Source organism: Medicago truncatula, chromosome 2, assembly GCF_003473485.1.
Source record: "Medicago truncatula cultivar Jemalong A17 chromosome 2, MtrunA17r5.0-ANR, whole genome shotgun sequence".
NCBI lineage: Eukaryota > Viridiplantae > Streptophyta > Magnoliopsida > Fabales > Fabaceae > Medicago > Medicago truncatula.
In genome coordinates, this window is record NC_053043.1 from 51,345,105 (window position 1) to 51,416,650 (window position 71,546).

Genomic DNA, 71,546 nt, shown 5'->3' on the forward strand with positions numbered 1-71,546 from the left:
AATTTTATTGGAACGGCCCTTGAATAGATCGAAATTCGAACTCTGAATTCTCTACTTATTCATCTTATGGGGTGAATATCTAGTCACCAGACTGCTACTTGACAAAAAAAATATTATCTCCTCAACATAATATTAAGGAGATATTATCCAATACTCCCTCCGTCCCATAATATAAGAAAAAAAAATATTTTCTTTGTCCCAAAATATAAGCAAAAAAGATAAACTTTTATCTTTTCTAAGATTTTTTTTGTTTATTCTCATAAAATTAAATGCAAATTACATTCAATTTTCTCTCTCTTTCATTTTTTCCATAACCAATGGCTAATGAAAATTGTTTTTACATCTTCCTATAAAACTTTTTTCAAAGAAAATACAAAAAACTATACTCCAAATTCTTATGTTTTAATTTTCTTAATAAGTGTGATTTTTTTCTCTCTCTTATAATTTAGGACGGAGGGAGTAAGCGGTTTGCCACCAACGATGGCATGGTCAAGCAGAACATAACTCTTTTGTTTCTTCTATAGCACCCTTATGTATTTCTTATCTCATTTATATATTTCTTTCTTTGCCTTAAATATTTAAGGGTATTGTCAACAAAACAATAACGTTTATTGAACTTTAAAAAAGATAAATAAATAAAAAAAGGGTTTTGCTAACAAGTGATCTTAAAACACTTGTTAAAAATTTAAAAATAAAAATAATTTATGAATTTTATGTAAAGAAATTTACATTTTAAAATTTCAATGTTTTAAATTGTCAGCATTTTTCATTAAAAAAAAAAACAAAAACGACGAGTATAAAGGAGTAGTGAGAGTTGCATGTTATTGTCTAAAAATCCTATATCTACTAAAAATAGACGCGGGTTCAAAGAAAATTACCGTCACCAATTATCTAATTGTTTTCATGGCATATAGTTCATTTATGCATCATCATTTTCAAGCATGCATTTTAGATAGTTATATTCATTGGTCACTGTTTAACAAGAAGAAACTTATTTCATTTCATTCATAATAATAGTAGAGATATAAGATGGAATCCTAATATGAATATGGAAACTAGCATGACGCGAAGCCACTCTAGCCAAGCTATGAGCGACTTTGTTGGCTTGTCTCCGAATAAACCTAACATCAGAGGTTACTAAATCATAAGCTAACAGTCGTTTACAATCATTGATCACGGCGCTAAAATTAGAGACGCCACATTTGCTACCATAAAGACTATCTACCACATTCTTGGAATCAAGCTCAAAGTTCACAATACCCAACTGCAGATCGCGAACCCAATACATTGCTGATAATAAACCTTGTAATATGAAAGCAACTAATTTAAATTAATCTAACATTAATAAAAAATAATATTCAAATTAATCTCTAATATTTTTAAATGGGGACACGCGTTAGTCACTTTGTTCGATAATATTTTTTAATAGAGAAACTAATTTAACTCCGACTTACAAAGTTTTTGGATGATCTCCACCAATTTTCCGGTTCACCCTCTCAACAATTAATCGCTCCCTCTCAACGGTTAATCATTCAAATGAATGGTATAATGGATAGAATGAAAAATCCCACCAAAAACCCTTATTCCATTTAATTTGCAAAAACCAAACCTTAATGCGAACCCCCATTTTCTATCACCTAAGTTAAATCATGATTGCCGAGTTATTTAATTAATCACAATTCTTGTGGAGACAATCGTATATATCACAATTATTACTTGAACAATTTGATACACTTTGTTGGAATAAAATGTGTCTAACATTAACCTTAAAGAGTTTTGATGATAATAAGGTATTAAAAATTGTCAATTGAATATGCTAATATTTGTTCAAGTGTACATGACTACAGACAAAATTTGATATCTTAAAAAGGTTTTGGAAGAACAATAAAGAGCAAAGAAGTCAACAAAAAGGGAAGCTTAAAGCGTCTGAAGAAAACTGCTCCTAGGTTAAGGCGCTCCTGAAGACAAAGTGCTCCTGAAGACAAAGTGCTCCTGAAGTGATGACGTCATCAGAAACAAGGTCACCAGAAGCAAGTTCATAAGAAGCAAGTTTATCAGAAGCTAAATATCACTAGAAGCTACAGTTCATCAGAGGATGCAACTTAAAGCTTCAAAAAGTTGTTTAATGGGATTCAACCTCGTCTAAGGATTGCAGAAGACTGGAAAAGTGAAGCAACGACTATTTTGAAAGGATTTGAATGCATTAGATGCTTATTCTCAAAAGAGCGTTGACAAAGTACGTTTGTACGAAGTGTACAACCACTACCTTCACACCTATATATAAAGGAGTGAAGACTCAGAGTTTCAGAAGAACAATACCAAGAATTAACTGAGCCAAAACTCTGCTGAAATTGTTCTGCATTCAAAGTTCACTTAGAATTTCTTATCAAAGCTCATTTCTTATAAATTTCTAGAGTCTATATCTGATTTGTATTGTGAACACTACTGATTGTATATCAAGTGTTCAACTTCAAACAATTTTCTTTGTAATTCTGTTTGAATTCAGAAGTCTATTGCATTTGTGCTTAAGCAATAGAAGTCTCTTGATTGTGTTCAGGAACATAGGAAGTCTCTTGCTGTTGTGCTTGAGCAATTTGAAGTCTCTTACTAAGTTTAGTAGTGAGCATTTGTAATCAGATATTACGTAGTGAACTCTCCTTGGAAGTGCAAGGGGGACATGACTGTCTTCCGGTTTGTGGAAGAAACCTGTATAAATTGCTTGTGTCTTTCTTCTTCTTCTTCTTCTTCTTCTCTCTCTCTGTTTTATCCGTTGCAACTAGTTCTGAACATCACTTCAGAAGTATAAATCTATCTGCTTCTGATCAGTGTTTTCAGCTTAGGAGAAAAAGAAGAAAAAGAAAACACAATTCAACCCCCCTTCTTGTGTTTTTCTCACCTTCACACTTATCAAACGTTTATCAAACTACAAGCGCACTATTATATCTCGTAATAAAACATCGTTCCTACGAGAACTTTGTTATGAATACTGATGAACTCTTTTTAATATGATTATTCACGAAACTTATGATTCTTGATAGAGGGATTGTTGGATTACAATTTGCAATAAGATTATTAAAGCCTTGAGATTATGGAATCTACCTTAGATGTTAATTGCTTAAGAGCTTCATTCATTGATTGGTTTTGATTCTTAAACTCGTCACCATTGCTACACTGTCCATTTGAAGACATTCCAACTTGACATTCAACAATCATATGATCAACAACGCCACAAATTTTACAAGGTGGAACATTTAGGCCAACAGCAGTTATACTAATTTTTCAAATATTTGAAACAAGGCATCTACCTTGAAGCATTATTTATATGATCTAAAGCATCTAACTTAGAAGCAATATGATCTAAAACAAAAAGATAGTAAAATAGAAACTTTTTTTTTTTTTGTAATAGGTAGTAAAATAGAACTAAAAGTCTAAAACCAAAGGAAACATACTAAATTAACCTAACCTATCAAACAAAGACATAAAAACAAATAAATTCCAACTTATTAAATTTCCACATTCTTGAATCCTTGCTTATCTTCAAGCAATTGCTTTGGCTGAAAAAATTATGAAGAAGTAGACATCATGATGAATATGGAACTCAACATTCAGTTTAAGTGCAGGCGCATTGGGCAAATTCTAGATCTAAGGGCACTCAGTTTAAGGGCCCTCAAAATTTCAGTTTAAGGGCACTCAAAATTTCATCAAGAAAATGTCCTACCATAAGTTTAACTGTTAAGCAAATCTCCATTACATCTCTTATAAAAACATGTATGAATCAAAAGTTTTTAAGGTTGAAACGAAGCCAAAGGGTTAAAATGCAAGGTGGGATAAAACAAACCAAACATTTGAGTATTAAATAATCAGCCTTGCTCTTTATTTCTTTCTTCTCTTTCTTTTTCCCTTTTTTTTCTTTTCTTTTCATCATCACTTTATTTTCTTTCAATCCTTTTTCCTATCATCAAAAGTCAACCACACCTCCACCTCCGTACAATCTCACATAGTCAACAAACCACCTGACGCACCTACTAAAAGCCAAAAATAATAACCATGTGGCATGCTTCCCCAAATGGAAGAACATAAATAATCATAAAATACAAAGAACTTTGTTTCTTGAATACATAAAATAGATATATTTTTTTTCAACTACCAACTTATGCACCTCCTTCCGCTTCTAAAAACCATCTAACCCTCAAAACTTCGTGAAATAATCTTCATATCACTCCCTCCACACCCTAACCCACAACACCAAAACACACTAACAAACACCCTCACTCTTTGAACCCTGTCCCTTTGAACCCACCTCCTTCACACCTAGAGATGTCATTGGATATCTATGAGTACAGATAGTATGATACCCGTCTTCATTCCCGTTGGATAAATATGATACTTGTGCCCGTCCTATACCCACGTGGGAAGACTGACGTCACTTATAAACATTTGTTCATGCTATACCATTTTCAGAGTGAGACTCTTACCACACCTCTCATGCCCTAGATTGAACATCTAGAGCGTGACCGATGTGGTCCGATAGGGAAAAGCTGATAGCCGGTGGTCAAACAAATTTTTGACAGACTCTAATAACACCTTAGAATTTGTGAGTAAGTTTTACACAATCTTACAAAATCGGTTTGTAAGATAAGGACAATGCTTGCATAATATAACAACAAGCTTTTTTCTTTAAAAAAATAAAAAAAATAACACGCTTTTGAGCTTGTCAAAAGAAATTGATTGTATACAAAAAGCATAAATTAAAGTGCGAGAAAAATGAACATTGTAAAATACATTACAGTTTTGTCAAAAAAATACATTACAGAAGCATATGAATCAAAGTGCGAGAAAAATAATAATACTAGTAAAGCTTTTTATTATAAATAAAAAAAAAATAGTAGCAAAGCTATTACATATAAAACAAATTTAAAAGCATATATAGGAGTACCGTAAAAACATTTTTTAACTTAATTAATTGTTATGCTTATTTAAGGCAATAACATCTATATCCTATGCAATACACCTCTTTAGGATGGGTGCACATATTATCTGGACAATCCACTATTGTTTGGCAGTTGGGAACAACTCTTTTTTTATAAAGAAGTGGATGGATCATGGGAATACCTGTGATGTAAAATAAGGATAAATGAATATTACTAGAAGAAACATAAATAATAAACTTGAATTTGGAATTATTGTAAAAAATAACTTACAGTTGCATGTTACAACCAAAACTAGGGAGATAATGATGATCAAAGAAGAAATAAATTTCTGAATTTGACCCATATTTTTTGTCTCGTTGATTTGGATGTAAAAAACAAAAACTATTTGATCACTTTATAAGTAAAACACCCCGTGTTTTGTTAATTTAAATTAAATTATTTTAGCTCTTTTTAGGTTTGCAAGAAACCATTTGTATAATTAAAATTGTTATCAAATGTCTCTTGGATACATTGGCATGTCACGTTTATCTATAAAGCTCACTCAATTGATAACGTTACTGTAGTAAATATCTCATATAAATTTTTTGGTGACATCAAAATTTATTCTTTTTTAAACTAAATCTTTGTTGAAAACAATTATTTCACTTTTAGAAAGCCTTTCATGATAGACAAAGGGGAAAATACCAAAAGAGATGTATTAGCGTTGAGCGATGAAAAATGTATTTGTAGAACAATACATCAAAGAGGTGACAACATATTTATTTGTAAATTAAATGTATATTATAGGATCAAAGATGTTTAATTTTTTTAAGGAAGGTTCAAGGTTTTTGATTGTTGCTACAAAATTATAATATTAAATTTAATCCATATAAAAATATTTAAATTTTATGAGTTGAACAGATGATGTGTTGTCTAGTGTATGTATTTGTATCAACATGTTAAGAGTTTCACAATTTATAAGATAAGACTTAGAAATGAGTTTATATATGCGAGTCATTTCTCATTTTGCAATTCGATTTTATAAGAATGAGTTAAACACAATATAAATATATAATATCGTATCAAAGTATATTCAATACTAGTTATGCTACCCACTATTGTAATACACTATATTTTATTTAAATTATAATAACATATGCCTTATTTTATTTATTTGAGTGTTATCTGTGGGTTGACTTTGAAGTATTTAATTGATTTAGAAGTTGTCAATTTTTGTTAATTATTCATAGGTAGGGTTATAAATAGTAAACCAGCTAAATTGGCGAGCTTATAAATTGGGTTTCCTTTATTACTAGGTAAAAAAATTATTTTGGAGATGCACCTCCCTTTTCTCTATCCTCACACCAAACCATTCTATAAGAAATCTTAATTGTCTATTTTTATTTATTTTGAATAATAACTAAGAACTTGCAAGATTTGATCATGATGTCTTTCTTCTTCTGCAACACAATTACTATAGAACTAGGAAATGTATCCTAATATGGGCTGCCATTGTGTCTCCATAAATAGACCCCCTGTTCATCCTCAGGTATAACATGTAGCGAGATAGTTTGTGGTTTAGAGTGTTGGAACCAAGGTTTGGAGAAGATAGCCTTTTTGTTCATAAGGATGGTGGGAGGGGTTCGATGTGGTGGCATAATTTAGTAAGTAATTAATGGCTGAGGTGTTGGTACAACTGTAGGGAGTTGGATTGACGATAACCGTGTGTGTAAGATGTGTGATGGTAACTCTTTTCTATTTTAGTGGGATCCTTGGATGGAAGGGGTGACTTTGAAATATAGGTTCAGCCGCCTTTTTGAGCTTTCTGATAACAAGATGACAACGATGGCTGAAATGGAGCACTTAGGGTGAGGTGAGAGTATAGAGGCTTGGAAGTGACACATGCCTTTACGAGCATGGGAGGAGGAGCAGCTGAGGGAGTGTAGTGCATGTTTGAATTCAATTATTTTGCAGGATGATATTACTGACATGTGACGGTGGAATCTTCACACTTCAAAATCTTACACCGTCAACAGTGCCTGCAATCTACTCCAACAACCTTCTACTCACCATGTCAATGTCGATGACATGCATGTTTCTTGGAAGACAAATGCACCTCTCAAAGTCAATCTTTTTGTGTAGTGCCATCTTCTCAATCGCTTACCAACAAACGACAATTTGATAAAGAGAAGGGGTGCTTCAGGTTACTTCTCAACGATGTGTGTGGGGCTGTGGGAATCTAGAGGACGCCGCTCATCTATTTCTTCATTGGAACTTTTTCTGTCAAATTTGGTTAGCTGTATACGATTGGTTAGGCTTTGTCATGGTTACTCCGCTTAACATTTCAGATCATATAGCTCGGTTTGGTTCCTTTGGTGGTTTTTCTAAACGAAAGAAAGACATTACTCGTTTAGTTTGGTTTTCTTCAGCTTAGATCTTATGAAAAGAAAGAAATGCCAAAATCTTCAAGAATTCACATAATTTTATTCATCACTTGCTTGACGACGTTAAGGCTCAACCTTTTAATTGGTTGAAAGCGAAGTATAAAATTTTTACTTTTAACTAGGGTCAATCCTTTAAATTTCTTGTAACGATTCTTTTATTTTCATTCACATGCATGTACACTGAAACCTAACATTTGCCTATATATATAATCTATGTCTAGTTAAAATGAAGTACCGGGGGTACCATTGATGATGAACGTGAATCATTGAAACGTTACGTGGATAGTTATTTTCAGATTTGAATGATTCCTGTCAATGAAATTAGTGTGCAGTCACATTATTGTCATCTAGAAATTGAGCAGCAGTGGTACTTTGCTTGGTAAAAGGCAACATTACATTGGCCATGCCATCCACCAATGCAGGTGTAGTGTCACTATCATACAGACTGTGCCATACTGCTTTCTAAAATCAAATTCTTTTATTTGCACGTTGTTTTTTTTCTTCCCATTTTCTTAATTTTAGTATGAATTTTTCCCCAGTTTTAACTTACTACATTCTTTAAATTTGATCAATAGGTGTTTAAAATAACTCGTTTAATTTTTTTAACAAAAATATTTTCTTAAGAATATAGTAATATAGTATATCTATCGATTGTTTGCTTGAAGGTATTGAAGGTGTTAAACTTCAATGGAATTGAGTCAAATATAAGAGTCTCAATTTGGATTAACATTAGTGGTGTGTTCAACTATGATGATACTTAACTCCATGATAATAGGTACCTATTTATTTATAGGAAAATGTTATTTCTCTAGAAAAATAGCATCAAGAATTTTTTAAGATACAGTTGGGAAATTTTAATTGCATGATTTAATTGTTTACTTCCTATTTTTCAGTCATACCTCCTTGAATTGTGGCAAATAGTGCATTGTGATTGCTCTTTATTCTTGAAGAATTATTGATGTTATTTTTCTAGAGATATAGCACTGCTCTTATTTATTTTGAAAGAGAAAATAGATACCCATTAGACACCATAATTTGAAGGAAATTCAACGCTTATTAAAATGTAACGCTTATTAAAAAACTTTAAACGAGTGATGTGTACATATTAGACCTATTTAAGTAAAAAAAATCATGAATTTCTCCATTATGAGTGCTCTAGCAATTGTGTGAAATAATGTTCTTGCTGGGCATTTCATGGTGGTGTAAGAACAAGTTTTTTGTTTTGTTTTAAGAGATGTGATTGTTGTTATTTTTCTTCCAACACTTAGATGAGCACTCGTGTTCATTTATCGTTTTTTTTTTTTTTTTTTTTTTGCATTTTGTACTGCGTTTAAAAAAGATGAATAAATATATATTTATGGTGAGAGGAATACATGATCCGTTAGATTGGTCAATGATAATAAACTTTTAGTCATATAAATCTGCATATAACTTCATCATTCCTTCTGAGGTTGAAAAGCAGTATTTGTAAAATATCATTCACATCTCTCAAGCAAAAAATAAAATGTCAATAAGGCTTTCATTCCAATTTCCAGAATTTGCATCAATCATCATATTAACATTGGAATTACTCGTGGGGTAAATGTTGGGAGTTGAAATAATTGGAATAATATGATATCAAATTGAAATCAAAGAACCATCACCAATACTCTAAGAGTGTGTTTGAATGGGGTAATTAAGAAATTTTGAAGAATTCTAGGTAATTCAAATGATTCAATTCAATCGCTTTCATTCCTAAATATTATTGTTTGGATGAAGTAATAAAAGAAAAATTTGTCATCATTTTTGGACAACTTTTATAAATTTGATTTTTTTGGGCCAAATTTGAAAAATAAAATTAGGGGTCAATTTTCAAAAATTTGAGGGCTCAAATTATAATTTTTGGAAAAATTTGAGGGGTCAATTTGCAATTTTTATAAATTTATTGGGGTCAATTTGAAAATTTTGTAAAATTTGAGAACCAAAGTGCAAAATTTGAAAGATTATAACAAGGAAGAATTTTGAAATTCTTAACTTTTAGGTGTCATTTGAAATTCTCTAAATTTAACTTGAACAAAATACTTCATAAATTTCCATCATTTTGAAAATTCTTCAAATTCTTATCCAAACAATGGAATTCACTTTAAAGTAGTTAAATTCCCTCAAAACATTATATTCCCTCAAAACATTCCCTCATTCAAACACACTCTAATGGTATCCTTCCTTCAATAAAATTCGAGATGTTCAAATGGTATGCCACACATATTAGAGAAAGAAGGAAAGGAAGAGAAGAAAGCTACACAAGAACCCTACATGAACTCTAGCTTACTTGAAGTACAAGTTACTTAATATAGCTTAGCTTACTAATTGAGATTAGCATGTAATTAGGAGCTTTGTATTCATATAAATACTTTATGTACTTGCTTTTCCATCTATGAAAAATGAGAGTTTATTCATTTTACACTTTCCATAATGACAAAACTAGAATTATGTACCATGACGATAGAAACCAAATGATTAGGGTTGATTAACAAATTCCAACCTTATTTTCCCAACATTACCAAGTTGAAACCATGAATGCTCCGAAAGTCCATCCCTCCTCATCCTTTCTCCATCGTAAATTTTTCGTACCTCATCCACGTGGTATTTTTTCTACCTTCTCATTTTGCACCCCACCAAAAAGAATTAAGCATCCTCTCAATCTCATACACTCGATAACTTTTGTACCTTTTCCTTTGTACATTATGAACTTAACCAACTAATATCTTGCTCATACGACTTAGTTGAAGGAAATAATTCAATGTTGTGGCTAATTGCCCATAAACTTATTAACATGAGTAGGTTGTCTCAATTGAAAAACAAAATTTGAGGGAATAATGTGGAGATCTTAACCATTGATACCCACATCATCAGTGGTTAATATCTACCCTTAATATTATTTGTTGGTAATGTGGAGATCAATGGTCAGTATCACAACATTATTCCCTCAACTTTTTTTTAGTACAATATTTCCTCAATTTTTTCTTTTCCAATTGAGACAATTCATTCTTTGATTGACACCCGTTGTCATGTTCTCCACATCTCTATTTCCAAGGGAGTAAATAGTTGTCAAAGTTTTTTTTTGCATTATCTCCTAATATAAGTGGTCATACGGTACTTTTGACTTGGTCAATACTATATTTCCTCCGTTTTTAAATATAAACAAATTTTATTTTTAGGTTCATTCAATTAATGATGTATGTGGTCCACATTATAAACCACATACATAATTAATTGAATAAACTTTAAAATTTGCTTATATTTAAAAATCGAGGAAGTAGTTTTTTGTGATCATAACTCATCTAAACTTCATAAGTGGTCATCTGTTTCACTTTTTTTTCTTGACAAATCAATTATGCTTCAGTTATTTGTGATACATACAGGTGGGTAAATATTCCCATTTTTTTTTTTTTGTGTAAATAAGAGGGAATCTAGCTATGAGGAAAAAACAAAATTGTTTGTACTATTTCACACATCATCAATGATAATAATGAAAACAAACGTACCCCATAAATACCTTTTTGCTTCCCATATTGTGTCTTCCTCTCCTTCACACACAATTATTTTTGATTTTTATGATAATTCTATCACCATAGAATCATCCGATAAAAACCTAACATGGAGAATTGGTTCTCTAATATGGTAATTAATTAATTGTTTAATTAACTAGCCATTTTATAATTAATTTCATTGTCAAAGTATATTATGATAATATTCTATGTCATTGTTGTGTTTAATATCTATAGGCTATGAAGGGTACTGATAACTCCTTCAATGAGAAGCATCCAACATTAATAGGACATTGTTCTAATTCAGTGCCTCATGCTGCTAATGCTACACATGGAAAGAATAAGAGAGTGAGAAGCTCATGGGAGATACAAGGTCATATAATGTCAGAGAGAAAAAGGAGACAAGAAATGGCAGAGAGATTCATACAACTTTCGGCTATGATACCTGGCTTGAAGAAGGTTAGTTCCTGCTTCTTCTTTAATATTCTATATATGCACCATTCTGTTTTTTGTAGATCAAAACATGGAAATACTAAATATAGATTAAACATGAGGTTTATTATATTAACTTTTTATAATGGATAGGTTTCTTTGTTTTATACTGTTTTAGTGGATATGCTTTTTTTGACAATATTTAATGGATATGCTTAACAATGTAAAAATACTTTACCAAGTAATTCAATTATATGTGTTATTTAGTAGTGATACATGGACACCATATCTTAAAAAATGTGATGAATTCAATTGGGTACAAGCTTAATTTAGTGCCGGGCCAAAATTGTGGTTAATTTAATTTCAATGTTAATTATTTAATCAACTAAATTAATCACATTTTTGCATGTGAGTAACCAGGTATTCCAAGTGTATGAAAAAGTAGGTGTCCGTAAAATATTTTTGTATTTAGAGATGAAGCAAGACCCAAAATACATTGATAAGCTAAAAAGGTACAATGAAAAGAATGGGATATAAGACCAAACCCTCAAAAAGAGCTAACAAAATCGTAAATTGTAAAACCTAATCTATTTCTAATATAGTCGTCTCTAATTTGGTTAGGCAACTGAAACCACCAAGCATAAGAACTCAAACTTAAACGAAGATTAGCAAGCTAATCAGCACGTTGATTTACTGCTCTGTAAATGTGAATAGAATGAAATAGAAGGACGTAGAGGAAATGAAATAGAGACAATTCTCTCATCTGTTCTTCAATCAACGGCCACGGGACAACCTTAGAAGACTTGAAAGCCAAGAAAACAAGCATATTTCTCATGAGCACTCTATGCTGCATTCGTAGCACCAATGAGTTCAGTATTAAGAACATTTGAGATCCCTAAATTGCAGGCAAAAGGACCTAAAAACTAAGAATTGCAATTTCAGAAAATGCCACCACAAACTGCGAGGGGCCTAAACTCCTCAAGAGGCACCATTAGGAGGCTCGATTTTAACATTGAAAGCTTTTAATATTACAAAGTCAGAAATTGAAGAGTTAGCAAACAAGTTATTATCATGGTCAAACTTTGTTATTGTAGTCAGAAATTGAGAAATATTTGTGTAATTTATTATGGTCTCACTTTGATACTACACGGTAAATTTTCAAGTGTCTGTTTTTCTTTTTAAATTATTAAAATTTATTTTTCCTTTATAAAGGTTTAATTGCTCTCTTGACCATATTGCTTCTTTGTGATTCTAGCCACCATTTTCTTTTTTGTGATATTTGATAGCTCCCTAGTGATAACTCAGTAAATTGACATTGAGGTGTCATCATTTTTATTAGGAAAATGTTACATAAACATCTTTTAATTGCATACACTCTTGTACATCCGATGTATTAGGAAGAGAGAAGAGAAGAAGAAAGAGAAAGTGTACTTGTGCGGGGTCCATATGGCCACATGTCAGATTTTTGTATGGGTGTCAAGGGATGTATTGCCACCTAAGGATGTTTATGTATCATAACTCTTTTTATTACTGTAACACCCAACTCTAATGGCTATCAGCTAACATGTTTTTTTTATTTAAAAATTAAAAACACCAAAAAAATGTCAAAAAGTTTGTAATCGTAATTAGTGATTTCATTCGTTCTCGTGCTTAGAGGTTGATTTTTGACATTTTTAATTTTAAAGAAAATTGATGCTAGTTATACGAGTTGGGTGTCATATCAATAAACAATATCTTCTGAGGTTAAATTTAGGAGGAAATTGAGAAGGGACTACCAAATTACAAATGATTTTTTTATTTTTTTATTAGGGGACATAATCTCTAAAGATGTCTTAAGTTTTAGGTGAGATAATTTTTACACTTTTATGGTTCGTTTGGACTGAGGGTTAGGATGAAAGGACTTACTTTTATTTTTTACATTACAAATAATGTAAAATGTATTTTTAAAATAAATTAAGTGTTTTTGAAGTATTATATGATCATTTATCATGTTGTTAATTCAATTTTTCAAAAACCATTTTATAATGTCTGTAATTTAAAATAAAATAAAAAAAGTAAGTCTTCTCCTCCCTTTTCTTTCTAAACCTTCCATCCAAACAGACCTTTTAAGTTTTAGATGAGATTCTTTATTGTGAGATTGATATATAACAATGTCATTAAATATATACTTGTATAGATAGACAAGGTTTCTGTACTTGGTGAAGCTATTAATTACGTGAAAGAACTTAAAGAACGCATATCAATGCTGGAGCAACAATATTATGAGAGGAATAAAAGTACCAAGTCCATAATCTCTATTAGAAAATTTCAATCTCATCCACTTAATGATAATTTGGATTCCAATCATGTGCTCCCTGAAGTAGAGGCCATTGGCATAGAATCAGAGAAGGAATTATTACTTATTAAAATCAACTGTGAGAAACGTGAAGGCATTTTGTTCAAACTATTGTCTATGCTGGAAAATATGCACCTCTATGTTTCCACCAGTAGTGTGCTTCCATTTGGGAAAAATACCCTCAACATTACCATCATTGCTAAGGTAATGTTTTTTTTTTTTGTTTCAATTATGAATACTTGTTTGAAATTTTGAAGCATTGATAAAATGTTAATTACATGGATTTTATGTGGCAGATGGGTGAGGAATACAGGATAACAATAGAAGAATTGATGACAAAGTTGAAACAAGATCTTTTGAAGTTATATGACATGTAACATGTGATTCATGCTAGTGTATCTAACAACTTATAGTTCTTAGAGTAGAGTTGTGAACCGAAAGGAAAACATGTAATAAGTAACATTGTGTTGTTGTGACTACTTTCATACTATGCTATCCGGTTTATATTCGATCTTTCAGAAATTGAATAAATCATCAATTTATTCTCTAAATTATCATTTTCTCTTTAATTTAGTCACAAAATATATAAATATAATAAGCAATCATTTAAGAATATAGAATTCATCAATGTGGGTAGAATCCAAATTAAGAATATAAAAATTCATCAATTTAATCTCCGACGTTTTAACAACTAAAACTAATGTTGTGTATGTCTTCAAATTGCAAAGTTGAAAAGCAGAGAAATCGTGACACGATTTCGGTATTGTCGAGAGCTGGTTTTTAGGGTGTCCAATCGTGACACAATTTTGGGAAATTGTGACACGATTTTTGGCTTGCTGGGCAAGATTTTCAGGATAAGGTTGGTCGTACCTTGAATCGTACGCATCAATCGTGGCACGATTGGGGAAAAACGTGACACGATTTTGACGCAGAAGACAGCTATATAAGTGTTCTTTGTAGATTTTGAAGGTGAGCTTGAAGAGAGAGAAACTTGGGAAATCAAAGGAAGCAACTTTAGGGTTTAGGGTCTTTGATTAGAGTTCTCTTGGGTTGGGAAACATTGTAAACACCTTGGTGAGTGAAAATCATTGAGTGTCTTGTTCATTGGTGAGATTGGGAAAAAAGGGTAGAAATTAGGGTTGTTCTTTGTGAACTTGTCAAAGCTAATTTCTTGTAACTCTTTTGTATCTCTTTGAAGAACTCATTGATAGTGGATTGGAGAGTTCAATCTCTCCTCCAGAGTAGGTCAAGTTTGGACCGAACTGGGTGAACAATCTTTGGTGTGTTTGTTTCTCTCTTCTCTCCTTTTATATTTTGCTTGTGATTTGTGCTTTTCACTTTGATTCCTAGATTAGATCTAGGTGCTGTTATTGTTGATTATTGCTTGTGTTCACTTTGATATTGGTTACTACTTTCCTTTGCTCCACACATCATAATTCGTATTGGTGTGATTTGAGACCGGAATTCACAACAACTAAATTGACAAATTTTATATAACTAAAACTAAATTCAAATGATAGTGATAATGTAGGACTAAATCGATGGTTTAATGTTTAAGAATCTATTACGTTGAGTTGATTCAAGAGGATTCCTCTTATACAGATTTGAGTAAACTCACAGATATCATCCTATCATAAACAATTTTATGGGTAAAGTTATAAAATCCACACAGACAAACAAAAAGATAGTCTATGACAACGCTTCATTAGATAGGCATTGTTATATTATCTTCTTTGACAATGTGTTTCTAAGAGTACTTATTTACTTTACGTGCTAGGAGAGCCTATTCTTTTGCAACGTTTACAATGCATATAGCAAAAAAATGTTGTCAATGGTTGACTTTGACAATGTTGATCAAAGCTAAAAAGCATTGTCAAGGGAGCTTAACAACATTTTTTTTTGAAGAAGAGCTTAACAACACTTATTTCACATGAAAAAGTTTTGTCATAACATACAATAACACATGTATACCAACGCTTTTAAGCGTTGTTAAAGTAGGCTAACATCATCGATAACTTTTTTTCTTTCAAGGAGTGGACTGGTTTGCCAGTAAGACGACAACTATTTTTGTATATATTTTTTTTGTATTCTTTCAGGCTATTACTTGCGACCTGTCCTCCAATAATAACCTACAAATTTGTCTTCTTCATAATGGCGGCTTAGACCGCTAGTAAATTAAAATTGCCTTCGCTTCTAAAATTAGTGAGGGTTTAGACAGTTAGTTATGTGATCATTTCGCCATTCTTTTTTTTAATTTTTGAAGGGTTTTTCTTTTTTACTGAGGGTTTAGACCGCTTGTAATAACTTATAGTCTAAAATCTGCCAAGAATGCTTTTCTAGGTGGTCTATAATTCTTGTAGTGCCAAGTTTGGATTGCTAGATATATTTCTTTCGCTTGTGGGGGTAATACATTCAACTTTACACACATAGTTGTTGAGTTGGCAGTCGAGTCACGCTTAACTTCCTTATTGCTAGTTTTGTAATTGTTCATATGAATAGTAGAAACTAAATATTGGTCCGTATAGGTTATCTTATTGATTTCTCTCTGGTTTCAAGTTGGTTGTATTTATGTTGGCATAAATGGATGCATGTGCCGGATTTTTCAGTCTCAAACTTTGTGAGGTTGGCCATCAATTTCAACCTGATAAAAGTAGTATGATAATCAATCAAGTGAGAAATATGGGGTAGCAAGCAATTATAATGTCTTTTACTCTTGCAAAAAAAAAGTGATGCGATGACTAGTGTTGTCTCACCCTTAAAGGTATATAAGAAAACGTGGGAAGGAAAGGAAACACCGAGAGCGAACAATAATAATACGACAATTTTTTCTCACCAAACAAATCCAATTTTTTTTTCTTCATCATTCTGTAACAATCAATAACTTTGTTTTTGTCTAGTATAAAAATTCACCTTTGTAAAGTGAAAAAATTAGATGTCTGGTGTTCGAAGTCCGACCTTACTTGCTTGTATTATGTAATGTTTTTAAGCTAAGCTCATGAGAATATGATTGATAACTTTATCCTTCAAGTTTTTGGTGAAATATATGAAAAAGCTTACCTCCAAAAGATGGTATCGGGACTCCTGATTCCCGGTAGTTAAAAAATTGTGGTACTCACGTATTTGGCACGCATTCAGGTCATTGGATCAAAATCAGGCTAAGTTCAATACTTTTTTATTTTAAAATAAATTAAAATTGTATTAAAATCCAGACATATAATCATGATCCCACGAGAGCAAATGTGCCAAATACGTAAATGCGATAAAAAAAAATTAAAGTTGAGAATATGATTTCATTCCTTTTATTAGAGATAATTTTATTCAAGACACTATCAAATATGATATATAGACATCTCTCTCAATAGAGATTCGTACTCTGATTCATGACATTGTATATAAGAGATTATAGTTCAACATGTTTGTTTAACATCTACTCCATTTTGAATACTACAGTCAGACCTACGATTATACTTGGATGTAAAATCTCAAATAATTGCCTCATTTTAAATGTGATAATTGCCTTATTATTATTCCTCAAGTTTATGGTCTCAATGCATTTTAAATGCCTCATTTTTACTAAATAGTATAAATCTCAAATAATTTGTATTATAAGTACCAAAACACGTATAGAAAAGTATGTGAAATATCATATCAACTTTTATACATTTTTTCACTCTATTACCAGTTCTGGAAATGAAGCATTGTGTAAACGTGACCATGTTGAATGTCCTTTCCAAATTGAAAAGCTTCGTTCACATGTTTTTGGTCAGGAGACTTTACTCGTGGCCTCTGAGCTGCTGGTAAGATATGCGTCCTTTTCTGTTTAGGGACCAAATCAATCGTCTTTTTCTCTTCAGCTTTCACACTTTCTCATTCTTCCCTTTTTGGTTCTCTAAATTCTTTGTTTCATTCACATAATAATCATTTTTATTACAATCAACTGTAGTCAGTTAGCATTTATTACTGTATATTCCAATCATACTAGATCGTGAATATAAATAATTTTAGAATTATTTGTACTAATAATGTGAGAATTATTACTAGTAACTCTAACATGAGCGTTACTAGTAATAAATTAAATTCGAATAATATTGGTTACCCACCTGTGTTTTCTGCCCAATTCCTTTTGAAAATCGCCTCATGTATTTCCACAACCAACTGTCAGCATGACACGTTGGCTTTCGTGATTTCTTGGGATGGTTTTTGTCGCGGTGTACAACAGTATTGAATAAATTATGTTTCTCAATCAGATAAACCTCTAAGCTCTTGTGGAACCCTCAATAACTTGAGCGTTGGAGCCAATCATCCTTTTTATGGATCGTCGCCATCCTACACTACATTCGAGTAACTCCAACTGTTGTCTTTAGCTTCACTTAGGATCACAAACATGATTTTCTTCATTTTCACTTCTCTTTTTCTTATACTAAATGATACAAAAGAGAAAAAAAAAAACAATTTATTTCTTTGTTCTTTCTCGCTTGTTTCTTTCTTCTAAACATATTCTTTTCCATTGCCTAACAAAATTCTAGAAGTCTCTACATCTACATGATGGTATGCATGATGCCATTGATTCCTACCAATACCATGTCTCATCTCAATCGGACCTCAAGTCACCTGACCCACATTGTATACGGGCCACATATTGGGGCGACCTAATGTTTGGCAATACGGTCCACAATTACAATAATTGTTTTTTTTTTTTTTTGTTGACAAATTATTACAATAATTGTTGTAAAATTAAATAAAAATGTCCATTATAGTACATTGCATTTATATATATCAGTCGAAAGTAATTAATATTGGATCGTATTTCACGATTCTTTGTCTGTTCTTTCTTCTCCCTTATCCCCCTTAGCTTCATTCATCCAGTGAAGTCGACACATCACAGAACAGAACAGAACACATTTTCTTCTGATGGAGCAAACATGGGAAAATTGGCCTCTTCATTCGGTAATAACACTAGCTACACATATAATTATTTCTCATAAGTTATACTTTATGTTTTTTTATAAATCCTAAATCATTATGATCAACAAAAAAAAAATGTTATGTATCATTTATATTTTCTCATAAACCTTGTTTTAACTTTTTAACTAACTGTCATTATTACAATAGGAAATGGTTGATGTAGAGAATATGCAAGGGCAATATTGTCATCAAACAAGTACTGATGATGAAGAAGAGTTCTTGAGAGACATAATTCTTCAGCAACCTGTTACATATTCTGGAAGCAGTTTATCATCTTCTAGTGAGATGGACGGTTCAGATAGCTCGGGGAAAAAACTTCATCTTTTATCAACACCATCCACTCCAAGGACATTCATTCTCTCTTTTGATAAATCTACCATAATACCAGCTACTACTACACCAGAATCAGAAGAAGTACCAAGAACAAAGAGTAGAAGTAATAATAATAAGAGGAGTTTGGAACCAAAAGCAAAAGCTAGTAACCAAACTGGAAAGAAGAGTAGAAGTGGTTCTCAGTGTTTGGATCACATTATGGCTGAGAGAAAAAGAAGATTGGAACTATCACAAAAGTTCATTGCACTTTCAGCTACTATTCCTGGCTTGAAGAAGGTAATAGTTAAATTAAACTTGTCATTTTCATTTAATATTTACTTGCATATTTGTTTTTATCAAATAACCTAGAAATTGGAAATTTACTTAAGATAAATAAGCGGAAAATCTAAAGTTCAAACTTCAGTATTTATATATCGCAATGTCTTTGTCAACTGAGATATTCTGCTGTAACCAAATTGTATTTGTGTTATTATTGATCTCTGATAATTGTTTATTTTACCATTTTATTATTATATACCGTATGCATTCTGCTAAACTCTGTTTCAACAGAGATACTGTCATTATCATTCTGAGAGAAACTATTATTTTATAATTATTGTTTGATGATAAAGAAAATAAGATAATAAAATTATCAAGATCAACTTTGTATTGTTGAAATTAAATATTAGTACAATTTATTATGAACTCAGAGTTTGAAAATATAATACTGAAAAACAATTATGATTATGAAACACAGATATAAATATAGACACCAAACATGACACTGTTAATAATTTAAAAAAAAATTATATAATTTAATGTAATTATATATATGTCGGTGTTGATATCGAATACAACACGTGTCCGACATTAGAAGACATCTAATTTAAAGAGTGTCTATGCTTCATAGGTCCGAGAACAAAAAGTCTTCCCATTGATACTCACACTTGTGAATTGTGATGAGCAGCGAGCGGTGCTGCCGATGACACGGGATCTTGACATTTCCAAGATATCACTCAGAACAGAACAAAATATTATAATCCATATTCAAATGCAATTCAAGAGAATCCAAATCTTATAGAGATAGGGTCAATTTGATACTAGATACTCTATATTATTATAAGTGGCTCGAGTAAGTATCACGTAGTTGTAAGAATAATTTTTTTTTATTTTTTTTTGGTGAAATATACTACCATCCATGCCTTACATACATAGAGAAAAAAAAAGATGAGTTAATTAAAATTGATGTTATATCGGATTACCATATTTTAATGTATAAATATGATATTTAAAAGTTTAAGTAAATCGTACTGTTACTAGAAATAGTAAAAGTCTACCGTTTACTATAAATAAATAAAAGATGAATTTGTAAAAAAAACTCAAATAAAAAAAATTAAGACGACAAAACAAATAATGGTGCACTAAGACGAGAAGAAAACCAACGTCAAACTTAGATGAAATTGTGAACAAGTTTACAAAACAAAATTAAGACGACAAAACAAACGATATCGTATCAATTAGATGACAAAAATAAAAATAAAAATAAAAATGTTACGATAACATGATGATAAGAAAAAACAATATATTTACTTTTGGGTATATGTGATATTGACTTCTTTTCTTTTGCGACGTACTAATTATCTTAAAGTATCATTAACATACTGAATTGATTATGCATAAATTAATTAATAGATGGACAAGACCTCTATACTTGGTGAAGCAATCAATTATGTGAAAATACTTCAAGAACGTGTGAAGGAGTTAGAGGAACGGAACAAGAGGAACAACGAATCAACAATAATCCACAAAAGTGATTTGTGTTCAAATGAACATAACAACACCTCAAATGACACAAATTCTGATCAGGATTGTTGTAAATCATCACTGCCTGATGTCAAAGCAAGAGTGTTGGAAAATGAAGTACTCATTGAGATCCATTGTGAGAAGGAAAATGGCATTGAGATCAAAATATTGAATTTGCTTGAAAATCTTCATCTTATTGTCACTGCCAGCAGTGTATTTCCTTTTGGGAATTCAACTCTTGGCTTCACTATTGTTGCTCAGGTACGTACGCATTGCAAGACTTTCATCAGACAAGTTTATGATTCTATAAACTTTTAATAACCATCCTTTAATTGTTAAAGATTCTCTTTCTAATTGAAGTAGTGTAATCAATTATTTTAAAGTTTATAAAATGCATTACTCAATATAAAACTTCTTAGCATGACCCTAAATATATTTATCGTTAAAACGATCTATTATAAAATTTTGTCATTTTAAAGATAAGTAGTGGTGTCAAATCTTGAAAGATTCCTGAAAATAAGTTGATCAACCCCTCAAGTTGCTCTATCTACCCTCAAGTTGCTCAACCCCTGAAAATAAGTTGATCACGAGTTAGGTTAGACTAAAAAAAATGATATGGTCGAAACTTATGATAGATTTATGCGATCGGGAGTTATGGCCCGATACATGCAACGAACTTTTAAACAACTTGAGAGACTGATAAAACAATTGCCATGACTTGGAGTATTTGAAAACTAACAAACATGCTAATAGTATTACAACTGAGGGCCCTTGGAGCGTACGATGATAAATAAAATAACATTTATTAAAGTATGGTTTCAACAAGGTTGGTGAAAAAATTAAGAGCCATGAAATATGACATGACATGATTGTAAGGTAAAATTTATTACAATTTGTTTTGCATTGCAATAACATGATGTCTTGCAGATGGGTGACGAGTACAAAATGAAGGTGAATGATCTGGTGAAAACCCTACAGCAAGTGCTTCTGAATATGAGGAGTTGAGAACCAGCAAAACCGATCCGTACTAGTGTATCAAGCAGGCTTTTTTCTTTCTTTTTTTATGTAACAAATTAATGAAGAAAATTGTGAATGAACTTGAACACCATCTTTTTAATCCAAAATAATCGAGAAAAACTTGTATAAGTTTTGTAAGAGAAAGGAATTATATATATATCAGTATTACAAAATAATCGTTATAGAAATAGTTATTAGATATATAAACCTATGCAACTTTTTTATGTAAAAATTTGAAATGTGGGATTCAGTTTAAAGGAAAGTAAAATATATTTAAAATTGACATTTGTTTTCAGTTTAGGAATAGGTTCAGAACATAAATATCCAATTATGATTATGTTTCGTTCCATCCTCAAATACGCAACATGTTCTGAGGTATTGTCTACTTTAGATCGTTAAATAAGTTATCACGGTTTTGTTCTTTATAAAAGAGGTTTTGTTGAGTTGAGGAGTGTGTGTGTTATGTTTAAACTATCCATGATCTTGTTTCCTAAGCAATGTTGGACTTTAAGATGTATTAGAATAGTTGCCCCAAGTCGAGGCTAGCCAAGTGAGATCTCGTGAGTTCTCTCTCCAATGAAGTCGTCAATGTTTCATTTAACCCTCAAGTAGCTAAGTGACATGGAGAACGCGTGCCTATTAAATTGAACTTCTCACTTGCTCTTCTACGTTAAGTGAAATCTTCTTGACATAGCATATTGTGACATGGAGAACGCGTGTCTGACCACGAGATACTGTATTAGTTTATTTTTATCATTTTAAAATTATTTATGATATAAAATAATTAGTATATTTTGTTATTTTTATGAAAATTATTTTCTTTTTCTATGATATATATATAGCATTTTGCATAAATAAATAGAAGCCAATATTTAAATAAAAAACTCAAATTAAAAGAAAAACCACGATAGACGGACAATATCAGTACTCTCTCTTTGTTCTGTGCTAGACAAAATTAGCTAGCTCTCATTCAACATATGATGAAGTGTGTGTGTTTTTTGTCAATTAGTTTGGTGTTCACGAAATGTAAACACAAGATAATTACAACAGGTGAGCTGCTCAGTGAAACATCCTAGGTGGAGTCTCAAGAGCACTATTAAGAAGTAAATGAATAATACATTGTTTTCACCATCTGGAATCTCTTCTCTCAAACATCTAAGTGTCCCCCTTTAATAGTCATCAAAGTGTTGGTTTAATGGGCCTTTCTCTGATCATTCAAAGCCCATTAAGTTGTGATCCAGAGCCTCCCATTGGTTGTCTGCTTTCTGTACAGCCACGCGTGGAATAGGGTGCAACTTATCCGTACCAGGCGCGTGGAGTCGAGACGCGCTGATCATCCGTACATGACACATGGTATAAAGTGAAAATGAGATGAGCTGGCTGGCCTGACTTGAACAGTCAATCCAGTGTTGACTGAAGACGAGCTGAGCTGGCTGGCATGACTTAAACAATCTGAGCTGGCTGGCCTGATTTGAACAATCAAACCAGTGTTGACTGAAGATGAGCTGAGCTGGCTGGCCTGACTTGAACAACCAAGTAGAATGGTCTATCCATGCCAGTCCACAGTCCACCAAGCGTCAAGCCTGTTAAGGTGTCCACAGTCCACCAAGCGTCAAGGCTGTTAAGGTGTAGACGTTTGTTCTTTATTCGATTGACCCATACTAGTCCATAGTCCACCAAGCGTCAAGCCTGTTAAGGTGTAGACGTTTGTTCTTTATTCGGTCGATTACAACAATGCTTTTAAGTTTTTTCCGCATCTGACTGACCTCTCCTATCGAGGTGTGTTAGACATCCTTCCTTGCGAAGAAGGAGAGTTTGCTTGTGATTCTCCACTTGACGAGAGGACAAATTATTTTACCTAGGTGTATGATTGTTTTTTCAAAAAGTGGGAGATTTGGTTACTCTTCATCAACTTTCAATGTAAGATCCTCAAAACCCTCAATGTAGCTCATACACATCTTCATCCGAATTCATGGGCCTTCTTCGTTACTTTGAGGTTATTGGTGGCAGAGTCGGTTTTTCTCCGTTCTTTAGTTTTTATCTTGTGAAAGAAAAGAAACTTAATTTACTGATTGTTCATAAGTAACTTCTATCACTAATCATGTATCCGACTTATATTCACTCAAGTCTTGAAGGTGTGGCTCTACTCGACCACCCTTATTAAGACGTCAAGGAGAGTCTCTAACAGATCTCTCCCTATAATGTAAGTTCTTCTAAGGGTCGGGTCTACACTAATACTCGCTCAGGTCTTGAAGGTGTGGCTCTACTCGACCACCCTTATTAAGACGTCAATAAGAGTCTCTAACGGATCTCTCCCTATACCATAAGTTCTTCTGAGGGTTGGGTCTACACCGATACTCGCTCAGGTCTTGGAGGTATGGCTCTACTTGGCCACCCATATTAAGACGTCAAGGAGAGTCTCTAACGGATCCACCCATATTAAGACGTTAAGGAGAGTCTCTAACGGATCTCTCCCTATAACGTAAGTTCTTCTGAGGGTCGGGTTTACACCGATACTCAGTCAAGGAGAGTCTCTAATGGATCTCTCCCTATAACGTATATTTGAAGCTCACACACTACCTCTAGCAGCTGAGCTAGTTGGGGATTGGCGTCGTCTTCCAGATCGGATCCGGACGAGGTCCGGGTTGGTCTACGTCCTACCATGATGATAGGTTTGTTGAAAAAGGAGCTAGGTCGTTGAAAAGTTTTACCATAGCCCCACGGTGGGCGCCAATGTTCACGTATGTAAACACAAGATAATTACAACAGGTGAGCTGCTCAGTGAAACATCCTAGGTGGAGTCTCAAGAGCACTCTTAAGAAGTAAATGAATAATACATTGTTTTCACCATTTGGAATCTCTTCTCTCAAACATCTAAGAGTCCCCCTTTAATAGTCATCAAAGTGTTGGTTTAATGGGCCTTTCTCTGATCATTCAAAGCCCATTAAGTTGTGATCCAGAGCCTCCCATTGGTTGTCTGCTTTCTGTACAGCCATGCGTGGAATAAGGTGCAACTCATCCGTACCAGGCGCGTGGAGTCGAGACGCGCTGATCATCCTTACATGACACATAGTATAAAGTGAAGATGAGATGAGCTGGCTGGCCTAACTTGAACAGTCAAACCAATGTTGACTGAAGACGAGCTGAGCTAATCAAACCAGTGTTGACTGAAGACGAGCTGAGCTGGCTGGCCTATCTTGAACAATCTGAGCTGGCTGGCCTGATTTGAACGATCAAACCAATGTTGATTGAAGACGAGCTGAGTTGGCCTGATTTGAACAATCAAATCAGTGTTGACTGAAGACGAGCTGAGCTGGCTGGCCTCACTTGAACAACCAAGTAGAATGGTTTATCCATGTCAGTCCACCAAACGTCAAGCCTGTTAAGACGTAGACGTTTGTTCTTTATTCGGTTGACCCATATCAGTCAACTTGGTGATTAGAATTCACTTTTTTTTTAAGGTGAATTAGTGGGGTGTTTGAGGTTCGAACCCCGACCGCTACATATAACAATGTTTGTCCCTGCTAACTGGGCTATACTCGTAGGGACATGATGAAGTGTGTATAATTGTATATAAGAATACCGTCAAAAAAATATAAGAGTAGATGAATAAAATAGTAAAAGATCACTTTCATGTTAACTAGAGTTTCTATATTGAAAACCAATTAATCTAAGAGTATGACAATGTTAAATATCTTGAGAACAATTTTGTCTTTAGTGTTGTTCGAATTGGTTTAAAGTAAATCATATCAGGTTCACACAAAAAATAAAAACCGTATAAAAAAATGTATAGAAAGGTAGTCACTGTATGTGCAATTCTGCCACACAAAAGGATAATGAAGCTGTGGCACATAAATTTACCATAAATAGAAAGAAACAAAGCAAAATTAATATAGGATAAACGTTGTCTATTTTTTGAAATAATAAATAAATCCCACATGTTTTTATCAAACACAACTTACATGTGACTAAATTTGGAAAGAAATAAATAAATATCGAAGCAAGATCGATGGAAAATTGTTGCATAATGACATTACAGATAAGGTAACACATTCACATCTACTTTTGTTTTGGAGCAAACATATTCACATTCACATTTACTGAACACTCATACTTAGTGCAATGTCACGTGGGAAAACAGGAAAATCTTAGAGACGACAATAAGTAAGTGTAGATTCATTAATGTCTCTCCTTTTTCTTTTCTTTTTTGACGCAAAATGTCTCTCCAGACATTTCTATGTCATTATACTCACTCACTCCATATTAACGGAAAACAAATACTCCATATTAACGACAAAAAATCATTATCTTATCTAAAAAAAGTGAAACAATCATTAAAAATTAAGGACCATTTAAAAATTAAGTGGATTAAACTAACTTGGTTGAGTTGTTTGGGTTGAGTTATCTTGTGACTTTGAAGTGTATTTTTTCTTAAAGTAAGTATTTAATTCGAAGAGATCATTTTAACTTTTTTTTTTTTAGAAAAAGAAAATAAAAAATTAGGATCGTTTAATATAATATGAATCTACTCTTAGAAAAATCTAGTCTGAGTGTGGAAAAACTATTTTTAATAAATTTTAATAATATATTATTTTTATTTATTGTTTTTTTTATTAATTATTGTAAAAGTCTATCTTTAAACCATTTTTAAGAGAGACTCATATTGGACACATAAGAAAAAAATTACACTACCACTGTCTTAAATTATGTCATTTTTTTTAAAAATTGGCACAAATTACAAGTCACAAGTTTAGATAAAATAATACTTAAGAATTAGTGTTTTATTTTTTTTTAAACTAAGGTCCTGTTTAGATAAACACTTATTCATATGTTTATTGTACAAGAGCTTACATCATAAGCTCTTATACTAAATAAGGTTTTTACGTTTGAATATGTACACAAAAAATACTTAAATAAATTAAAGTATTTGGATGTGTCATTTCAAAAACATTATAAAATGTTGATATAATTTTAATTTAAAAAAAATTATAGAATCAAACCATCTCTACATAAATGATTTTGAGAAAATATGATCCGTACAACTTGAACGAGTTTTGCATAATGAAAGGTAAAAATAAACATATGATAGTAGATAAGTCTACATATGTTTAAAATAAATTAATCTAAATTTTCTTTTTTTGTCTTATTAATGTGTGTTTTTAGGATACTCTTTAAACATTTTAAATTAAGTAATTGTTTTTTAAAAATCAAAATTTTCACTTGTTCAAAAAAAAAAAATCAAAATTTTCAATTTTCAATGCAATTTATTACACAAATTAGTGCCCGAAAGCACCTGCTAACCTTCCTTTTTTGAAGGGTTTAGTACTATCACTTGATTTATCCTCATTTGACTCGAGAGTCTCTCTCATATCTAGCACTTTCTAATTATGGAGCAGTTCTCATGGGAAAATATTTGGCCTCTTGATACGGTAATGCAACCTACCTATATACATAATTGATATGTATTCATAGTAAGTTCCAGCATCAATTGATACATATTTTTCATACAATTGTTATACAGGATATGGATATGGATTGGTTGGAATCGATGTGCCACCAAGATGGTGAATTCCTTGGCGAATACATGGCACAGCAATCATCTATAGTAGCCGCCGGAGCCGCCGCTGCCACGGAGATTAATGCAAGCCCGCCGGAGCTGCTTCCTATAACTAGCATTCTCTCTTCTAATAATTCCATGGCCACAATACTAGGGAAGTCCAAACCACCTTGTTACCCTAAAAAGAGGACTTCCTCAAATCTAAACTTTGAATCAAAAGCAAATGGCACAGGATTAGCCAAAGAAGAGAAGATTATTAGAAGCAAATCTAAGACTCTATTTCACACACTGGCAGAGAGGAGAAGGAGACTTGAACTAGCACATAAATTCACAGAGCTTTCAGCTATAATTCCTCGCTCAAAGAAGGTAATAAACTCAACAAATTATTTAGACTCAATTTTTATCCCCTTGCATTAATTAATTAATACATTTCAGTGCTTTGATTTGAATTACATACATACTGAATCAAATCAAAACAAAGCATTCATCATAGCTTTTTTATATTATTTAGGGAAAAAAAAAAAGAATTTTTTTTGGAAAATATGTTAAAAACTTATAGTGAGCGAATTCACAAAATTCAAAGCAGTAATAAAATCTCAACGGTCCATCTATGATTCTTAATACACAATCCAGATCTCAATAGTTTCACACAATGTGAAATCTCGATCTTTCTTTTAAAATCAGACAGTAACTACGTCCACATACTATACTAACTCATGAGTTAAATCCAAATTGTGTTATTGTCTTATTGACTCGAATTTAATGTATTTCCTTTTCGACAGACAGACAAGGCCTCTATAGTTCAAGGCGCTATCAATTACGTGGAAAAACTTCAAAAACGAGTGATGGAGTTAGAAGTACAACAAAACAAGAGAGGCAAAGAACCAATAATACTTCTCAATAAGGAAAATTCTTGTGAAATGAATCTTGACAATTATCTTAGACCAATAAATAATTTTCTTCCTGATGTCAAAGTGAAAGTGTTGGAGAATAATATACTCATTTACATCAATTGTGAGAAGGAAAATGGCATTCAACACAAAATATTGGACATGCTTCAAAATCTTCATTTGTTTGTCACCAGCACTAGCATATTGCCGTTTGGCAATTCAACTCTTGGCATTACTATCATCGCTCAAGTATGCATCTCTAAACTTTTATGCCCTACTTTAACACTACATCAAAACTAATTATGAACATTTTCTTTGACAAATTACTAATTATAAACATGCATGAGAAATGTAGTTTATGCTATAACTTTTATATAAAAAAAAAATAAAAATTGTTTAATAGTCATGATAAGATAGTGTAAGATAGAATATGATATATAGACATGGTAAGTCTAATCGTATCTTACGTTTGATGTACAATATTATTATTTAAGTTATAGGAATTTAATTATTTTTAAAAAAAAGTTATATTTAAATTATACTTTATAAAAGTAAATGATAATTTTTTTTATCTTATCTAACTGGGTTCTAGAAAAATAAAAAATCATTGGTAACATAATTCTCTTCTAAGAAAAAAAATATGAATTCCATTCATAAAGTCATCCATATTAGAGGACATGTCTCTGATTGTGAGTATGTGTATGTATTTATTGAATTAACTTTGTGGATTGTAGATGGGTGATGCATACAGAATGACGATGATGGATCTAGTGGATAACATAAGGAAACTGTTGGTGAATGGCGCAAATCGTCGAACATGATATCATGTTATTTTTGGTCGAATATACGAGATTAATTTGATTTGTCAAAATACTTCTTACTTTATTCAATCAAAGGAACTATTTGCTCAAAATATTATTATTGTCAAAATACTTCTTGCCCATTTCACACATATTATTTAGAAAAATGTAGGCTTCAATTGGTCCCTTAAGGTCCATGATCCTAAACAATTTTAAGGTTTTCATCATCAAGTTTGGCACATTCTTTAGATATTTTCTCTGCAAAAAATAATATAAATTTACACAACATATGCAAAATAATTGACAGCATGCAAAAAAATATATGGTTGTTTACATTACTTAATAATTAATGGTATACAACATCACGATTGTAGAAAGAAAGAAAAAAAAAACAGTATACAACATTACAACCACTTTTCCATTCTTTGCAGCTCACAGGTTACTAACATTAAGATTTAAGACTCAAGGGAAATTTCAACTCAGCAATAGCATTCTACTCAATTTTATGATGTTTTTGTTTTTGAAGATATAGTTTAGGCTTTAGATATGTCAGTACTAGAGCTTTGGTTGACAAAATTTATGGAGGTAGTGAAGTGGATTTTTGTTGATTAGCTTAGGTGGTGTTATTGTTGTTGATGGTTGTGGAGGTGAAGTGATGAGATGATGATGATGTTGTTGATAGGTTGTTGTTTCTTAAAACAAATTCTGCATTTTTTATAAACATTGATGAAAGTGATGTTGAAGATGATGAAGAAATAGAAGGAAGATGATGAAGAAATAGAAGGAAGAAGATGAAGAAAGCAACAAAAAAAAAGTCATTTACCCCCCTATAACGTGGCGTAAAATCCAGCCAATATGGAGGTGCTATGTGTACATTTACTTGTCACGTCATATGGCATAACAACAAAAAACAAACAAGAGGGGGGTAATTAACTAACGTTTGACAATTTCATGAGGGGTTTTGAAGTTTCTTAAAAGTCAAGGGGGTTTTTGACGAAAGTTACAATTTCAGATTTTTTTTTTGCCTATTCACTCCTTAACTTTATTTAAAGTATCGGTTTGATCTTTTCTGTTAATTTATCATCATCATCATCATCATCATCATTATTATTATTATTATTATGATCATCATCATCATCATCATCATCATGCCGCCAACTGGCTTGTACTAAATGGCTCGACAACAATATTGGTCCCTTTTTCAATAGCGTAGTTGTCATGTCTAGGCATGGCAATGGGGCGGGGTGGGGACGGGTTTGACCTTCCTCGACTCCATACCCGATTCTCATACCCATGTTCAACGGGGACGAGAAATTGAATCTCATCCCCATCCCCGACGGGTTCGGGTATCCCCGCCTCATCCCCATCCCCGCATTGAATAATTTTTTTCTATCCCCATGAGCAACATTGTAATACATTATCAAACAATACGCTCACTTTAACATTTATTAGACAAAATGATTTAATTGATCCTTTAAATATCAATGGTAGTTTTTATTAACATGACAATTATCAAACAAAATAACATGACATATCAACATAATGTAATTTTTTACATTTGGGATGGGTTTAACTATGGGTTCGGGATGGGTACCTATATACCTGTTACCCGTCTCATACCCGTGTTTTGAAATCGAGGAAAACTCATATACCCATACCCAAACCCAGTCAAAACGGGGAAAACCCGTCAAATTGGATTTGGTTCGGACAAGTAACCGCGGGTATGGGTTTTATTGTCATACATCATATCCTTGAAAGTCACATCACATTCCTAACTTCTTTAACATAGATGGTACGTTAAATATGATCACCACACCTCATTAAAAACAAACACGTTCTAATACTGCTAATTTTAACAGGGGAAATGATAAAAGTGTTCTTGTAAGACTTATTTAAAAGTTAAAAGAATAAATTTTTTATTAGAAATTTGTATTGAATACATTGAAACTTTAAAAATGAATTTTTTTTTACATAAAATTCTTAAATTACTCTCTTAAGGAATTTATTAGCATAACCCATTTTAGTATTAGCTTGCTGAATTATCACATTCACAACTATAGCACTTTTTTTTTTTTTTTTTATATATAAGAGCATTTTCCATATTTACTTACATATAAAAAAAAAAACTATAGCACCGTTATTTACTATGTAATTAAATATGGAGAATGCTCTTCTATGAAAAAAAAAAAAAAAAAAAAAGGAAAATGCTTCATGTAATATCCATGTGCCACATTGGCCTTTTCATTCTTTGTCATAGTCATAACGATGCAATATATAGTGTGACGTGAATATCAGGTCATATATAAGTAGAGCCGTCGAAAATGGGTTGGGTTAATGGGTCGGTTTATTAGCCCACATTTATGGGTTGGGTCGGGCCTAAAAAACTAGTCGAGGTTTTTTGTCTCATACAAAAAATGGGGCCGGGCAGGGTTAGCCCATCGGACTTCGGGCCGGCCCATCATTATTATTTAATTTGATTTTGGTTAAAAAAAATAGTATATTTTTGAAAAAAGTTATCAACTATTTTAAAATTTATTAATAAAAAAATATTTAAATAAATAAACTTAATAAAAATGAATGAATTTAGCTTAAAGTTTTAAAATTTTAAAGTTTATAAATTATTAATTTGATTTAATTGAATGAATAATCTAGAGTTTCATTAATATTCAATATTAATGTCAAAATTATTTGCACTTTTATTTCCCTCCAATCATATTTTAACACAAAAAAAAAAAAGTGGTGAGTGATTAATATATAAAAAATACAAAAGAAAGAATGAATACATTTTAGACTATTACTTTTCCCACCATGCTGTCTTCTCGCGCGCCCTGCAAAATTTACTAAAATAACCTGGTCCGGATTACATAATCCGAACCAGATTGTTAGTGATTTCCGGAAGCAGAAATCCGGACTAGATGTTATGTAATTTTATGTGTCTTTCTTTGATGTCAAGGGTCTTTGTTGACCGTTATATTAACCCCACACAAGCTGCAATGCATTGCAATTGCAGGGTTCTTATGAACATGACACCATCGACACCCCTAAAAAACTAAAAAACATTTGAAGAAAATGGAAGAAAAGAGGTGAAGTGAAGAATGAAAGTATTTGTTGAAGATGGAAGATGGAAGCCTATTTATAGCCTAAAACAAGTCTTAGGTCATTAATAGAGTCAATGAAAACGTGTTAGTGGTTGTAACCGTCCAAATCCACATTAACGGCTCTGAATCTTTCTGGATTTTACATTCTTGAATGTCCTTAGCCCTAAAGGAAGTGCCAACTTTTCCCTCGTTCACCATTATTGCATTAATTTGGAAAACATATTCCGGAAAACAGATGTGTATTCCGGAGTTTATATTCTGAAATGCATCAGTTATGGCCGGTGGTCTGCACCACACGTTTTTTTTGTGGTCAGGTAAAAAAAAACACGTTTTACCACGTTTTTTGACTGCATTTATGGCCTCCCAACCGTTTTGACCCACCCCTCCCTATAAATAACCTTCCAAACCCCACCATTTCTCACACCATCCTCTCCCACCCTCTTCTCCTCTTCTTCCTTCTACAACCATGGTTTTCCATCATTGGCCTTTCATAGATAAGGGCCTCGTTGAAAACTTTCAGGGTTTGTACGTATGAACGGTCAATGAGGATGGAACCGCGCTGCAACGAAGTGCGGTTCATTTGAGGGTCATGTGGATCAGTGCGGTTCTTAGCTTGCCCTGCTTGGGCGTAAGTTTGAGCACCTCCCACCTCCCTCAGGGGTATTGTTTTCTTCTTCCCGCCCTCCTCTTCCCTCCTCCTTAGAATTAGGCTTTTAGGAGATTAGAAATAGATTTAAGATCTTATGTAATAAGCTTAAAAAGCTTGAAAATTATTGTAATGTATTGTTCATATATTAATAAAATGAGTTGTTTTTATGTTTGTGTTTTTTTATTTCTGTTTTTTATTTTATTCGCATTTTATTTTACGAATTGTAAAGCTTAAAATTGCAAAAATTCTGGTAAAACATTCTTCCGGATTTTCAAGTCTGGAAACATCTGCAAAATTTTAACAATGCAATCCGGAAAACGAAATCCGAACTATGGGTAATATTGGAAAAAAAAAAAAGGCGTGCGAGGAAAGGCATAAGGTGGAAAAAGTAATAGTCTAAATTTTAAAATTAAAAAATAAACGGGCCGGTCCCATTTATATAGTCGGACCTCTTGGGCCCGAGCCGGCTGGGTTGGGCCAGCCCATTTGACACCTCTATATACAAGGCACTAGTTACTGCACTACCCTAACATAATAAATACCACACCCTACCTACCAGACAGAGGACACATTTGATATATAAATGATAATCATTTTAAGGTTAAGTATTTTTTTGAAAGAATTTTTAAGATTAAGTATTGTTTACACCTAATAAAGATGGCTATTGGTCCCTCCAATATTATGCTTCGGTTAGCCAACTTAGTCCTCTCAATTACATTTTCCTAAAAAACAGTAAGTAATGTATGTGTGTGTCACGTGTGATGTGGCATTTTCGTTCCTATTCAAATTCGGAGAAAGAAAATGAAAAGAGAGAAATCTAAAGAGAGTGAAAGGGAGAAGATGAATGCATATTCATGAATCAATGATCAAAATTTGTCGGAAACCTGATGATGAATGCATGAAAGATTATTGGTGGTCAATTTCCAAGGTTTAGTTTACTCTATTTCTTCTTATTATTTTTGTTGTTTTAGGGTTATTGTTTACGGTTTTCAGCATAGTTTTCGGGTTAGATTCAATGCTGATATAGAACCAAATTGGCATAGAGACAAATTGGTTTTGTGACCCAAAATTTTGGTCATGTTTCAAATTGCTCCGCAAAACTCGACAAATCGTCCTCCTTCTCCTCACTACCTCTTCATGCCGCCTCACCTCATGCAACACAAACAACAAAATTAGTTCCCTCCACAATTGTGAAAAGAAAAATTCATCACTGATTTTAACCTTAATAACTATATTAATAAGGTTAAAAGTAGATATCTGAACATGTATTCCAGCAAAGTCGAGACAAGACCATTGCTATTTACACTCATCTACATGAACAAAACAACATGCAGCCTTTGAAACCAAAATAAAAAAGTTTATCGACCAAGCATGCAACGGTATACCACTAATTTGCAACCATGTGGACAACAAATTTCATTCCTCTAAATAATCAAAAATATCATTAGCTTCCTCCAAGACCGCCTTTTAAGTCCTCACTATCTTAGTTGAATCCTTCACATTCTTGATGAATCTGACAAAAAAAACAATACACCGTCTCTTACTCAAAAACATCAACCGACGAGCTTTGAATCATCCATACATAGCATCTGCAAAAAATAATCACGCCTGCACCCTACATTAACTTCCTTGGATAAAATACATTGCAAACAAGGAAATGGATGGATTTTTTTAATGTTCCGTCTATATACAACACTCTTTGTTATGTTGTTTCAGTCATAGCCGTTTTTGTTTGTCTTGTGTAAGGATTTGGTTATAAATAAAATGTTGTATGAGGTACTTATTCCTAGTGTTGGGGGGTTACCGGGGAGAGCCATAAAATGTTGTAAAAGATAGATATAGTACAATCTTTCCTTCCTTAAAAAAATATATAGTACAATCATAATACAACTATGTTAATGTGATTTTTTTTTCTCAAGTAATCTAATGACAGGAGCTTACACATTTTAAATATGGAGAAATGGAGTGTCCGAGGTTCGAACTCCGACCCCTGCATATAATATGTAAAATTCATACCAACTGAGTTAAATTCACGGAAAGTGATTCATTAACTAGTTGAATTCAAATAATCTACACACATATATAGAGAGACACCAAATAATATTTTTTTTCTCGGTTGGTATTGGAGTTTGTGGTTGATTGTTAATTAATTTGTTGATGATAGTTTCAATAGATCTCCAGCTGCTATTTATCTTTTTGGTTGTTCAATTACGTCATAATATTCATCATGTTCTTTAAAGAAAGCTTAGAGTGAGTATTATTATGAGATAAGCGAATAGTGTAGTCCATATAGTATGATTAGGAAGACCTTACTCATAGTTAGCCACCGACCATATATTGGTGATTTGATTATAAATGAAATTTTTTGAGTTTGTTTCTTTGAAATAAAATGTTGGGTGTGGCTACGGCATGTTATATATATTGTTTGTTGGGAAGAGGCTGCTGCACTTGAAACCTGAAATGTTTAATGATCATGCATGTAAAACTCAAAGCGTATGGGGTTGCCACACTAACCTTTAGGTTCGACTCGCCCCCACCAATAAATGTATATTGGATGCAATAGGAATGACCGGCGAATCCCCTTCAGGATACTATGAGTTCCTTGACGTGTATTGCACAACCACACCAAGCGTATCTCCTAACAGTATTTTACAGATTTATGGTTCCAGCAATTCACTCATGCATTGGAGAATTGATGGATGATTTAGAATAATAGAATGATGAAGAATTATGTTGTTAATGTAACAAAATTCTGTCCAAATTGTGTGTAGTTGTGTGGTTTTTTGTATATCCAACTAATGCCCAAATGTCAAGCATTTATAGTGCATTATATGACTCTTCACATGAGAGAAAGCACCTCTTTAACTTGAATCAATGTCATGATTCATTAAGCACCCTTTTGCCAAAGGTTATAACCATATATACTTGAATCAATGTCATGGTTCATTATTAATAATAAATAATAATGTTTCAATGTATATGAATGGTTCCCATGAAGAGTTACAACTTTTAATTCTAAAGTGATTCCATTATTTTGGAAATCACCAACACGGCATGCTAACAAAAGGGGAAAGAAACAAAGCAGGACTCATGGAAAAACTGTCTCTTTTCAGAAATAGCAAACGCCCATTCATGAAACTAACTAAATTTGGAAAGCAAGAAAAAATAAAATTAACCACAATGGTTACACACCTGTTAATGTTATCCATAGGACCATAGGATCTATAACCCAACAAAGTAAAGTGGTCCCGAAGAAGTATTACATTGATTGAAAATTGTTACTTAGTGGTGGGAAAGATAACTCAGATTCACATCTACTCAATTCTCCTATTGGGATCATTAATGCAATGTCATCACGTGTAGAGACGACAACATTCGGTAAACATTCAGTTACAAACACGGTATCACACCCTAGTGACGAACAAATGATCGATTGGCTCTCTACTTTGAGGCTAAACCATGGGCGGTTTCATCGTCCGGCGACCCTGGGCATTTGCCCAGGCTCGATCAGTACTTTCTTTATATATGACACAACTCAATAGTTCATTAACCCACTTAAAAAAAAAATTGAGCGAAATCTGAAAATTCCCACACGCAAAGAGGTCTCGGAAAAGACATTTACCTCCTAATTTTATTTAGAACACTATTGGCAGGTTCATGTCTCTTATTTTAAAGGATTAATTATTCAAATTGACCAGGTAATATACACTACGTCTGAAAAATGACATTGTAAAATACAAAACATATATTCTAGCAATGTAACTTGAGCTTCTTCTTATTTTTGACCACCCTATAATATATGCGTAGTCTAAAAATGTGACTTACAAGTTGAATTTTTTCACTATTTTTTCATACATGTTTAGCACGTTAAAATATAGCTTTATAAAAAAAATTAATTTTTTTTGAGCAATGCCAAATTAATTATGAATTTTTATTCCCCCATTATTATGAATTTCTCTTGTTTAAAAACTACAAAATTTCATTGTGAAGTTTCTTATCATGTTTTAGTCATACGTACAAAATTAGGGAACTAAATTTGACATGTGAGTATACGCTTACTTGGAACAAAATTTCAATTTTTCACGTTTTGGTTGAAAAATCAAAATAAATTTAAACGACTTCAAAATGCTATGAAACTTAACAGATCATTTTTATGTATTTTTATAGATGTCTTTGCAAAAAATGAGCTCAAAATTCAATATATTGGTCGAGATTTCCGTTGTTTTGTTTTTTGAGTTTCTGACACTTTGAAAATTCATAATTAACTTGTCGTTTGTCGGAAATTTATATATTTTTTTTGTGTAAAGCCATATTTTAACGTTCTTAACACGGCTCTAAGAAATCATGAAAAATTCAATCTCTTGGTTGTTTTTTTCTACTTCCAATATATTAACCCTATTTTATATAACAAGGTCAATTTTAATAATTAACCCTATTTTAATATGTACTTTTGTTGATAAAATGAGAAACTTCTATTATTTCAATTTATGACTGTTTATATATTATATCACATGTGAATTTGCGATAAATTTTTTGCCCAAACGTAACTCTATAAAATTCCTGGATCCGCCACTGGACTAAACATCATCCCCTCACACCTTATATTTTTCTTATTAAATAAAATAGAAAAATAATTGTTTGATACTTTTAATAAGCTAATCAACAAAATAAAAGTTTGATACTTCAGTTTTGGACAAACTTGTGTGAAGTCAATATTAACATTTATTGCATTTTCAAGTTTATTTTGAGTAAAAAGTTATCCTCATCGTGGAAACAATATACGAGAGTCACCAATATCTGGCACTCTCTTATGGAGCAGTCATGGGAAAATGTTTGGCCTTTTCAAACGGTAATGAGTTCCAGCATAAATTGATACAAATATATTAATTGCGTTTTTCATACGTATAGTATAATATAGTACTTTGTTTAATTCAAACGATTTTACAGGAAATGGGTGTGGAATATTTGTTAGAGATGTGCCACGAAGAAAAAGAGTTTATTCGTGACTTCATGGCACAGCCGGTAGCTGGAGCTGCCGTTGCCGCCACCGAGAGTAGCAGTGAGATGATTGTAGTCTCTGATGAGTCACCTGAGCTTCTTCCTCCGTCCACATCCTCTAGAGCTTGCATTATCTCTTTAGATAACTCCGCGGCAATACCGTTACCAGCTGTGATGTCCAAATCCAAACCACCACGGTGTCCCACAAAAAAGAGGACTTCTGAGAGAGGAAAAGGAGAAAAGAAGAATATTAAAACTCTAGATCACGCAATGGGAGAGAGGAAAAGAAGACTTGAACTTGCACACAAGTTCATACAGCTTTCCACTATCATTCCTCGCTCAAATAAGGTAATATTTTCACAAATTATTTACTCGTTTATTCCTTTGCTTTGCTTATCAAAATAATAATCAAGTAAGTAGGGTTGATTAGAGACAAAACAGATGAACTTGCAAATATATATTCATTTTAGATTTTTTTTTTTTTTTAATAAAGTTTGTAATTAGGAGGACTAAGTTTGTTAGATCTATAAAAACAAAACATCTATTAAAAAAAAAAATTGTTAATGAAAAAAATCGTTGGTTGATGAATAGAATCGTTAACACAATACCATTCTTGAGGGTCTGAATGACAACTATGTTGTTGTTAACTAAACCCTCAACATTTGTTGTTGATATCACCAAACCTCCTCATTCTTCACTTCCTAGAAAACAAAAATTGTTTGTATCATAGAAAACTAAGAACAATTTGTATACATTTTCAGTATAAAAAGTTTAACATTGTCAGCAAATCAGATCGATTAAATGAAGGAAAAAGCTTGTTGGTGCGACATGGTAGTGCACAAATAGCAACGAATTAATATTGGCCTTTGGATATACTTGAGATTGTAAGCTTTGTTGACATTCATTTATTAGAAAAATGTAATAACACTAGTGCATTTATCGTGTGCCAGTAGCATTACAGTTTTTCGCACTGTATAGCAATTCTTGTAAATGAATGATTATGAATAAACTCAAACGTTTTAAATGCTCCAATAATTACGATTTTGTTCAATACTCCCTCCGTTTTTAAATATAAGCAAATTTTACTTTTTAGGTTGATTCAATTATTGATGTATGTAGTCCATATTATAAACCACATACATTATTAATTGAATGAACCTAAAAAGTAAAATTTACTTATATTTAGAAACGGAGGGAGTACAAAATTAACTTGCACACTTTTTTTTTTCAAATGCATCTAAAGGTTCTTTAAGTTTTTCGTTTTTTTCCAAATTCGTCCTTTAAGTTTCAAAAGTCTCAAACAAGTCCTTTTAGTTTTTGAATTGTTTCAAACAAGTCCTTTTAGAGGATGATGATGATGATTTAGATGATAGCAACAAGGAGCATTATCCACCATTTGTCATGCCTAAAAAGATGATTAATTTTAAGTGGGTGTTAAGAGTCTGATTTGATACCAAAGATGAGTTTAAGGAAACAATTACCAACTATGCTATCTACAATAAGATTTGTTTGAAACGATTCAAAAACTAAAAGAATTTGTTTGAGACTTTTGAAACTTAAAGGACTACTTTGAAAAAAATGAAAAAAATTAAAAGAGCTTTAGATGCATTTGACTTTTTTTTTCTATAGACAAACAAAGCTTCTATCGTTGCTGGCGCAACCAATTACGTGGAGCAACTCCAGAAACGAGTGAAGGAGTTAGAAGCACAACAAAACAAGAGAGGCAAAGAACCAATGATACTTTTCAATAAGGAAAATTCTTGTGAAATGAATCTTGACAATTGTTTTAGACCAAATGAATTGCTTCCAGATGTCAAAGTGAAAGTGTCGGAGAATAATATACTCATTTATATCAATTGTGAGAAGGAAAATGGCATTCAACACAAAATATTGGACATGCTTCAAAATCTTCATTTGTTTGTCACCAGCACTAGCGTATTGCCGTTTGGCAATTCAACTCTTGCCATAACTATCATCGCTCAAGTATGCATCTCTAAACTTTTCATGCTATACCCCAATAAACACTCTGAAAGAGAAAGAAACATAGCAATGGTATGATTGGTCGTTAATATGAGAGAGAGAATCAAGTATTGAAATAAATATGTTTTTAAGGGAAATGTTGTTGAATGACTCTTGAGAAGTTAAGGATGTTCAAATATTATTTTTTTTACAAGTAATATAATTGTTTTTATGAAAATAGTTTAAATATAGTTGTCGTTAATTTTTTTTTTTTTTTTAACTCTCTAGTTCTTAGTGAAATGAGAACTAATAATCTGGAGTTTGGTCGGAAGGTTGGTAAAGTTTAGTTAAAGATTGTTCTATTCAGATATCGAACTTAAATTTTCCTCAATAATTCATCATATAGTAGAGTTAATTAACCACTTAAACCATTTTGTTTTACAAATATGTTAAGTTTTTTTTTTTGGTCTTAGATGAAGTGGTAATCCACTGAAAATAAACTCACACACAACTGTGAGGTTCCGAGTTCGAACCCAAGTCACAACGTCCGGCCTTACAATTTCGGCATTTGCCAGTTGAGCTAGGACTTCTAGACACAAATATGTTAAGTTATTCCTATAAACTAATATAAAGGACATATGTGGTATATATGATCAAATAATTCCTTTCAAAAAATGATTAAATAATTAAATGAAGTATTTATTACATTAACTTGATGGATTACAGATGGGTGATGCATACAAAGTGACACAGATGGATTTGGTGGACAACATAAGGCAATTCATGTTGAAAGATGCAACATGATGCATGCACTCGTGTGTGCGCGAAGATTATTTGAGATTTGTTAAAAAGATTGAGTTGATTTATGAATAAAAAAGTGTGAGCAAGAGCACTCTATTTTTAACACTATTTATAATTTTTATTTATTTATTGGGAAAAAATCAATGTAAATCAAATTTTGAAATGAATCTCTCATAAAATGGTGGGATCCACATGAATTTCATCTAATAAAAAATGATTGGTAGAGAGTGTTCAAAATATAGTGTATCTAACACCTATCTTACTTCTATATTAAAGTTGAGTCATGTTAACTATTGTTATTGGGAAAGAAAAATATTTTACACTTTTAATGTTAAATGTTTGTAATGAGTTATTAGATTTGTTTTTTCTCCTTCGTTCGGGTTTAAACTCGGGAACTTCAACTCCTTATCTTTTAACTCAAACCAATTGAGATACACAACCCTCAATTTCATAATATTTTTACTCTATTTGTTTTCTTAACTAGTGTTTGAGGGACATTTGTTAGCACATTTCGTAAATTTTTTTTTTTTTTTTTTTTTTACAAAAACATATCCCATAAAAGTTACTCTTGTCAATAATTAGAAAAAGTATTAAATATATTTTTAATTCTTTTTAATTCCAATAAAATTATGATTTATTGAATTAAATCCCTACAACACATTTCTTTTTTTTAGTCCCTAATTTTGTTAATTTGTATATATAAGAAAAATCAGTATTTTTAATCCCTATCAAAGGAGAATAACGACTAATTTTTTAAAAAAAAAAAAATCAAAATGAAATATATTAACAGCGGCGATGAAAACTCCTCAGTACAAAGGTGTACCAGAGAAAACACCCAGAAAAGCAAACAGACAAATAATGTAATTACATCAATAGGTCAGTCGATACCCAAATAAAGTAAAGGGTCTGACCACCATCTCTGAGAACCGTACATAAAAGCGGTGTTTTTTGCTTTTAACCACGAGAGCTAATGAAATTTAACTTAATTATCCAATCAATAAAAATAAAAATAATCTATTGTCTAAATCTACATGACAAATTCCTCTAAATCACAATAAGTGTTAGATAGCACCCCCCCCTAAAAAAAAGTGTTACATAGAGAAAAAAACTATAAGAAATGCTTGAAAATGAATCTTGTTTTTCGATGTAATATATTACTTAATCTGGGACGAGGGAGTAAAATTTTTCAATATTCTTTTTTTCAAAGCTTTGTATTTTAGTTTACCGTGATTATGATAGGGGAAAATAAATTAATAATTAATTAAAATTATTTCAGTTTTCCACTTCTGTTTTCCACATTTTAAACATTTTTTTTAATATGCATATATATTCATTAAATGCTTAATTGCACTTTTGGACCCCTATATATCCAAAAGTTGCGGTTATGGACCCCTAACTAATTTAAATACAAAACAGTCCCTTATGTTTTGATTCTTTGGTAGTTTTGGACCCCCAGTCCATTGTTGACTCGGTCAACGCTGACGTGGCACCCTAAGTGAGGTGCCACGTGTCAGTTTTTTTATTTTTATTTTTTGCCTTGGGGGTCCAAAACTGCCAAAGAATCAAAACATAGGGGGCTGTTTTGTATTTAAATTAGTTAGGGGTCCATAACTGCAACTTTTGGAAAGATAGGGGTCCAAAAGTGCAATTAAGCCTTCATTAAATGACATTCATTTTGAAATTAAAAAAAAAAAGGGTGATAATTGAGTCATTGAAAATACAAAATGATAAATGAGGGGATACTTGGCTTGGTGGGGGATGTTAAAGACAAGATTTAGTCGTCTTTTTTATCTAACTGATAATGAAATGGCGATGATGGCTGATATGTTTTTTCTTGGGTGGGGGGGAGGGTGGAGAGGCCTGGAATTGGTGACAGAGATTATTAGCTCGGAAGGAAGAGTAGGTGAGGGAGTGCAACAATCTTTTAATTAACATTGTTTTGCGGCCTCTTGTTTTTGACCGGTGGGTTTGACATTTACATGTTTCGAATAATTACAATGTTACAAGTGATTATCACTTCATATTTACGTCAGACAACAACTTGAAAGCGGACAATACAAATTTAATTTGGAATAAGGAGGTCCCTCTGAAGGTCGATCTTTTTGCTTGACGACTTCTTCGTAACCACATTCCTACAACGGATAATTTAATCAGGAGACATGTTCTGCAACCTAATGTGTAACTTTGTTTGGGTGGTTGTGAACAAGTGGATGATATGAATCTTCTTTTACAAGAGTGTTTGTCTACATGATAGTTTACGATAGCAATAATAAGTATTTTTTTTAAGATTAATTAAGTATATTGTCACTATAAATAGGCATAATTTTGTTTTTAATCTTTACAAAAAGTAGCACATTGTCTCAATAAAAATTTCATCAATGTTTTTTTATCTTTATAAAAAAATTTGTCAACATTTTAAATCTTTATAAATGGTAATAAAATATTACAAAGACTAAAAAGTACGATTTTTTTTTATACGATCAAAAAGAAAATCTTAAATATTTATTGAGGCACAAACTCTCCCTCTCCAATAAGCCGGTCCTAATTTTCTCTCTCTAGGTTTTCTCTTCCCATTTCTTCATTGAGGGTGGTTTTGGGTCAATTCTTGACCTGAAATCACCCCTCTTCATCTTTTTCTCTTTATTTCAATCTAAATAAGTGACTTTCACATAGATCTAGGTTTTTTTCTTTGTGATTTCATCATCTAAGTGTGGTGGTTTGTTGTTCGTCGTCTTGTGCGGCGTTGTTTGCTTTCTCATCTTCTTGCGGTGTTCATTTTATTCCTATTGAAATATCAATTATTCAATCAAAGATTTGGACGTTAACGTTGCAGATCCGGAAGCCATGGATATTCCGGTGACTTTAATTTTATCATATATTTTTGTAGACATTATGTTGTTATATGCTATTAATTTGGATGTTGTGAGTTTGTCCTTTATGTTTTTAGCGGTGTTGAATGATGTAATCTCTCGATTTGAATTAATGAATATCATTTTATTTTTATAAAAGAAAAATATATTTATTGAGACAATTGACTTAATAAACCCTTGTTATTTTAATTTTTTTTCATATATTCCTGTCTCACCAGCTGGCATCATTACTGCACCTTGCCTCCTTCTGCTAGAAGGTCCTACGCAATGTCAATTGTCATATGACCAGACAATATCCTCCCCCCTCTTATTTTGGTCCTTTAATTTGTCATTTATCACGTGCTCTCTTTTGTTTCCTCATACCACATTATAAATGATTTGTACTCATCTGTTTTGAATCTGAAAAAGAGTGAATCACTAGACTCGTTTTTTCTACTTTTAGATATCTGAATCTGAAAGCAAGAAAAAATCAAATAAGCAAAGTCAAAACGCATATACTATTATGGATATGAGTATGTCTACGTGTAATAATCTGATGCGGACATATACTTTGAATTCGTATATTTTTTTTCTTTTTTTTTTTCTTTTTCTTTTGAATAAGTATATAAGAATAGATTAAAAAATATAATTGATTGTCCCATAAGCATAGCTCGATTGGCAGAGAGATGTGAATTCTAGCGATTAATCTACTTGACCAAAAAAAAAAAATATATATATATATATATATATATAATGGATTAATTAAAGAATACACAGCTGTTGGTAATCTGTCAAATTTCACTATGAATCTTTTTTTGAAAAAAAAAAAAAAAGGTCAGTATAAACACACAGCTTCTTAAGAATTTTAGAGTAGAATCCATAAATAAATAAAAAAATAAAAATAAAAAAAAATAAAAAATTAGAGTAGATGAAATCATGAAATGCATCGCTATGATGAAGTGGGTGATTTTGTAGTACACCCCATTTATGTGGATATGAATGTGAATTTTAAAAGGTTCAAAACTCTAAATTCTTTCATTTATTTATTTTTTAGCTATTAAATTACATGACAAAAAGAAATGGATTTGAAGCACGGTATGAGTTTTGTAACCAAAAAAAAGAAGCACGGTATGAGTTTGGGATCTTTCAACAATTTTCCTTTGGCTCATAATTTCGTGGAATTGGTAAAAAGAAGAGTAATATATAGCACTGTTTGAAGAAGGCTTGGAGTCGAGAAGAAGAAGCAGACGTTGGAAGTTTTGTGAGTAATGAATGAGTCACGTGAGAGTATGTTTTCACTTTTCACCATGTCACCCACGAACCACTCTTCTCAAAGAGTGATGCTGCTAAACATCACGATAAAACTTCCACCGAATTGATTGCGATAAAACATCATTTCTCCTTCTCATAACCCTTGCTCCTGCCCATAACGTGCTATAAGGACCTTATAACACAACCTCAATAATCTTTTTAGTTAGTTAATCATCAACAACAATACTTATTATCACACACCATAGAACCATGTCTAAAAGAATTCCAAAAGCCACTTTAGATCTATATGATGACATCATGCAGTTGATTACTACCGGACGTTGAGTCACCTGACCCACATGATCAATGCTATACGGGCCACAAATTCACCAATTGTTTGACAATACGGTCCACAATTACAATATTTTTTATTTTTTTTACAAGTTATCACAATAATTGTTGTAAAATAAAATAAAAATGTCCATTATGATACATTGCATTTATATATAGCAGTCGAAAGTAATTAATGTTCGATCGTCAACGTTCTCAAATCTTGTCTGTACTTTCTTCTCCATCTTCCCTTATCCCCAATATTCCATTAGCTTCATCCAGTGAAGACACGTCATGGAGGAATCATGGGAACACTGGCCTCTTCATTCGGTAAAAATACTAGCTATACACATCTTAAATCATACTAACAAGCAATATGTTCTATATCAATTTTTTTTTTTTTTTTTGAGAAGTTATTTATGTATATTCTGACATAGATAATCATTTCAATTAATGGTGACAATAGGAATTGGGTGATGTAGAGGTTTTGCTAGGGCAATATTGTCATCAAACTAGTGCTGATGATGAAGAAGAGTTCTTGAGAGACATAATCCTTCAGCAACCTGTTACATATTCTGGAAGTATATCATCCTCTAATGAGATGGATGGCTCAGATTGCTCAAAGAAAAAGCTTCATCCTTCATCATCACCGTTCACTCCAAGGACATTCATTCTCTCTTTTGATAAATCTACCATAATACCAGCTACTACTACACCAGAATCAGAAGAAGTGTCAATACCAAAGAGTAGAAGTAATAATAATAAGAGGAGTTTGGAACCAAAAGCAAAAGCTAGTAACCAAACTGGAAAGAAGAGTAGAAGTGGTTCTCAGTATCTGGATCACATTATGGCTGAGAGAAAAAGGAGACTAGAATTATCACAGAAGTTCATTGCACTTTCAGCTACTATTCCTGGCTTAAAGAAGGTAATAAAATTAGAACTAAAACCCAATTTAATTAGTGCTCTTAATTTTTTTTACATTAGACATTTTAGTCACTGTATTATTTTATTTTTTGAATAGGCTAAAATGAATTATATTACCACATCAAAAAGTCCTTCCCAGCACAACTGCACACGGTGTGCGAAGGATGAAAACAAAAGAGTCCAAACAGAGTTTCAACAGTATGTACAGGCTAAAAAATGTACAAGAACAAAAATAAAACTAACAAGGGAAAATAGCAATTAGCCAATGCCCAGCATGGTAAATGGACTAAGCCACCACCCATGATAATTGAAGGGAAGAGAAGCATATTTCCCCTTCAACCACATGAAAGTTTGCGACATAATCTTGTCGACAATCTGCACAACTGAGCACACTTTATCGTTAAATAACATGTTATTTCTTTCCTTCCATATTTTCCAAACTGTTGTAAACATTATGACCTGTAAAATAGAGCACCTCGTCCTAGCAATGCCCCCAACGGAGCTAAATTGAATGAAATGATCGGCGGCTTCAAAAGGCATAACCACGTCAACACCTAGCCACCGAAAAATATGAAACCAAACGGAACCAAAGAAATTACAGTGAATAAATAAATTATTAGATGTCTCTGCCACGCCACACCCTCCACCACACATCTGATCACTGCATTATAATAAATAAAATTAGTTGAAAGATTGATTTGGCCCGGTATTTAACCGAGGGATTAATATGTTCTTCTATAAACATATCAGAGACTAATTTAATGATTATTTTTTTTATCATGGATTGAATTGGGTCGCAAGAAATATTTTTTTAAGAATTTTTTTAAAAATAAATAAATTTCGAGAGAAGTTGGGCCGGACATATTAATAAAAAAAAAAAATTCTAAAATTAGAGAGAAGTTGGAGTTTGAGTTTTTGTCACTGCAAAAATTGGGCCTACCAACTTATGAGAAATTAAAAATTTAAACATTTTAATATTTAAATAATATTTTTGAAAGATCCTTAATTACTATCCTAATTAAGTAGCATTAACATATTGAATGATTTTGCATAAATTAATTAATAGATGGACAAGAACTATATACTTGGTGAAGCAATCAGTTATGTGAAACTACTTCAAGAACGTGTGAAGGAGCTAGAGGATCAAAACAAGAATAGCAAAGAATCAACAATAATTCTCAAGAAAACTGATATGTGTGTAAGTGAAGATACCACCTCAAACTCTGATCAGGATTGCTGCAAATCACCACTCTTTGATGTTAAAGCAAGAATAATGGAAAATGAGGTACTCATTCAGATGCACTGTGAGAAGGAAAATGACATTGAGATCAAAATATATAACGTGCTAGAAAATCTTGATCTCTTTGTCACTGCTAGCAGTGTATTGGCTTTTGGGACTTCAACTCTTGGCTTTACTATTGTCGCTCAGGTATGCATTGCAATTTGCAAGAGTTTAATTTCATAACACATTATGATATTATAAGCATTCAATAAACCATTCATTTGTTCCTATGAGCATAGTCTAGTTAATAAGAACATTGGATCCATAGCTCTGGCTTTAAACGGGGCCCCCACAAGTGGGCAGTAGGATTGGTCCTCTCGGATTAATCGATTCTTGGATCGGATACCTGATTTTAAAAAAAATAAAATAATTGGATAATATATGCAGAATCCAGAATTCAAACCTTGAACTCCACATTATTTTGTTACATCACACTTTATGATCTTAAACGCAACATAAACACTTTTATGAATAAGCTAATGTATGCAAGATGAAAAATAACAATCTAAAAACTGAGAGAGAAGAGAATATAGATTATTAGTTTGTAATATGATTTCATTGAGTATTGAATATTCACATTTCATGACTTTATTTATAGGAGTTAAACGATAGCTTGTAGCACAAGTCATCTACACAAAAGTAACTAACTAACAACCGATTTGCAACAACCTCTCTTAACTAACTTGAGACATGACAATTATGAATTAATCCTCAACATATTTCACCTTATAAATCTACCATACGTCCGTTGAGATAATATTTAAATAGCTAAATAGATATGATAACCAGACACATAATTTTAGATACAAATACAACACTAAGGATATTTTTGTAGTTTTTAATAAAATGTAAGGGCAGTGTTGGTTTTTCAGCAGAAACTTCTCTCTCTCATCTTCCTCTTTTCTCCTTTTTCTCTATTCCTCCGCACAACACACCACCATCCTCCACAACACAACCGTCCTCCACCACCATCTTCTTCACCGGCGCTCCCTCCATTCTCAACCACCATCGTCCTCACCCACCATCAATTCGTTCAAAGCTTTCCTCTCTCACGCCGCCGTCAGAAACATCCGCTTCTCCCTCAAGTTGTGAGAAACCCGTTCAGATCACCACGACGTCAACGAAGACCTTCTTGCAACACTGCCTACCCACCATCTCCTCAAGTCGGTGAGGACCAGTTCAAACTACAAGTGACGACGCCGGTGAGGAGCAGATCGGAGAAAGACGACGCCGCTGACGACACTCGTGGTCGTGAGAGAGACATCGTACACGTTGAGAGAGGGGGGGCGTGTGACGGTGGGAGAGGATGGCAGACAGGCAGAGAAAGAGATGTGTTGAAGGAGAAAGAAGAAAATGATTTTTTTATTTTATTTTTAAATATGGGTATAAAGGAACAGTTGATACGATATCAGTATTGTGTTTGGATTTTTATATTCAGTTATCATTTCTTATAGCTAAACGGTTGAGAGTAATAACCTTTATTTGGATTATCTAAATGTTCCAATCCAATATCCTTGTCCTTTCAATAACAATAATAGCCAAGTCAAACTATTCATCAATAATTATTGATATTAACTTGATTTTGTCACATTAATTATTTGCAGGTATTTTATTGTTTTATGTTAGAGTTAAATATGTTTTTGGTCCCTATAAATATATCAACTTTTCGTTTTAGTCCCTTTAAAAATTTCCTTGAACTTTTAGTCCCTATAAAATTTTCAATCACTACTTTTGGTCCCTATTTTTAAGTAAATTTTTGTATTTTTTTTAATGAAATTGTGCAGAAATTTATGGAATATTATAAAAATCACTCCAAAAAAAAATTATAATTTTTTAACAATACATGAATTAAATATGAATTTTTACCGTCAAAAATATAAAAATTCATATTTAATTCATGTTTTGGTAAACAATTCTAATTTTGTTTGGGAGAAATCCTTATAATATTATACATTTTTCTGCAAAGTTTTATTTAAAAATATGAATTATACATATGAGTTTACTTTAAACGAGGGAAAAGTAAAGATTGAAAATTTTATAGGGACTAAAAGTTGAAGGAAAATTTTAGAGGGACTAAAACGAAAAGTTTGTATATTTATAGGGACCACAAAAATATTTAACCCTTTATGTTATTAACTTAGATATTGTGAGTTTGTTCATAGATTCGTTTTTTTTTCTTCATTTTTAACGATATTAAATTTTTGCTTAATTCTATTTTACTTGCAATTTGAATGAATGATATCGTTTCTTTTTGTAAAAAAAAAAAATGGTCATATTTTATAGGAAAATGCTAACTAGTGCCCCCATCGCACTAGTTAAGTAATTATAAAGTGTTCGTCTTTTGAAAATTGTGTATTTTACTTTTTAAAACTTGAAAAAGTGTTCTTTTAATGCTAACTTTGTCTTTCTTTCCATTTTTAATTGTTTAACTAGTATCCGAAGCATTGGTTAGTATGACTCTATTTTATATTAATAATAGTTATGTAATGAACAACTTTTGGGTTGTTTATAAATGAGAGAGATAATATTCTAAAAGAGAGAATAAGCTAAAACTAAACTAATCTAACAAACTAATTTATTCATTCATTCATTTGATATTGATTACAATAACCAACCTATTATTTATAGCATAAGTATTTGAATAATGACTCATCACAAAAATGATCTCTTTATATCTTTCAAGAACAAGGTGACGTATCTATTAAAATATCTAATACAACTAACTCATCGTAATCTTTACCTATTTAGACTACTTTATTATATTGAGCCTATCTTAGGTCATTATATTCCATTGATCTTGCACAAACACCTTATCCTCAATGTGGTAATTAAAAAGCTTACATTATACTCATTCTTCATAGATTAATTTCCACATTTCCACTCCATTTAAACTTTGATGTTTGACATACTCAGTCCATGACAAGTTCATAAATACTTTATTATGTCAATATCTAATTGATTAATTAATAATCAATCTTTTATTTAATAACATGGTGTCCTGCAGATGGGTGAAGGGTACAAAACGACGGTGAATGATTTGGTGAAAACTCTATGGCAAGTGCTGAATAGCAAAACTGACCCGTTCTAGTGTATCAAGCAAGCTGTTTGGGGTACCAATCAACCAAATTATAAATGATTTATTTGAAGCAATATCATCTTTATTGTAATTTGTAAATCGAGAAAAGTACTTGTATTTATTTAATCATTTTGAAGACTGGTATACATTTTTGTAAAAGGAAGGGCTTATATCAGTATTCATTACAAAATCATCGTTGCAATTATTTTATTTTAAAGCTTTGCAACAATTTTTATGTGAATTATTGAAATGCAATTGCTGAAATTTAAGGGAAAGAAAAATGTGGATTGCACATTTAAATGATGATTGCTGAAATATTCAATCATGATTGTACATTGTATGAACTGCTGCTATTTATAGAAAAATTACAAAAGACAATTGCACATTTACAAAAGACAATACCACATATATTATTCTATGTGGCATCTTAGACCATCTCCATTGAGAGAATCTTAACTATTTAAGACTCGGTACCTATTAGGTACTCCAATAGGGAGAATTTTGTTCAGTGTCTTACTTAAGACCTCCACTTTTAAGCGAGACCCGCACTCTTTTAATATTAAATAACTGAAATATAATGATATAAAGTTATTGATAGTTGATTTGTGGGTCCATTTAAAAACTTTGTATGATATCTGGGTTGGAGTGACGTGTACACGTGGTATCCATTTAAGAATCCAAAAATGGATGTCTCCACTATGAATGTTATTCTATGTGGCAATTATATTATCGACTTCAGAAATTAAGTTTAGAGAAGATCAAGTTTTCAAATTTAAAAGTACTTCATTCAACTATATTTATAAGAAATATTTAGTCAACAAAAGTTTAAAAATACTCCCTTATATTTAGAAGACTTGATAAAAACACAGTAGAAAAGCGGAAATGTTAAATTTGTTGTGGGTTTTTTACTAACAATTTTATCCTTACTAACATTCTTATATTTTTATTAAAAAAAAATACATAATTTTATTTTTTAAAATATATTTTTATTAAAAATGAAACAAATCCAGAAATATGATGAAGATGTTCATCATCTTCATCTTCTTCCTTTGAATCTTCATCATCTTCATTGAATCAAAAAAATTGCTACACAAATATATCTCCAAATATTATGAATTAATGTTATATTCACCTCAAATCTTCTTTTAAACACAAAAATTGCTCGGGTCAACCAATTGAGAAGCCTCTTGCGAACTCCCTGAACCATCCATCCTCCGACCTCTACCCCTCTTTGGGATGTGGTCGCTTTGTCTCTCCCTCCGGTGGCTCTGAGTCATCGCACGCCTACCACCAATCATCTTAGATTGAACAATGGGGTCCTGATCGGCCATATCTACACAAAAAATAATAAAATTAACATCATTTTCATAACCTAATCAAACACATTAAACCTAAACTAAACATAAACATAATCAACTCATTAAAAGTACAACAATGAACATCATTTCCATACCTAAAATCATTCAATATAATCATCATTACAATAAAATTTATGTCCATCATTTCCATAATAACCTAAACATCATTCAATAATTAACATACACTTAATCATTTATATACACTTAATCATTTGTGTCCATCATAATTCTCGTAACCTAAACTAACTAAAAAATCAATATACATTTAACCAAACTATAATTAACATCATTTCTATCATTTCCATAACCTAAACTAAATAAAATTGTCATTGAGGCATTTTATCAAACACTTTGTGTGCAAAGTATAAAATATATTTAAATTGTGTTCATTTTTTTTTGTTACAAAAATTTTAGGGTGAAGGGATGGTGCCCCAGTCCAAGGCAGGGAAGACCTTCGGGCTCAAAGAGCACTTACAAAGGTAATTACATTTACCTCCCTCCAAAGGCACTAGCGGGGCTCGAACCCGGGTTCTCTCGGATTCAAGGCCACATTATGATTTAAATAACATAGGCAAGAACTACATTCATTTATCAATTCCTAAACTACACATGCAATCATCAAATTGTCAATTTTAAAATCAACCTTAACCACATGCAAACTACTCTAATTTTTTTTTAAAAATAAACCTAAACAAACTAACACTATCATTAAAATGATTGATACAACTTACTTGTGATAATGTGCAGTTGATTTGCTTGCAATTTGTGAAAATGGCTTTGGTGAAGATTGGAGAGAAATTGTGAATTTTGGAGAAATTTTGGAAATGGTAATGTTTTTGTTTCTGCGTATGATTAAGTTTAGATTTCATCGGCAGTTAACTATCGAAGTTTTCATCGGCAGTTAACTGCAGCCGAATTTTTAATTCCTCGGCAATTAACTGCCAAGGAGGCAAAATCGTATTTTACTCGTGTTTATCAGCCTTATCAAATGTAGGTACAACAATTTTTCAGAAGTTATCTTTTCTTATATATAGGAGCGGAGGGAGTACTCTCACTTATATTTTGAGAGGAATTTTATATTATTTCGTTCATCTATTCCTGTCCCGCCATTATGACTGTTGCCTCCTTCTGCTGGAGGTCCTATGCTTATCTTTATGAGTGTTGTCAATTGTCATATGGCTCAGACTCTCCTCTTTTTTTGGTCCTCTAATTTATCATTTATCACGTGCTCTCTTTTGTTTTCTCACAGCATTGCATGATAAACGGTCTGTTCTCATCTGCTTTCATATATCTCCATCATTGTATTGTAAGTGGCCTCTATTGATAGAGATGATAGTTAGACTCGTTTTTTTTTCACCAATCTCCATCAAAACGTATGTTACGGATATGTGTATAATTATCTTATAAATAAATTGAATGGACACAAATATGGATACGTATTTTAGTATGTTAATTAGTGGTATTTTTAGACCTTTTCACTCTGGTGTTCAGACTGGGACTTTACTTTACGTGTGTGTGTGTCCCTATTACTTTGTTGTTTGTTTCTTGCTAGTTTGTGTTTAGGTGCCCAGCCCCTCTGTTTTGTAAAGGGGTTTTTGGTATCTTTTCCTGTTTTCTGATTAATAAATTTGTCATTTCAAAAGAATATCATAAATTATTTTAAATTATGAGATGAGATTTTGTGGTAAATTAAATTTTGTGAGGAGAATATGGATCACTTATTTATGGATTGTGAGGCTTTTGGTAGCATTTGGATGTTAGTGCGACATTGATGTGTATTATGCAATTTAGTGTGTTAGGAGGATGATGGTCTAAGAAAATAAACAAAAAAAGTGACAAAAACAATGATATCCTATCTATATGATAAAATACGAGACCATTTGTTCGCATGGTCTTGAGAAGAGTAGCCCATTGATAATCAGATAACAACCTCATTAGAATCTCTCTGGAACTAACACCAATATACCTCCCTCTATACAAAAGAGGAGAGGAGAGAGTGGATAACCTTCCTTAATCCTTTGTTGCAATTCTCCAATTAAAGTATTTAATCAAACTATATTAACATAAACTATGTTGTAATTTTTAATATTTTAGAAGCAATAACTCTTCAATCAAAAGATTTTAACATTTTTGACATCGACAGACAGTTTCAACAAACCCAAACTATGTAGTCATTTTAAATTGTGTTGTCAATTTGCATAATGTTTTTGAATTTGAGTAATGTTCTATCTTTTATTTTAAAAAAAAAAACTTATGTTTATCAATTTGAAGTGTTGTTGTTCACAATGCTACTCACATACCCATCACGAGCTATGTCCCGAACACAGTTCATGAGTAATCTCCCAAACAAATCAATTCGTAACTCCTGGACGCCTTATGAGCAATAAAGAAGGCTAGAAGAGCAATTTCCAAAAATATAATATTGTTTTGGGCCGTGTGTGAGATCCATTGAGGAATTAACTTTTGAGGATTTCTTTTTAGGCCCCATCATATCTCTTTACACCCCCTAAAATTACAAAATTGCCCATAACACATCACGTAGATAACTACCAGATGCTCATTTTAAAAATTTCCATTTTGCACATCCATAGATAACTATAGGATGTTCGTTTAAAAATCATTTTGTACATCCGATAGATAAACCTAATTGTAGTTTTTAAGAAGTTATTTCCTATTTTGCACTCAACTTAAATATTCTTCTAAATCTAAAACTTGCGATTTTTGAGTGATTTTTTTGTGTTTTCATCACAATCAATAGAACAAATAATGTCAATATTCACTCAATTGAGATCAATTAGCATGTTCAATGGGTTTTGATGATGGTTGATAATTGGAAGGTGAGGATTCGACATTCGCGTAAGGTAGGTGGGTTGAGATTGGTGGTTCGGTTAGGTAATTAGAGTGAAATGGTGGAAGAAGTGAGTTGGTGGAGAGATGCGAGAAGATGAGAGAGAAAGTTTGGATGATGTCTCTTTGTTAAGTAAAACAAAAGATTAAATTGACTATAATCCAATAGTTATCTACGGAAGGTAAAGAGAAGTCTACTTAACTTTTAATAAGATATCTATTGACACAAGCTTAAAAGATAAATCTTTTTAGACCAACTAAGATTATGAGTTAAAAGTTAGGTGGCATTTAATTTGGGAAAGGAGACTTCTTTTCCATCATGGGAAAATATTTTTTTGACCATTAGATCAAATATAGACCATAATGTTATCATAGACACTCACCACGATATTTTATTCACTCTCCTCCATATCTCTCTCACTCACCACTTACAGCAACCTACTTAACCCATTTAACAACATTCAATTCATGGAAGAAACCCAACAAACTTCTCCTCTTCCCTCCCCAGACATTCAATTCCTGCAATCAACAACAACAACAAGATCTAGATACTCAGATCCATAGCATCAAGATCCAATCATAATCAACAACAAATTCATCATATAATCATTTCAGAAAAGAAAAAAGAACAAATAACAAAATCTAGGTATTTACATTCATAGGCAAACAACAAAAATAAAAATTAAAAACAACTTGTGTAAAAGTAACCTCAAATAGAAAACTATTAACTTCTTATTTCAATTGTATAAACGCATGTCCTTTAATTTTCTTTTATAATTTGATTCCATCTCCACTTTCAGCTATATATCACTCTTTTATATACAATACTTTTGTAATTTTTTTTTTTGTTGAGAGAAACAATACTTTTGTAATTAAAGTACCAGCTAGTAGCAAGAAAATATTAACTAATAAGCATATTTCAGAGATCAATGATGCAAGAAGAGAAGTCCGTTGAACAAACAAGGATTAGAACATAAGAAAATCAAAATAAAAAGAATTCACAAGCGTGAAGCCATCGTTGGATGGAGGGAGGTGAGAAAGAAAGAGACGGTGGAAATGAGATTAAAACAGTCACGTCAGGTGAGATGGTGATGGGAAAAAGAGGAACATGAGTGGTTAGATTTAATATTGAGAGTCCATAATAAAGATGTGTTCTACACTTAATCCAATGGTCAAAAAAAAGTTTTTCCATTATGAAAAAAAATTAATCATTCCCAAATTAAATGTCACCTCCAAATTAAGATACTTTTAATAAATTATCTAGGACGGAGCTAAAGAGAAGTATTCTTAACTTTTAATAAGATATCTATTGACACAAGTTACAAAATTTATTTATTTATCTTATGTAAATCGCAACTTTTCAATAATTTTCTTTTGGTTTCTTTCTTCGGTGACCATTCTGATCCATCATCATATGAACAAGTAAGGTCTTGAATTCCATTCATCACTTCCGTCTTTCATTAATTTATCATATAATCATTCTTCTCCCTACACAATTTCAATTTCAATTTTACACCACACCACCCCTTGATTCTCAATTCTCATACCAATTCAATTACCCTGTAGATTAGTTTTACAATCCCAATTAAATCAAATTTCTGATCTGATTGATTTATTAATTACATTATTTACATGCTCTTATTTATATATTTTTCAATATGATTCTATCTTGGTTTGGAAATTAAATGACAGACACATGAAAAAACATACATGATTTGGTTATTAGACGAATCTTTTGCTATATCCTATGTTGGATTTTCAAAAATATAATAATTGTATCATAACATGCATGTAATATATAAGTCTGAGATGAGGATTTTGTTTTACTAATTATTTTGCAGAGGAAAATAGTATGATGGATAATATACCAGAGCATATAATATGGGAGATATTGAATAGAATAAAGAAAACTAGTGACAGAAACAATGTTTCCCTTGCTTGTAAAAGACTTTACTATTTAGATAATGCACAGAGACATTCTCTTAAGGTTGGATGTGGAATGGATCCTGCAAATGAAGCATTAACATGTTTATGTACTAGGTTTCTCAACTTGTCCAAAGTAGAGATCACATATTCTGGTTGGATGTCGAAATTAGGAAAACAATTGGATGATAATGGTCTTTTCATTCTTGGAAATCATTGTCCTTTATTATGTGATCTCTCGTTAAGTTATTGCACTTTTATCACTGATGTCGGTCTTGGATACTTGGCTTCTTCTTTGAAGTTATCGTCTTTGAGGTTGAATTTCACTCCGAGAATAACAGGCTGTGGAATATTGTCTCTTGTTGTCGGTTGCAAGAATCTCTCTAGGCTTCACCTTATTAGATGTCTCAATGTGAGCAGTGTGGAGTGGCTGGAATATCTTGGAAAACTTGGAACACTTGAGGATCTCTCCATTAGGAATTGTAGAGCTATCGGTGAAGGTGATTTGATTAAGCTTGGCCCTGGTTGGCAAAAGCTTAAAAGGTTGCAATTTGAAGTTGATGCGAATTATCGATATATGAAAGTTTATGATCGACTGTCTGTTGATAGGTGGCAAAAGCAGAATGTCCCTTGTGAAAATATGCTGGAACTAAGTTTGGTGAATTGCATCATAAGCCCTGGAAGAGGGCTTGCTTGCGTGTTGGGAAAGTGTAAGAACTTGGAAATAATTCACCTGGATATGTGTGTTGGCGTAAGGGACTCTGACATAATTTGCTTGTCTCAAATTTCGAGTAACCTTCGATCAGTTTCATTTAGAGTTCCATCTGATTTTTCTCTTTCGTCCTTGGTCAATAATCCTTTGAGATTAACAGATGAGAGTTTGAAAGCCTTGGCTCAAAACTGCTCAAAGCTTGAATCGGTGAGTTTATCTTTTTCCGATGGGGAGTTTCCTTCGTTTTCCTCATTCACATTTAGTGGAATATATCACTTAATTCAAAAGTGCCCGGTTCGGCAGATTTCCCTTGATCACGTTTATTCCTTCAGTGATTTTGGAATGGAAGCTCTTTGCACTGCAGAATATCTTGAATATCTTGAACTTGTGAGGTGCCAAGAAATTAGTGATGAAGGGCTACAACTTGTGAGTCAATTTCCCCGATTGAGTATTTTACGGCTATGCAAGTGTTTGGGAATCTCAGATGATGGATTAAAGCCGCTTGTTGGATCATGCAAGCTGGATTTCCTTGCCGTTGAAGATTGTCCGCAAGTTTCTGAAAGAGGTGTCCAAGGAGCTGCAAAGTTTGTATCTTTCAAGCAAGATTTATCTTGGATGTACTGACCTGTTTTGGTTTTATCCATGGCAATATTTACAACCTGTCATATAGTCTTGACTATCCACAATGTTGTTCTATATCTATATATGTTGTTTATCTCACACACACATTATATAATCCTCTTGTATTTAACATGTACATCCTTTTTTTTTTTTCTTTCTGAAATATAATCTGTACATCCTTGTTATATGAAATAAATGGATCTGTAGCAATATGTGATGTATATCATCCAGTTAATGCTTCATTACAAATGATTATGAAATTGGAGCTTTCTGCAAGCTTTATGACATGTACCATTTTAGCCATTGGTAAGCATAAGCATTTAGCAGCTCCAAATATAATTACCATTAGTATAAGAATAATTTGAACTACATGCTGAAAGCTTATTGGATCTATTATGAAATGGTTTTGTAAAAGAAATCTGTCATGTTTGCAGTTTTATCATCTCTAAACTCGGTAATGCCTTGCGCATGCGAAATCTAAACTAGTTGTGAATGCATCTGTGCATTTTATTTATGAAATGACTATAAGTGCTTTTGCTAACAATTTCTTTCTGGAGTGACTATAAGTGCTTTTGCTAACACTAGTTTATGTGTATTCAAGGTTTTTTTTTCCCGTTCAGTGCCATGCTTTGGCATTTTCCTGTTTCTGTTCTCCAACCTTTCATTACCATGATTCTGATAAATGTTTTTGTCCTTATTTAAACATGAAGTGATTTTGCATGTTGTGCAACATATAAACTTGCATAGGTGAATTTAAATCTTGTCATCATTGACATATAATGGAGAAGTTGTAATGGTATAGTGAAAAAAGTACTGGAGGAAAGGTCATTTGGGAGTTGAAAATTAAGAAACAATGAGTTTTCAATAATTTAAATTTTCAGTACATGAATTAAGTTAGAAAAATTAATGTGACACTCCATGTCTTGCAATTTTCATAGGTAGGATATATTATACCACTGATTTTCAATAGGTATAAAATACTAAATTGTACTACTGATTTTCCCACGGAGAAACAACAAATTCTTTTCGAACGTTTGATTGAAGCCCACCTTTAAGCTATGTTATCTTTATTTACGAGTCATGTTAACGTCTTAAGGGCACAAGTTAAGAAGCTAAAAAATGAATTAATAAATAAATAATGCACAAGTTAAAAGGATAACATTTGCATGGAGTAAGACCGTGTCAAACCCCATGCAAAACATCATTTTGAAAAGCTTGCATTTGCCAGCAGTAACTCTCGTCAAAACCTATGGCAAACAGTTCCATGAGTGTAAGAGAAAATTATAGATTCTCACACGACAATGGTAAGAAAAATATAGTGCAGCTACAATTTAAAAATAACCTTATCCCACAAATTAAAAATATGTTTTAGTGTTATTAATTTTGAGAGTTTCATCAAAGCGTTAAGTTTGTATCCAAATAACAGATACAAACGACCTCACTACAAGAACCAAAATTCTGATAGAACACGTGATTACATCTATGGATTTGCTGTAAAAATTTCTATAACAAAGGGCATTGAGATGTCGGCTTTCCACCATGAATTTTGAACAATGTAAACAACGAATAAAAAATGGAAGTTAACCTAAACGACCACAACACCTTCAATGAGTAAAAACCACACTCAGTTTTGACTAGGTGAGGAAAGCGAATGGTTTAGTATCTACACTTACATTTTAAAAACCTAAATTGTTAGACTAGCGAGTTATATGCCGCATCATCTGCAACTTGAATTCAACGACCGATATTATTAGACATACTGCAAGGAGATGTTGGTATGTAGAATATCACTAGAGCTTTAATCCTTCATTAGCTAATAACTTAAACCCTCCTCCACAAGCAAGTTTAGGTCTGGGAGAACAAATTTAGGTTCTTGCTTACCAATCTCTTGTACTTTCAGAGAAGCATTTGATGTACTAGAGTTCTGTTGTGATTCCAAATCAAGCTGCTACAAAAGGCTAAGGCATATTAGATCCAAATTAATACATAATATTGCAATATATAGTGAGTTAGAAAATGTCAACAAGAAGGAAAAATGTTCTACAAAACGGTAGAAGATAATAGGAAAGGTCACCTTCATTCTCTTTAAGCTTTCATTTGTGGCTCTCTCCTTTTCAACACTTAGACGTAAAGATGCCAATTCCTGTTGAGAAATTTAAACAATGTTTATTAGTAAAAAATGTCATAACAAATACTATAACTCTAAGTTGAAGGGTTGAGACAAGTGTGAATTAAACAAAGAATAAGCTATATATGAAAACAACTACATATCATACATTTTTCAAATTTATCCTTTCTTTCAACAACAGACTCTCTTCCTCTTTTAGTTCAGCTAAAGTCTGCAAACATTAATTATAAGCAATAAGCATCATCAAGATATGTTAAACATGTAACTAAAGTCAGAGGGAAGAAAACACTCTTGTAGACATAACTAATTAAGTGTTCTTTAAATTTTAGATTTATGAAATGCTTCAATCATTAGAAGATCCGAGGGATACATACATATACAGAGCTTATACTCACCTTTTTTCTTTTGGGGTTTCTGGTAATAACGGTTTCCTTTGGATTAGCAATGACCTACAAAATACCAAATATGGGTGAATTAAACTTGAGAGTTGAGACATTATACTTTAAAAGCAAATTCTTGAAAAGTCATAAACAAAAATTGAGGATAACTCATAATTCTCTTATGCTTTTCTAAAAATAATATTTTTAAGATCTTATATAATCCCCCGTCGCAAATTGTAAATCGCTTTGTAAAAAACATTTGTTTCAAAATATAAGTAGTTTTACAATATCAACAAATCATTGAGGTTATCTTTCCAATACTACGTACTAACATGAAAGATAATTTTGTAAAATAATTTATAATTTCTCTTTCTAATACTCAACTATTTACATTTCTTGATATATATATGATAAATGATCAAAACGACTTATAATTTAAAATGAAGAGAATATCATTAAAACGAGTGTTGTAGAAAAAATGGATGCAGTCATAATAAAGAACCATAACTAGTGTTGTGCCATTAAAAGAGTTTGAAGTTTTAAGATCAAACCTGAACCAATAAGATAAAATATTATTCTAACAATTAAATTATTAGCATCAAATCATTTCAAAATAAAAATAAAAACTGCGGAGTAACGTTTTATCCAAAAAAAGAAAAAACATAACTAAGGAAGGAGCAATTATGTAGCTAGGCTTCATCCCATTTATTTGGTGAGAAATTAGGATGGTCCACATTTTATTTTGTTTTTGAGAAGCAAAGTAGCTTAGCTATATTCGTTGGTGGCATTAAGAAGGTCCCTCCGTTTTCTTTTTCTAACTTCCTTGTCTTTTGCAACTCTTGTTCATCATCTTCCTTCAATTTCTGTCTCTTTATTTTGGACCCAAATAATAATACATTCAAAAATTCATTCCATTTTATTTTTGTCGGCACATCTTTGTTCCCTCAACTCTCAATTCACAAGTAACACACCACAAAGGAAGATATACAACATTACAACGTTAGGTGTTCCGCGTTGAGTAAATAAAATTGTTCAATGTGATATTTAAGTTATAGGGTTCTCTAATCTAATTAATAGATAAATCTTTTAGGCCGGACTCTTCTCATGTGTTTTAGTCTTGACAATTGATGCTTTTATTAAGAGTTAGGTCACAAAAAGAGTTATTATAAACTGAATTAAGATGTTCCATTGAATACTCTTATAGATGCACAATACTTTATATAAGGAGTTGCTAATTAGTCAGAGATTTTCTACTTATTTATTTTAAGAGTTGAATTTATAGTTATAAAACTACTCGACTAAGAAAAATTAATATTAAAAAACTGATTAATAAAACAATAGTTAAATTTGAATTGAAATTTGAAGCGGAAATTATTAGGACACTTTATAAGAATTTTAAAGCGAAAATTTCATTTTAAGAGTATCCTAATAATTTGCACTTCAAAGTAACCTTTAAAACATAAATAAGTAACATTTTCAACGTACAATACATCAATTTTTTTTCTTTTTTAATCATTAACAAATATTCTTAAGATCATTGTTAACTAGACCTAACTTTAAAAACTAGTGTGTTGACACCATAATATAGAAAAAGCAGATGTGGGGAGAGGACACCATAAAACGTAGAAGAATTGCAAATGCATTAAAATTAAAGTGCACGACCAACCACTACACCAAACAGAAATAAGTTATTTGCCACGAAAACACGCCACCAAAAACTATATAAAATTAAATTGTGGCGCCATTGGATTTTACTCTATTACCCTTTATGTGTTAATCTACCTCACCCATTTCAGTTTAGGCCCACAACACAACATGAAAAATAACAATATCTGGTTGAAACTTCCTTCCGACAAGGGTGGGAAAGAGACAAAAATGCCCCACTAACTAAGGGCTTTTTCGTCATTGAGTACCATTACATAAAAAAGTGGCGAGTAAAAAATGTGATAAGAGAGAGTCTTTCATTCATTCAATCAAAATCCTCTGACTTCAATTCGTTCTTTGTTGTTGTAACTTGAATCCAAAGTCACTTATTTTCTCTGAATTATTAAATAATCCTACGCTTTTTCTAAAAATTATCATACTAATTAAAGTTACAGTTTGTAAATAAATGACACAATATGGTTACGGGGACATTAAAACACTTTCATACAGCATTATATATAATAATATGTGTTGACGCAATGATTAAAGAAGTGATCTAACCTTAGATCTTGAAGAAGTTTTGGTGATGAGTTTGGTTGGGAGGTTGGATTCTTCGCTAGCTGAAGTGGTGGCGGACCATGAGCATGTAAGCGGGGTGGTGGGGCTAGCTCTGATGGAAGACTCTGATTTTGGGATGGACCTGGAGCGGGGTTGACGGATGGTCCAGTGGAGTTGAAGTGAGGGAGGTGGTGGTGGGTTGTTGAAGTGGAGGAGAAGGTTGGCTACGATGGAATCGTTAGCCATGGCTAAGTTGACCCAATCATAGTCGCACATTTGTGGTAGATTAGAAATAGAGAATAAGAAGGAATGAGAGAAGTGGAAGGTTTCAGGTTTTTTTCTTTTTTTTTTGGTTTGTGTTGCGTGCGTGGATGGTTTCTTTATGTGCAAGATTATTATTCCATTCATTTGGTCCCACCTTTTTGCACGTGACATTGCCAAACCAAACTCTGTCTGTTTCTTTTCTTCTTTTTGTTTTGCTTCCTTCAGATTTACCATGCTCGTGCAAGAGGGTAATTAAAATATACTCTTTTGTTTTAAAATAAATGTCGTTTTAGCCAATTACACATAGATTAATGAATGTAATGAAATAATCATTAGACATAACTGCTCTTACTTTATAAAAAAAAATACAATCTTAAAGTTGCATTAAAAATTGTGTGAGAGAAAAATTTGAAGAAAAAATTAAAGTTTTATTGAAAATGTAAAGTGACATTCATTTTAAAACAATTTTTTTTTTTAATTAAAGTGACACTCATTTTGAAACGGAGGGAGTAGTATCACAAAGGAAAATAAAGAATCTAGAGGAAAATATTTGGTGTGCATTTGTAGTGTGTGTGAATATGCGTGAAAAAAAAAAATACTAACATGGTTGAAAAATAAATTTAAAATTTTGTCTAGGCTCATACCGGTAAAAGTCAGCAGAAATTTTGATTGTTGCAACATAGTGTTCAAATTTGCAATTTTGACTTTGTAGGTGATTTTTACTTGCATTCATAAAGTTAAGATATTGTTAGTCGTTTGATCTTGATTGAACGGTTTAGAAAAACATATTTAATTTTCATTGTTTAACTCTTACAATATCAATGAGGATCATCTGATTTTGATCAAAAAGTCATTGAAGCATGACTGTGTGGTTTTGTCAATTGTAGCAAATCATAATCCTAGATTGTGTGAGTTTTGTTGTTTTATTTTCTTTCAATAGGCTAAGAGAAAGGAGAAGGACAAACATTCAAACTAGATTGGCACCTTCGAAGAATCTAAATTATGCTGCCAACTTTATAATAATTTATTACGAAGAAAAAAAAGAAGAGAAAGTATACACAAGAGTGGGTGTGACTTTTGTTGCTATAAATTTTAGGTATCACCCATATTTTCAAAATCCAACGGTTAAACGATTAAACCATGAACCAACATTCCTTATAATTTGGTTATTTGAATAATTTGATTGTAATATTGTCTAGACTTAAATGGTTAGCGTAGCTGAACCGTCATTCGAAGTTCTTACTTCAATTTTCTAAATATTGGTACACACACAAAATCTAAAAATATATTTACATTTTTATCAAATTATTCTATTTTACCATTGTGGTTATGTTTTTATTTTTTATTTTTTAATCAGCATAATTATCATTAATTGGCTAGCACAAGAAGTGCATAATGCCTCAAGCCGCATGTGTTCAAGTCATAGAAACAATATCTTGTGTAAAAAGCCGCTTACATTACACCAAAATGATAAAATCATTTCTCAAAGTTTGTCTATACGAAAGCTTTAATGCATCGACTTGCCATTTTATTCTATTTTACCATTGTATCATATATTTTTTTCTATAAAAAGGGCTTAAGCTCGAAAAAAAGAAAAAGTATCAAAACATAAGTTAACAACAAAGCACTAAGACGAATAAGACACTCCTCATAAACCTTCTAAATTGGCTCGTAATCACGTCCCATTATATCATTTTATGAATTTGGTAAAAGATTGACAATATTAAAGATTCAAAGATTTCATATAATCAATCACCTATATATTAGTTCTATTTTATGATTGTTGTCATTGATCTAGGACCACCAACTCTTGTGGATGATTTAGTATTTGGCTCATCCAAAAATGATTTCTTTGCAAATGTATCCTAGCAAGTCTCCTTTTGTGTATGAACTTGCTAATGCAACTTTTAAATTTCAGTTGTTCTCTTTTGCATTTGCAATGTCACGTTGAGTGCTAGATGAAGGGAATAAATCTAATATACTAAGGGATACATGTCAGAGGTCACCTCAATTGGACATTTTACGGTAACTTGATTGGTGGAGTTATTGTAAATGAGCTAATATGGTGCCAACTGCCAAGAGTAAGATCTCATTGTCTCAAATTCTTTTCCACGAAATTTCGACTTAACTCTACTAAATTATAATTTAGTGCCCATCTTCTTTCCTAATATTCTCTAAAAGTGTCTCAAAATTTTCACAACTCAATTAAAAGTGATGGTTTTTAAATGATGAACTCTTTAAAATACAAATATGACATTTACACGACATCACTAGTCTTGGATGAAATGAGTCATATATTTCAGGGTTAATATCACATTGTTATTTTTATAGATTGTTATGTCGTGGCGTATTACTAGGGAAATTTTATGTGAACGAATTGATCCATCAAAATTAATATCGAGAATTGTATTAGAGACCGTGAAAGAAATACATTATAAGATTTTAAACCAACAACATTAGACCAACCTAATTGATTTAGATCTAATACTGTTTAATATTAAATTTATACGGTAAATAACAAGATTTATGTATAAGTCACTTAAAAGGTTATGAGAATAAGATATCTTCATGAATTCTTTACCCCGTTTAGCAAACATCATTTTAGACACATACTAAAACGTAGTAATTTCCCCTTTTTCCTGTAGCAAGAAACTCCAAATATTATTGGCAACATTGGAATTTTGACTTTGATTTCTATTGCCTACTATTTCTAGATCCAAATGGTAGGAGTTAGTGTTTTTCAAACTTCGCGGCTTATACAAGTCAAACGTCAATTTTGTGTGTAACTATGCAGTTCTTAGGGGTAAAAGATGTTAAGAATCCTACATGAATAGATAAAAATGTTTGGTTTGATATTTATAATTGAGTCTCTAAGACCTAATGAATTAATTTTTTGAGTTAGACTCTCTTCGTTTGCTTAAATCCTAACAAATATTTATAGTTTAGAGTTCAACTAAATACTCCCTCCGTCCCTATATTTAATCACTCATTTGATTTTATTTTTGTCCCTAAATGTAAACTCCTTTTCAAATTGCTAGATACATTTATTATTATTTTTCTTAAACATACCTTTAATTAATACTACCTTTAAAATATGAAAAGTCAAATTTAATACACATACAAACAAAGGACAATTGAGTAATATTAACACACAAAATGAACACATTAATTGCACAAACAACTTTTCTTAAGAAATGTGAAGGAAAAAAAAAAAACAAAGAGGGTCTATATATAGGGACGGAGGGAGTATGTTAGTAAAGTATGATTAGGGATGACAAAAAAATCCGCACCCGTGGATATCCGCCACGGGCATAGAACGGATACCTTAATAGATATCCATGGATAAAATAAACGGATTTTTTAACTATCCGCTAATTAATGGATACAGATGCGGATTTAATGGTATCCACACCCACAGATATCCATATCCGCTATTAAACCGAGTAAATTACATAAATAACCTCAATATCATTCAACTTCCTTAGAAAACACTTCGGTATTGTGAGTGTTATCGGTTATTACGCTCCTTTATAAGAAAGTGAAAGTGGTTGGGATTGTTGAAGCAAAAACTTGGTTTATGCTAAATATGATGAGCTTTACTTATATTTTTGTTAAATCAAAGAATTTTATTTTTATTAAATGTAAGGGACTTTGTTTATGTTTTTGTTGAATCAATGATCTTTGTTGTTATTGTAATGTATGAATATTATGTTTTGCTAAAAAGAAAAAAAAATGCATGTGAAGAACCTTTGTCTCTAAATTTTAGCTAAAAAAAATTAAACAATTTTTTTTTAATTTTTATAAATGTTATCCATAGATATCTGTATAAACCCGCGGATTATACCCGCTAAATGGATATCCACACAGATATGAATAGGATACAGATTTCATATTTATCTAACAGAGCGGACACGGATATCACACTATCCGCATGCATGGATATCCATTTACATCATGATAAATAAATTATTCAAACATGTGATTGAACTTGAATACTTTTTATTGATTTGACTTAAACTAAAATTCATTTAACACTTAAATGTTAGAATTAAGTCAAACTTCCACCAACTACTCTATTTGGATTGAAGTTGTTTCATTAACTACTGACTATTAATTTCGTTTCTAATTATAAGACCCTTTGAGAATTTTTTTGTCCCTTTTTATAAGACTCATTTGCTATTTCCAACTACATTAATTATATTTTTACATACATGCCCTTATTTATTATATATCTTTTTTCTTCAATCAGCAATAAATAACATATGGAAAACATAAACTAACTCTCTCTTAAGGATAAAATTGTAAAAAAAAACTATAGTGATTACAAACAACTTTAATACAAATATCCACTTTTTTAATTCATGTGATTTTAGCAAAAGGATCCTATATATAGAGATGAAGGCAGTATTTGCTAGAAAGTACTACTATATTGGGACCTTTTATATGCTTTTTGTGTTAATATTGGCAGTTTATGTATAGCACATGAAATTTCTCTCAAACTGAAAAATTATGCTAACAAGCAATATAACTAATTTTGAAGTTCTCTATAAAATATCTCACAACAAATTGCTTGTCGAACGAATAGGTCAATAAAGACATGTGCTGAAAAAGTATTTCTAAGCAAGAAACATGAGCTGTTTTAGAACTTATGGCTTTAGAATCAGAGGAATATATAAACTGCATTTCTAAGAGGATACTTAAGTAATTAGTCATAAAACTAACAGAAGCACGGATACAGCACAATATGGACACCGACAAGCACTAATAATTTGATAAAATTATATAACACAGTGCAGTTATATGTGTCCGTGTTGTGTCCATGTTGGACATAACACGTATCCGACACTGGAAGACTCCTGATTCGAGAGTATAGCTACAAAGTGAAGAACCTCTGTAGTTAGTGTGGTGACAAACAACACTACGTACTAGTAGTGGTGGTAATAGCTGCTGAGACGGCGGAGAGAAAAACACTCAGACAAGTGGCGGCGGAGGAGCTGGAATATACCAAGGTATAGGTTCGGGAGGAGGTGGTGGTGGAGCTTGAATATACCATGGTATAGGATCAGGAGATGGTGGTGGTGGTGATGGTGAGTACCACCATGGTTGCGGAGGTGGTGGCGATGATATCCACCATGGAGATGGTGGAGGAGAAAATATTAAAGGCATTGGCGGTGGAATTATTAAAGGCGGTTGAAAGACAACAGGAGGTGGTGGTGATGGAACTAAAGGTGGAGGGATAAGTCGTGGGGGGCGTGGAAAGTAACGAAAGGGGGGTGGTGTTTGATCAAATGGATTGTTTGGTGAACGGTAAGTAGGAAAAGGCCACTGTCCACAATATCCATATAGATATAGGTAAAATGGGTCACACCTTAAGCTTCTTCTTACCCCACTTCCTCTTCTTTGTACACTCAATTCTTGTTCTTGTTCTTGTTTTTCTTCTTTGTTTAGGTGTCTATGATGGTTATGAGAAAGTGTTGTACTTTCAGTAAGAGAGTAATGAAAGAGCAAAACAAGGGTTAGTAGAGCTATTAGTACTTTGTTTGAATCCATTTCTTCGTTTCACTCATGTGGTATGTTCTACTTTGTGTGCTTTATATTGTCAAACAAAAAGGAGTAAATGCATTTAAGATTTCATATTCTTAAATCCTCTTGTTATCTTTTTCACACTATTTTAGTCCCTTGGTGTCAACCTAGCATTAAACTATTACTTTTCCCACTCAATGACCTTCTCTCGCGCCCTGTAAAATTTTCAAAAATGCCCTTGTGCATTCCAGATTTTAAAATCCGGATTCATGTTTGCTATTTTGGATTTTATAATCCGAACAATTCTTATGTATAATCAGCCATCAGACTCTCTCACATTTCAGTAGTTTTGAGTTTTGCCTTTAAAAACAACAAAAAACTAAGTAAAAAAATGCTAAAAACCTATGAAATAAAATCATAAAATTATAAAAATAGCACCAAAAAATTCTAAAAATCAAATAAAACTAATGCAAATTTTTTCGGATTTTTCTGAGAATAGGAAAAAAAGAAAGAAAAAAAATAAAAGTGGGTCTAAACGATGAAATTTTGGACTAAGAACAGGTAACAATGACCCAAAACAGAAGGATGAGAGTTAAGAAGATTAATATTGTCCCTAAAATGACTATCCATGTTACAAACATGTTTATAACTTGTGCTGATACAGTTCAAATTATATAATCTAAACTGTTTTACCTTGAAAAAGGGTGTTTAGGGGGTTTCCGGATTATGTAATCCGGAAACATCATGTAACGCGCCCTATTTTTTGAAGTTTCCAGATTACAAAATTCAGAAAAACCCGTTACTCATTTTTTCACCCTTTAACAAAAGAAAACATCATTCCGGATTATATAATCCGGAATGCTCTGAGGGTAATTTTGGAGAAAAAAAATAGGGCGCGCGAGGAAAGATATAGGGTGGAAAAAGTAATGTTCTTAAAGATATCTGCAACATACAAGTAATCTCTACTTGTCCGTCTTGTTATTATGAGAGTCACCTTTAGACCATCCTCAATGGTGATGTCTTCACAATTTAAGACCCGATACCTAATAGGTTCCACTTAAGAATAGGGTCTTAAGTGATGACTCCGAGTCTTAAGAGACCATATTCTTAAGTGGAACCTACACCACTTTTTAATAAAATAATTATTGTTGAATTGTTTTTGTTGAAATGTAAATAATAAAGAGTTATTGGTGGGATCCATTTAAACATTTTATTAAAGGGTCTCTGTTGGAGTGGTTGAGTATCAATATTAGATACTATTTTTTTAAAAGTTATAAAAAAATGATGTGTCCATGTGAGACCTGTTTAAGACCTCAAGATTGAAGATCTCCATTATGAATGCTGGTTATCTTATATACATAAATCAAAGAGAACTCTAAGTAAAAAACAACTTTATAAAATTAATTTTTTGTCAAAAAAGAACTTTATAAAATTAATTTTATTTGAGTATTCATCATCATTTTGATATATATAATAATTAATCTTTTTTTACCAATATAAATGATATACATTCAATCATAATATTACGTACAATCTTGCATATTTACGTTGTCAACGTGGAATGTATATACCAAAAAAAAAAAAAGTTAAAAAATTATAAATAAGTAGACATATTTCTTCAAAAATACATGTTAACTCATTCATCCGGAATGAAATATAAGTAAAAAAATTAAGAACTAAAAAAAAAATTGTTTTGAGAAAATAAATTTTTTAAATTATTAGATGTTAAATGCATAATTTCCAATACTATATTTCTATATTCGATTGTCTTAACCCATGTTCTTAAGGATATAAGTTAACCTTTCTTTTAATCTACATGCATGACATTTTTAACTATCCTTATTGATTATATTTCATTTCATATGAAGTATACATTTTAGTAAAGAAAAAAAAAATGCCGTGTTAATACATTACAGGGTGATTCTGACATGGACCTTGATAAAACTAAAAAGGGAAATGGCGTGCTAAAGTACATCAATAATTTTAATAAATTTAAAAAATCAATTGTTTCTTATAAATAAGATCGAGGAGAGTATATAAGCATGCATGGAGTGTTCTCGTATCCTATGTACGCATTTAAAGAAGCTGTAAATGCAAAGAGATGGAGCACGAGCATGAGCGTTGAGACAAATTACGCGTTTCAAATGCCAATAGAAATGGGTTGGTATTTACTGCAATCAGCCACCACTATCAATTTGGAGTTGTTGAACGTTGATAAGAATAAAGAGTAGCATGAAACTAGGTGGTGTATTAATGGAATGAAGATCAGATTCCTAGTTGCATGTGCCATTTTGACAAATTTTAATCTTTGACAAACGGTGCAAGCAAAACATAGGTAATGTACTACACATTATCTGTACTATGCATTATCTCTTACTGCCATTCTTTATGAAGAATTGTTCTTCTTCCATTTGTTTTTGCTCATTCATGCTAAAAAATATATTTGCGTGAGTTAATTCACCAGGGCCGTCCCTGAGTAATTGGAGGCTCGGCTCTCATGTGAAAATAGGCCCTTAATAAAATAAAAAATATAATTTTTCTAAAAGAGCAATTATCTATTGAAATTGAAAATAAGATCCGTAAAGATTAAAAAAAGTGTTTATTGTAACTAACACATAAAAGATCAATATTCTAATCAATAATATAAATACAATTTAAGCGAATATCTTTATCAATCTTATGGGTTATATTTTTCCTTAGTTTGTACAAAGCCAAAAATAAATGGTTTATAATGTTTGTTCTTTCAAATAAAACAATTATAATATTTGTTGTTAGAGTGTAACTATCTTATACAACAAGAATGGGCCAAAAATTACAAATCTTCTAACAAAATAAGAAGAAAAAAAAATTATATTATGTTTTCATTTGTAAATATATAATCTAATATGTTAAGGAGATTTTGGCTAATTGAAGAGAGGATAGATGAACCTCAATTCCACATAAAATAATGTATAAATCAAAGCCCTCATATTAATTAAAGAAGCAAAAAGGAAAAGAAAAGAAGAAAAAAGGAAGAAAAAAAAAAGGAAAAGAATAATCATAAAACAATGAAATGGGGGTTTTGAACCCATAACCTTGGCATTACCAGCTTGCAACAGTGCCCCTGAGCCGCTTCAGCAAATATCAAGAATAACTCGCGCTATATTTATTTATTACTTATTTACTAGGCTATAAATTTTTTTATGAGGCCCATACCTTGGGGAGGCCCAGCTCCATTGAGCTGTTTGCACCCCCCAAGGGCCGAGCCTGTAATTCACGTTGAGAATACAATTGTATGAGTTAACTCACGCTCGGCTATTTTGACGCAAAAATAGATGTGAGAAAAACAATACTCTCCTTTATGTCTAATCCCATGTTTGCAATGTAACTTAGTCCAGTG

The 71,546-nt window shown here is 32.0% G+C and overlaps 8 protein-coding genes across 11 annotated transcripts; 6 read left to right on the forward strand and 2 right to left on the reverse strand.

Annotated features, from left to right (window-relative positions):
- Positions 1–10,880: 10,880 nt before the first annotated feature.
- LOC11442047 (transcription factor bHLH25) lies at positions 10,881–14,166 on the forward strand. The gene is made up of 4 exons (XM_003597925.3): positions 10,881–11,014; positions 11,119–11,340; positions 13,490–13,852; positions 13,945–14,166. The coding sequence occupies exons 1-4, from the start codon at positions 10,991–10,993 to the stop codon at positions 14,023–14,025; spliced, it is 690 nt and encodes a 229-aa protein (XP_003597973.1). The 5' UTR covers positions 10,881–10,990; the 3' UTR covers positions 14,026–14,166.
- A 4,267-nt stretch (positions 14,167–18,433) lies between these two features.
- Positions 18,434–21,921, forward strand: LOC11430704 (transcription factor bHLH18). The gene is made up of 4 exons (XM_003597924.3): positions 18,434–18,595; positions 18,761–19,222; positions 20,618–20,989; positions 21,656–21,921. The coding sequence occupies exons 1-4, from the start codon at positions 18,560–18,562 to the stop codon at positions 21,731–21,733; spliced, it is 948 nt and encodes a 315-aa protein (XP_003597972.1). The 5' UTR covers positions 18,434–18,559; the 3' UTR covers positions 21,734–21,921.
- A 5,185-nt stretch (positions 21,922–27,106) lies between these two features.
- On the forward strand, positions 27,107–29,303 carry LOC11427210 (transcription factor bHLH25). The gene is made up of 4 exons (XM_003597922.4): positions 27,107–27,174; positions 27,267–27,668; positions 28,085–28,441; positions 28,927–29,303. Exons 1-4 carry the CDS (start codon positions 27,133–27,135, stop codon positions 29,011–29,013), a joined length of 888 nt encoding a protein of 295 aa, XP_003597970.4. The 5' UTR covers positions 27,107–27,132; the 3' UTR covers positions 29,014–29,303.
- An 8,185-nt stretch (positions 29,304–37,488) lies between these two features.
- On the forward strand, positions 37,489–40,619 carry LOC11433586 (transcription factor bHLH19). Its single transcript, XM_039830178.1, has 4 exons — positions 37,489–37,588; positions 37,687–38,085; positions 39,367–39,720; positions 40,423–40,619. Exons 1-4 carry the CDS (start codon positions 37,550–37,552, stop codon positions 40,498–40,500), a joined length of 870 nt encoding a protein of 289 aa, XP_039686112.1. The 5' UTR covers positions 37,489–37,549; the 3' UTR covers positions 40,501–40,619.
- Positions 40,620–45,105: 4,486 nt separating this feature from the next.
- Positions 45,106–50,419, forward strand: LOC11433585 (transcription factor bHLH18). The gene is made up of 4 exons (XM_003597918.4): positions 45,106–45,257; positions 45,394–45,852; positions 46,918–47,280; positions 50,138–50,419. Exons 1-4 carry the CDS (start codon positions 45,222–45,224, stop codon positions 50,219–50,221), a joined length of 942 nt encoding a protein of 313 aa, XP_003597966.1. The 5' UTR covers positions 45,106–45,221; the 3' UTR covers positions 50,222–50,419.
- A 5,278-nt stretch (positions 50,420–55,697) lies between these two features.
- LOC25487960 (F-box/LRR-repeat protein 14) lies at positions 55,698–57,900 on the forward strand. Of its 2 annotated transcripts, none has more exons than XM_013610126.3 (2): positions 55,698–55,836; positions 56,256–57,900. In XM_013610126.3, the coding sequence occupies exon 2, from the start codon at positions 56,267–56,269 to the stop codon at positions 57,671–57,673; it is 1,407 nt and encodes a 468-aa protein (XP_013465580.1). In that variant the 5' UTR covers positions 55,698–55,836; positions 56,256–56,266; the 3' UTR covers positions 57,674–57,900. The 2 variants fall into 2 exon arrangements, with proteins under 2 accessions (XP_013465580.1, XP_024633031.1); XM_024777263.2 differs by having other exon boundaries at positions 55,738–55,841.
- A 1,125-nt stretch (positions 57,901–59,025) lies between these two features.
- Positions 59,026–62,744, reverse strand: LOC25487961 (uncharacterized). Of its 3 annotated transcripts, none has more exons than XM_024777264.2 (5): positions 62,384–62,739; positions 60,194–60,247; positions 59,947–60,009; positions 59,745–59,813; positions 59,026–59,618 (listed from the first exon to the last, which is right to left on the reverse strand). In XM_024777264.2, exons 1-5 carry the CDS (start codon positions 62,654–62,656, stop codon positions 59,484–59,486), a joined length of 594 nt encoding a protein of 197 aa, XP_024633032.2. In that variant the 5' UTR covers positions 62,657–62,739; the 3' UTR covers positions 59,026–59,483. The 3 variants fall into 3 exon arrangements, with proteins under 3 accessions (XP_024633032.2, XP_013465581.3, XP_024633034.2); XM_013610127.3 differs by having other exon boundaries at positions 59,133–59,615; positions 62,384–62,744; XM_024777266.2 differs by having other exon boundaries at positions 59,487–59,628; positions 62,384–62,740.
- A 4,871-nt stretch (positions 62,745–67,615) lies between these two features.
- Positions 67,616–68,194, reverse strand: LOC25487962 (leucine-rich repeat extensin-like protein 3). Its single transcript, XM_013610129.1, has one exon. The coding sequence runs from the start codon at positions 68,192–68,194 to the stop codon at positions 67,616–67,618; it is 579 nt and encodes a 192-aa protein (XP_013465583.1).
- Between the last annotated feature and the right edge of the window lie 3,352 nt (positions 68,195–71,546).

What these genes read in the sequence shown, in the direction of transcription:
- LOC11442047 (XM_003597925.3), top strand. Translation starts at nt 10,991, where the DNA reads ATGGAGAATTGGTTCTCTAATATG. An exon ending in AGAATTGGTTCTCTAATATG is followed by an intron (nt 11,015 to 11,118) that starts GTAATTAATTAA and finishes TAATATCTATAG; the next exon opens with GCTATGAAGGGTACTGATAA. An exon ending in ACATTACCATCATTGCTAAG is followed by an intron (nt 13,853 to 13,944) that starts GTAATGTTTTTT and finishes TTTATGTGGCAG; the next exon opens with ATGGGTGAGGAATACAGGAT.
- LOC11430704 (XM_003597924.3), top strand. Translation starts at nt 18,560, where the DNA reads ATGGAGCAAACATGGGAAAATTGGCCTCTTCATTCG. An exon ending in AAAATTGGCCTCTTCATTCG is followed by an intron (nt 18,596 to 18,760) that starts GTAATAACACTA and finishes TTATTACAATAG; the next exon opens with GAAATGGTTGATGTAGAGAA. An exon ending in CTATTCCTGGCTTGAAGAAG is followed by an intron (nt 19,223 to 20,617) that starts GTAATAGTTAAA and finishes ATTAATTAATAG; the next exon opens with ATGGACAAGACCTCTATACT.
- LOC11427210 (XM_003597922.4), top strand. Translation starts at nt 27,133, where the DNA reads ATGGAGCAGTTCTCATGGGAAAATATTTGGCCTCTTGATACG. An exon ending in ATATTTGGCCTCTTGATACG is followed by an intron (nt 27,175 to 27,266) that starts GTAATGCAACCT and finishes ATTGTTATACAG; the next exon opens with GATATGGATATGGATTGGTT. An exon ending in TAATTCCTCGCTCAAAGAAG is followed by an intron (nt 27,669 to 28,084) that starts GTAATAAACTCA and finishes CCTTTTCGACAG; the next exon opens with ACAGACAAGGCCTCTATAGT.
- LOC11433586 (XM_039830178.1), top strand. Translation starts at nt 37,550, where the DNA reads ATGGAGCAGTCATGGGAAAATGTTTGGCCTTTTCAAACG. An exon ending in ATGTTTGGCCTTTTCAAACG is followed by an intron (nt 37,589 to 37,686) that starts GTAATGAGTTCC and finishes ACGATTTTACAG; the next exon opens with GAAATGGGTGTGGAATATTT. An exon ending in TCATTCCTCGCTCAAATAAG is followed by an intron (nt 38,086 to 39,366) that starts GTAATATTTTCA and finishes TTTTTTCTATAG; the next exon opens with ACAAACAAAGCTTCTATCGT.
- LOC11433585 (XM_003597918.4), top strand. Translation starts at nt 45,222, where the DNA reads ATGGAGGAATCATGGGAACACTGGCCTCTTCATTCG. An exon ending in AACACTGGCCTCTTCATTCG is followed by an intron (nt 45,258 to 45,393) that starts GTAAAAATACTA and finishes TGGTGACAATAG; the next exon opens with GAATTGGGTGATGTAGAGGT. An exon ending in GCTTTACTATTGTCGCTCAG is followed by an intron (nt 47,281 to 50,137) that starts GTATGCATTGCA and finishes GGTGTCCTGCAG; the next exon opens with ATGGGTGAAGGGTACAAAAC.
- LOC25487960 (XM_013610126.3), top strand. Translation starts at nt 56,267, where the DNA reads ATGATGGATAATATACCAGAGCATATAATATGGGAGATATTGAATAGA.
- LOC25487961 (XM_024777264.2), bottom strand. Translation starts at nt 62,656, where the DNA reads ATGTGCGACTATGATTGGGTCAACTTAGCCATGGCTAACGATTCCATC. An exon ending in AAACTTCTTCAAGATCTAAG is followed by an intron (nt 60,248 to 62,383) that starts GTTAGATCACTT and finishes GGTATTTTGTAG; the next exon opens with GTCATTGCTAATCCAAAGGA. An exon ending in AAAGGATAAATTTGAAAAAT is followed by an intron (nt 59,814 to 59,946) that starts GTATGATATGTA and finishes ATTTCTCAACAG; the next exon opens with GAATTGGCATCTTTACGTCT.
- LOC25487962 (XM_013610129.1), bottom strand. Translation starts at nt 68,194, where the DNA reads ATGGATTCAAACAAAGTACTAATAGCTCTACTAACCCTTGTTTTGCTC.